This window comes from Arachis hypogaea, chromosome 11, assembly GCF_003086295.3.
Source record: "Arachis hypogaea cultivar Tifrunner chromosome 11, arahy.Tifrunner.gnm2.J5K5, whole genome shotgun sequence".
NCBI lineage: Eukaryota > Viridiplantae > Streptophyta > Magnoliopsida > Fabales > Fabaceae > Arachis > Arachis hypogaea.
In genome coordinates this window covers 27,422,738-27,494,826 of record NC_092046.1, presented here as the reverse complement: position 1 = coordinate 27,494,826, position 72,089 = coordinate 27,422,738, and the positions used below count along the sequence as shown (strand labels likewise).

Sequence of the window (72,089 nt, the reverse complement as noted above, 5' to 3'; positions counted from 1 at the left end):
GCAATTTTTGTTTTATTTTTATGTTTGGTGTTAGTATGTAAAATGCATATGAATTTAAAAAATAATATCCATGCTGTTAAGGATGCTAATAGATATGTGTATAAATATTTCGGAGTTAATGTATGTTGTTAATGCACATTAATTTAAATATATTATGCAAATAATGTAAATGTAAACATTCTTAATTATATACTTTAATTTATATTATATAAATGATATATAACAATATGAAATAGGTGGTGCACTTAGTAATAATTATTATAGTGAGTTATTACAAATATGTATTGTGGTGTGTATAACAATTAAAATTCATATTATACAGATTAACTAATATTTTAATTTGTGGTCTTTTGGAGTACAGAGGAAGCACCATGTAAAAACTATTTTTGATAGACATTATCAGTTTTTTCATACGTCTCTCAAGTAACATGATTTTCACGCATCAGTCTGTTTGTGAATAAAATGGAATATCTATATCTTTATGCCAACTACTCTTGATAGACATTATTAACTTTTTCATACATCTCTCAAGCAACATAATTTACACGTATTAGTCTGTTTGTGAATAAAATAAAATATCTATAACTTAATATCAACTAACATCTGTATTTTATAATTCACCGTGTATTATAGAGGATCCTATTCTGTTAATAAAAAATTATTATTAAGTTTATAAGAAATGATAATAAAAGATTGTGTTAGTATTATATATTGAGATTTAGTTTAGTTAATAGTTAGTTAAAAAAAAGTTTAGTTAATAATTAATTATAAAAGACCATAAGAAAGGTTAATTTTCGTTAGCCATTACTCATTACATTTTGTGTTTTAAAATATTAAAGAAAATGTTGATTTGGTGTAATGAATAATATTTTGTTTTAAAACAATAAAAATTTTTAAATTAGTTTTTATTTTGGTTTATTTAGTTACCTAAATTAATTTTTAAATTAATTTTGACTAACAAAATTCCAAGCTAATTTTAATTTAACATTGTTATTACACTATGAAAATAAAAAATATTTTGATAAAGAGTAACATTTTTAATATAGCATTGTTATTTTTCAATGATAACTTTTTGAATTAAATAAATTAATCATTGTTATTTTTTCTTTGACAGGCAATGAAAAATTTATTGTTCTGAAAACTCAATTCATTGATGGCATACAACGATGTGGTAATGAAAGCGCTAGGAGTTATTGGTTTCTTGCATGTATCGAGAGTTGGCAAAGTAAAAGGACATGCTCTACTGCTTACGACCTTAGTGAAAAGGTAGCGTTTGAAGATGCACACTTTTCACTTTTTTATTGGTAAATGCACTGTGACCTTTGAAAATATGGTACATATCTTCGGTCTCCCAATTAATGAAAAAGTCATTACAAGCAAAACAAATCGGAATGCTACTTTCTTGACAAGTCAGTGTTTGGCAGTTTTAGGGAGGGAATAGTGACTGGACAATCACGTATCAGTCGCGATTAAGTTAGCATGTGTTCACCAGTGTAGAGACATACAATCATTGGACACCCCAACATCCATTGAGACCTATGTCCGTTGTCATATTGTTTACTTGCTCGGCACACTATTGTTTCCTGACAAGTCGACGGCTGCAGTTAACTCGAAGTACCTGCCACTCCTTCGTAATCTATCTACAATCAAGAACTATAGTTGGGGTTCAGCATGTTTAATGCATATGTATAGATTTTATTCGGAGCATCATGATACATTGTTAAGGAGTGTGATGGCCCCCTAATGCTGTTGTAAGTTTGGGCATGGGAGCGCATGCCGTGGCTAGCACCCGTTCCTTAAGACATGTTTGCACCTACCGGCTTTCCATTAGCTCGAAGGAATTGGCAATTATTTGTTATATTTATCTTTGATCCATATATTTGATGTGGAATTTTGCAAAACCACAACTCAGCAAGTGCGCTGAATCATATCAAGTAATACAACACGAGTAGGTTATCGTTCTCACGAGGATTAACAGACTGAGCACACAATAGTTAATTGATTGTTCTAACTAGATAATTGTAACTTAGGGTTTCAGTAAAATCAAATAGCAAAAGTAGAAGATTAAATGAAAACAGTTTATAAAATGTTGAGAAAATAGTATGGATGGGATGTGGAGATGTTTAAAACTTTAAGAAGAATGCCTTTCACTATCTATCTTGATCATGAAAAGATTTATCTTACGGCAAACCCTAATTAACCAAACTCCAATCCCTTAGTAATCTAGTTTTTCTTAACTTAACTAATTGTCAATTCCTTGATCAATTAATTATGATAAGAGATTAAGCACACATACTGATTCATAAGCCACACAATTCTTAAGATTTAAACCTAATTGATTCAATGTCACTTATCAAGCCAAGTTTAAAACTTTCAAAATTGAGAGAAGAGGTTTTCAAGCTTAATTATATCAAACAATCTTTTCCAAGATGCATATAGAATTCAATTCAAATTTAAGCTATTTCCCAATAAACTCAAATCCTTATAATGATGAATGAAAACCAAATTCTTAAGAAAACATCAATGCATGAATCAAGAATAAAAGAGTAAGAACATTAATCCATAGTAATAAATAGAGCTCCTAATATTAATAGAGGAGATTAGTTGCTCATGATCAAAAGAAAACCTAAAATTATGAATTGTAAAACTGCCAAAGAAGAAACTCCCATATGTAGCTCCTATCCTTATATATGTTAACCTAAAACCTAAATTCAAAATTCAAAATATAATCAATTCTCACTAATTAATGTTCTTCTTCTCAAGTTAAGCTTTAGATCCTTTTCGAATTGATCCTCAATCAATGCTAGATGACATGGGCCTTGTGCCTAATCTTCACCCCCTCATTTAAGCTTAAAGGCTTAGAGATTGGTGAAGAAAATAAAGAGGCCATGGAGGGTGGAAAGCCCATGCATTGGATGCACTTCAAGCATGTTGGACGTGCTCTTTTGCATGTTGAACGAAGCCTTGGAGATGAGCCACTAGAGGTGCTTCCAATTGGCATGTTGGACGTGCATTGACTCATATTGGACGTGAGGTGAGGAGGCTGCTAGTGCATTGGACGTGAGGTGAGGAGTGAGCTATTAGAGGGAGCTTAAAATAGCACGTTGGATGTGCTCTCCCTCGCGTTGGACACATGGCTTGAAGGCAATTCCTTGGGAGCTTCACTAGTGGCGTGTTGGATGTGCCACTCTTGGGTTGGACATGAGCTTGCTCCTTCTAGGGGCAAGTTGGATGTGCCCTGGCTTGGGTTGAACATGAGCTTGCTTTTGGCTACTGGAGGAGGGGTTGAAATGGAACGTTGGATGTGCCAATAGGTTGTCATCTCAGGAAGTTTCTGTTTGGGTCCAGAAGCCCTCTGTTCAATCCAACAACCTTTATGTCCAATCTAGAAACCTTTCTGCTGCCTCTTCTTTATCTTCGATCTTTGCTAATTTTTCTTCAATTTCTCCTGGAGCAAATAAATTCAAATTAACTCAATATAATGCTCATTAAATCATTAAACCATTGCTTATCTAATAAAATTTTTTAGCTTATTGACTAAAGTTCTAAAAGGAAAACAACTAAAGATGCGGCTGCATCAATGTTAGTGATACAATTTATTCTAATTAACTAACATGTTTCAAGGTGGAGTCATTGGCGACGAGAAAGGTATTATAGAGAAAAAAATTGCACAAATACGACAGGAGTTGGATGATATGTTGCCAAACAGGGTACATGCATAAAATTATTTTAATTCTTCATGTGCACTTTTATTGTAACGTAACATTACTAAGTCATTTTATGAATATAATTTTGTATAATTCATTTGGCAGCCATACGCAAAAGTCGTTCTCCCCAACAAGCTTGACCCTCACTTGCATGTATGTGGAACAGTAGATTCGTTGATTTGTTTCAAGTGTGTTGAATGGCATATAGCCAATCAAGTTAGAAATAACTAAGTGTACAAGCATAAAGTTTGGGTGCATTTGTGGATGAGTGAGCACTACGACCACATAATTGGACTTTCCAATGATAATGAGCCTGACCTGACTGAGGATTACAATGATTGGTATAGAGCAACATATAGCCGCATCTTAGACTGACTCTACTAGCAAGTCAAGTAGACCCGGCCCACAGGTAGAATAAATGCCTCCTCCACCACCACCGCCACATCATGACTTTCTTGTGTCCCCACCATGACCATAACTGCCACATCATGACTTTCCTGTCTAGCCCCCACCACTAGGTGCGCCAGCCTACCCAACACAACATGTTCCATTAGATGAAGCTTATCAATAACCAGAAGCAGGACCATTGTATGTTCTATGTTATGAATCGTATTTACCATAACCAGAACATTCAACCCACCACAAATACATCCGTTGTACGAGGACCCACCTCAACAACCTCAGTCGCATGTGGAACAGTGTTATATCCCATTCGTAGATAATCGTCATGTCATGGACAATTATGTTATCCAGCAAATGGTGGGTATGATGCATTATTTTGATCAGTCGCAATGGTGGGATTATTATGGATAGATGCAACTGCAAGAGCAATAATAGCCACAGGTCCAGGACCAACAACCTCATATCACGCCACTGCCCATTCTAGTATTATCTAGCCTTCATGTACCCACAACTTCGTATTAGTCTGGAGGTGGGCAATCTATTGATTCAGTGATGAGTGTTAGTGACAATCATGGTGGGTTTATAGCATGTCCCTATTGGATCTGAATACTGAAGCGTTGCCCTTATTTAAGAAGGGTGCGGCGGATAATATGCAGGAATACATGGTGACCCCTGATAAAGATGATAGTATCAAAGAAAGTGTGTGGAGTGTTGGGACGATTGAGCAGTACGTCGATGCATCAATGTCACTTGTGGGACACATATAATCTTTGGACATCCATAGCTCCACTAGAAAAATTGAGTCCCTCGCCATTCGTGAAGATTCTTAAGAAGGGGAAAAGATGGTTGTCGGTGGCCTCATGAAGAAATGAAGGCTCTGTACTACTATTTGTCACCTTAGTACTGTTTTTATATTGTTAGAGTTGTATAATTTTAGTGCCATCTTTGTAGTAGACAAGAGTTGTGGAACTTCATATATAATTTTTGTACGTATGTCTTAAGAACTTTGTTTATTTATTTCACTTCTAATTGCTAAATGTAGACCAAATTGCACACATCACAACATCATATCATATATAATAAAAACAAAACAAAATACATTGGTTCAATAAGGCAGGACTACTAGGAGGTGCATAATAAATACTACGAATTTCCGCCAACACTGCCCAAGCTCAAACCAGCACGCTGGGGCATCAATTATGGATATGACCTAGACTTCCACAAAGACTACAAATCTGAGGACTGCGCATTTCCCGCGAGTCCATATCATTTAAGTAAAAGGTTGACTTGGGTCATCCTTTTGCCACTCGCTTTAGTTATGGATTAAGGATCATTTGTGGTTCATCGTACGCATGCCATATATCTGGGTTACCCAAGGGAATGAACTTCAACCCTATAAACTTTGTGAAGTTCTTCCATCTTGTATACATCGTGAACATACACTTGCCAATCAAAACGATGGTTTGCACAGCAAGCAAACACATGGCAACAAGGCAATCTCTCTACTTGAAGTGCCCACACAAACAAACCTACTGCGCAAGATTAACCATGAATATGGCACTATTAGTATTGTCACGTACCTCAAAGACCTCATTATGTTAGTCAAATCTGGTTACCATTATGCTTCCTATCCACTACATATTTGCTTCCAACTGAGTAGTGACAAATTTTGAGAACATAAATCTTGCATGCCTGTGCTCATGAGCGTTAGCATTCTTCCGGGTAAAAAACCAATTCAATCGATAAAAAATTGACCTTACTAATGCTGTCACTCGGAGGTTTCGTACACCCTTCAACACTGAATTTATACATTCCACTAAATTGGTCGTCATGTGTCCCCAGCGATAACCATCGTCAAATGTCAATACCTATTTCTGATGTCCAATGTCATCACATTACTGAGTTTATGCCTCACTTCGCTTACGCAGCCTTTGGTGATGCACATTGTACTCCTCTTGAGTCTTGGAATAGCCTACAAAATGTGCAATACAATATTTGTAAAACACGTTCAATTTGACCAAATATGAGATTAAATCAAACTGCAAATACCTGTATTAACAATAAGCTTATGCAAGTGTGAAGCCTTGAATCTCCTTAAGAAGTTGGACGCAATATGCCTGATGCAAAACATTTGCCATGCTCTTGGAGGTGACCACACACCGTTACTATGAGCAATTGATACCCTTATAGATTCATGACAATTTGAAATCAGCCCTACACCATCTCGAGTTACAACATGCCTCCGCAAATTAGTCAAGAAAAAGTCCCATACAGCAGTGGTCTCCCTCTCAACGATGACGAAAGAAATGGGTATAATATTTTGGTTTTCGTCCTATGCCACTGCAACCAAGAAAGCTCCTTTGTATTTACCGTATAGATATGTATCATCAACATGTACCAACAGTTTGCAGTGTTTGAATGCTCTTATACACGGGTAGAAACACCAAAATATCCGATGCAATATCTTGACACCATCCTCATCCTCTTGTCCATGATAGGCAGGGAGAGTCTCTACTTGAACAACTGCTCCTGACATTTTATCACATATTGTTGTGCACCATATCGGCAATGATTGATAACACACGCTTCCCAACCACTAAAGATCTTTGCGATGGGCTTTTGCTTAGCGAGCTATGCCTTGCGGTTACTGATCGTATAGTTGAATCTAGATCGAACTTTCGCAATTATAGAATGCACCTTTAAGGATGGGTCTGCTTCAACCAAAGACTTTAAAACCTCTGCAATAATGTTCGACTCCAACTTGGAATGATCTTACAAAATCGATCCCTTGGAACTTGTGTGTCGCCCATTGTATCTCTTGACCTCCCAACAACCTTTCTTTTGGATCAAACTGGCTCAGATAAGGCAATCGCATCCTCTACCATATGTCTTTCATTTAGCATAGAAAGTTATTGACTCATACTCAAACACCATGTAATCGACCCCTTTAGAAAATGTGTAACTCTTTATTACCAATATCATTGACTCGCGAGAAGCAAATTCCTGTCCAAAAATGAATTCACCATCTTCGACAATGACACCTGCACTAAACAAGAGGTAATTATTTTTCTTGTCCAAAAGTATTGTTAAAAAAAAAGATATGACGACACCACATGCATACTCAGGAAATTTTGTTGCATACATGACTTCAACATCTAGTGTAACACCCTAACTACCAAAGCTCACACTTCCGGCTGCGCGACTCTGATAGCTCGGACATTACGACGACTTTTATATTATTTTATACTAAAATATGAGCCTGTTTAAAACTTTAAACCGCAAAATCGCTCCCACAAATAGATTTGCTATACAACGTACATCCATACATACCATACAACTTACAGAAACTCATAAAGAGTACATCCATATATATACATACAAATATATAAATATTATTACAAGCATTAACCAATACAATCCCTATCCCTCTTACATAATATATCAAGATAAAGGCGAGGGTACAATAAATAATCTAAGGAAATACAAAGCATCTCAACAACTAAATAAACTCTTCGTAACTTCTGCGCCCATATCCTGAAAGGGGAAAAATGTAGGGGGGTGAGAACATCATCCTCGAAAGGGTTCTCAGTAGAGGGTTTTGGGGAATTACTGTAATAGGATACGTGAAGATAAAACGTACTAGTGATTAATAACCGTCTTATACCTCCTTTTCAAAAACAACAGTTTACAATAAAAGTAAAGTCTGAAAATCTTTTCTGAAAGAAGAACCGTTCAATTCTCAAGAACTCAAAAGCCTTTCAAAATGGTTTATCTATGCGGAACCAAAATAGCCTTTCATATTTTTCCAAACCATAAACACACAACCGAAACCAACCATCGGTCTATCTCATTTCAACCACGGCCCTAGGCCCAAACAATCCAACCATCAATCAATCAACACAGTCCAACAGAGTCCCAGTAACAAACACAAATAGGAAGATGCAAGCATAAACAAACAGTTATTGCAAGTAGAACAATTAGCAATTAATCACATAGGCAAACCAAGTATAATATGCACACCCAAACAATGTCACATAGATACGTATGATGCATGCATGTCCCTGGTGGCTGATGATATCATCTGTCGGTTATAGAGCCAACCCGACAAGTCCTGGTAGCTAACCATTGGACTGTCCCTCTGTCGCGCATCCCCAACTCGAGTTATACTCAATATAAACTTGATCATAATCATGATCCATATCCAACACCCTCATTGGTGTATATTCACGGGGGCGAGCTCATCCGGGCTTTCACAGTGCCCGGCCACACTTACGACATAGGGTCAAAAGAGCTTCGAGTCTCAACTTGGAGCACGTGGTGGCTAGCCACTGCTTTCTCCCAGGGAAACTCTTATCTCCGATAGTGGAAGTGCAACATTCACATTTATCAATGATTCAGCATAAACATGCATTCAATCTCATCCATGGATCAACATCCATCTCAGCCATCCAGCTCACGGTTCATTCCAGAACCAGCCAATATTCATATCATACACAGCCATTCCGGCTCATGGTTCAATCCAGAACCAACCAATATGTATAATCATACACAGTCATTCCGGCTCTCAACAAAACAGCACTTCCACATTCAAAATCATCAAATTCATGAAATCGGCATTTAAGCCATAAATCATTTTCTCAATTCATTTCACTTTGAAATCAAGTTTCAACTCTTTTCAGCCTTGGCTTTAAAGATCTCATTTCTCAAATTATCTCAGGCTCATAAGCCACAACTTTTACTCAAGGTAAATTCCCCTTTTAAAACCATGCCACTCTCGGCATCCTCTTTTCAAAACTTCCATAACCATGGAAAGTTAAAGATTCATTTTGAAACATTCAAAATCATCCATCCAATCAATGGGATTTTATAACAAAGTTTCTCGGCAGAGTCCCAAGTCTTTAGGGGAGAATAACATAACTCATTTCGCCAAATTCATTTAAAATCATTAAAACCTTGGCTTTCCGATTTGAGTGATAAAATAGGATCTAAGCCAAATCGAGTAACGTAATCATTTACTTCTTTCAAAGTCATTTCCTTTACTTAGACAAGACCAACTTCAACCCCCATAATAAATTCTAAAGCATTTCAACTGTTCAAAATTGCCTTAGTCTTGCAATAATTCAAAATTCAAGAGTACTTCAAACCTTTCTCAAAACATTTCAAAATGAAACTTGTCAATAGACATTCAGGTCCTTTCAAAATCATTAAAACTTCTTTAATTGAAACCCCAAGTCAAATTCAAAGGCATAAACCCTTTTCGCATTCAAATAGCTTTAAAACACAAGTTTCATCTAAATAACTTTCTCCTGAAAGAGAAACAATGCCTTTCTTAAGAAGCCAGACTAAATCACAATTTCCTCTTTAATAATTCATTTCGAAAGCATGAATCATCCTTTTCTCGATAATTCAAATAAAATTGTAGAAGTCTTTAACTCATCATTTTCCAGACAACATTTCAATAAAGACTCGGATTTTATAAAAATTTCGACAGCACCTCCCCTAAAACTTGGACTTTGCCACCCGGTTCGGGTCCCAACAAAACCATTCCACAATCCTTTTCCAACAGCCCGAATTCCAAAATCAGTTCAAGGCAAGCCAAATTCAACAGTCATCTCAATTCCATATTTCAAGGAAACCGTTTCAAAAATCAAATCGTTATCAGCCGAATAAACTCATTTCCAAAGCTTTAAAGAAATGGTTCAGTAACAATCATTTATCAAAAATCAGATCATTTAAAGCAAGCCAGGCTGAATTCAAGAGTGTATTCTATTTTTCACATCATCAAAATAATTGACTCAATTCAAACCAATCCTCAACGGATTAAACTCAGATTTCAAATCTTTTAAAGAATCAACTTCAAAACATTACATTTCACAAAGCCGCACAACAATTCAACCAAACCAACATCCATAATCACTCGAGTCAATCAAATAACACATAAGGCAGATACAATTCACCAAATACACAATATCTCACAGCAGTATCCATATGTAATAATTCCAATATATAAGAATACAGTTTTTGGAAAGTGCCCCTACCTCAAAACGCAATTCCATAACCCAAACGCCTCATCAAGTCCTTTCTGCCTCAACCCGAACTGACGGCAACCAAAACCTCAGCTCCAAGCCACTTTCGCAACAGTCCCAACAACTCGAATCGCAACATACAACAACCGAAACTCAATCCTATAGCAATTAACGCCACAAACCTCAGTGTATGATAACAGAACGATAACTAAAAGGCTCTCAAATCTAAACGCTTACCGAACCAAAAGAGGAACGGCTGAACCGGAACAGTGGCGGCCTCCAAACCGGTTCGGCGGCAGCCACCTCAAGCGGCAGCGGCGACGACTTCCGATCACGATAACCGTGACTGCATAACAACGTCATGACCATGAGACCCAGGAACAGGAAGGATTGAGAACCAACTGCAAAGACCCTTACCGGCGGTGGTTTCAGCGGCCAAGGCGGTTTTCTCCGGCGACCATACAGTGGACCACAACCACTGCGGCAGCAAGGTCTTTCCGGCGGCCAGAACTCCGGCGACGCAGCAGCAGTGACGCTTTCCAGCGGCAGAGGCTTACCGGCGCACCCCATGAGCGGCGACAAGGTTCCCAACAGCATCTGGGCTTCATGGAGGCAGAGTAAGCACGACTGGCAACGGCGCGGCTGCAGGTCACGGCGCGTACGGCGGCGACGCGGAAGGACTCCGACACGGTGGTTGGACTTCAGCTCGGCCTCAGATTCGTTCTCTCCTTCGTGCGTCTCCCTTTCTCTCAGCCTGGTTTGGCGACTCGCGGATGGACCGAATGACGGCGGCACGGGGACGGTGGCGCGACGGCGAGACGTAGGATGACGGCAGGACGCATCGGCACACTCTCTTCTCTCTTCCCTTGCGTGACAGCCCTCAAAGCGTGGCACGACGGCGTGGCAAGATGGGATGGCAGCGTTGAGCAGGACGGCGGCGCGATGGCCGTGGTGAGACCAGCACGCCGGCGCGAGTCTTCCTCTCCTTCTCCCTTATTCCGCGGCCCCTTCCCCTTACCCCCATTCTTTTTCTTTTTCTTTCTTTTAGAGAAAAAGGAAACTTTGTGTGTGTGTGCTGCCACTGCTGGGTGTTTGGGAGGAAAGGCTCGGTGGCTATTAGGGTTAGAGATTAGGGTTTCATGTTTTTGAAACTTAGGGTTAAGGGTACTTTGGTAATTTCAAATAAAATTGAAAATAATGTAGTAATTGAAACCCAAACTAAATTCAACACTAATTGTATATAGAAAATACTATTTGCTCATTACTTTTACAAATTATTTTCAATAAAATGTCTAACTCAAATAATTAGAAATAATATAATTAAATCCTTTATTTTCCCAAAACAGTAGTATTAATATTTAAAATATTACTTATCTAATCCAAGTCATATAAAATCCTTATTATTTCACAACTACCAACTTTATAATTTGAATATAGGAAATAATCCAATAATTATAAAATTGGATAATAATCATAACTTTTCTCAAATTCAATAAATCAAAACTTGCCTTAGTTATCTTTAATAAAAATAATTTCTGAAATTAAGGATATAAATAACTATATGATTTGAGACTTGATCATAAAAAGACTTTTCAAAGGTTCTGGGGTCTTACATTCTACCCACCTTATAAAAATTTTCGCCCTCGAAAATTGATACAAAACAAAAGAAATTTCATACACTTCACCCTTGAAAACATTTAAGGAAGAAGCAAAAATATCTCAAAACATAAACATATATATGGTTTTTCAAGTACTTGGATGGTGTATGCATAACGATACAAAGGTAGGAGTGTGATTGCAAAACAAACGTTACAAGATAGGCTCAATGCACAAGGTCATATGATCTCAAAGCTTTACAAAAACTTGAGGTGCCAAAATAGGGTGCAAATCAAGATAGGCATTCACAAAGCAAAGTGGTAATTAGTGTGGTAAAAGGCTGCAAAGCATGTTGGTATTTAAACAGCGGCATAACGTTCGCTGACAATTCTCGTTCCCACTTCAGAACTTCAATTTTCCAACTCCACCAATCATTTTACAACCTCATAGCCAATCATAAGCCTAACAACCGCAAACCCGTCCGCAAGGAACAGAACACCCATAACTCTTAACGTTGTACACCTACCGCTTCAACTTCCGTATACACATATCACGTCTTAAAGAACTAACGCATCGCGTTACTACGTCTACAAGTCGCACGTGATATCAACACAATTCTCGAGTCTACTCAGAAGGATACAAGATTCTAGAAAGGAGAGTCAAATGTCAAAGATAGTACTCATAGATTTGAGAGAATGTATCCAATTCCAGATAAATAAGGGTGCTCAAGCAAAGAAGTTTGCTAGAAATAAATCAATTGACAACTTCAAAGGTAGCCCTTGTATCAAAGAAATCCAACAGGATCAATTGGAAGAAAACCAGCGCATCAGTTTGAAACAAACTGAAGCTGAGTCGAAGAAGTATGAGGTTCGCAGAAAAGAATATCTCAGACCCAAGACAAAGCTCACAGAACTCAAGAGGACGATTACAAATACTTTCGAATACATTGTTCATGAAAGAGTCAAAAACTTGCGGAAAAACCACTTTGCAGTCTAGAAGAAAAGTTGAGCAACAAACATTCTTCAAGAGAGTAGAAAAAGCGTAAACGTGGCTTTACTTCAATGCAATTTCATGTTGAAGCAGATTATGTAAAGTTTTAAAAACAAAATGCACACAAGTTTGGCTAAGAGCTAAAATATTTCCTCAAATATTTTAGAAAGATAGTTAGGTGCATAACTTAACCAAAAGTAATTCATACAACTCGGAAGAGAATCAAATGCTTGTTCAAAAAATTCTCAAAGTCCATATTCAAACAAGCGTGTATAACATTTATAGTAAGGACGAAAGAGGAAGTTAAACTCTTTTTGGAAAAGAAATTCCGAGGTAAAAATTTGCTTACAATTTGGTAAAGGAAATAAGTGGTGCGTTACAAACGAACAGATTTCCACTAAACAAGGAAGTTCTTCAAAACTTTATTTAAAATAGTGCATGCCAACTTTAAAACAACTTTGCCAAAATTTGAACAATGGTTTCAATCATAACCAAGCAACAGAAAAAAAAATTCCGTTTAGTATTCCTTCAAAGAGAATTCAAAACTTCTTTAGAAAGTTCAAGACAAGACTCCAAAGTGTTCTTGAAATCACCATCTCAGAAAGATATTCAAGGAGATTAGAATGTACTTAAAAGGAGTCAAGCCATACAAGAAAGGATCTTAAATTAAAGTAGTTCAAACAAGATCCACTAGACATGAAACATCAAACAAGTCTTAAATTGATCCAAAAGAATACAAAAGTCATAGAAAAAGATAACTCAATCATTTGTAATTTCTCAAGGATAAATTTTTAACTAAAAACTCTTGTAGAGAAAATGAGAGAATAAACAATGCACTAATTTGAAACGAATCAAGCTGACTCACATATGGATGAGATTCACAAGAGAGGACAAACCAAGATCAATGGTAATTTCACAAGATGTAAAAGATTAGTTAAAAACAGAATCACGTATGACATTCATAGAGGTGAAAAGCTTCAGAAGGAACGAGTCCGTTCATAAGAAGAAAGCTATGAGTCCAACATTTTCAAAAGAACAACAATGGCATAAACCATGTAGTATGCTAAATCAGACTCAAATCAAAATGAATTAAGTAAAGTTTATCAAATGAAACTCAACCGGGATAAAAGCGAGAAATCCCCTTTCTTTCCAGAATTTTGAAAAATACCTCAAATACATAATCAAATGAAGTTGTGCATTGGAACTATAGTAAAATTACTAGAAAGTCAAATTGTATTTGAAGTAAATGCAGTTTCGCAAACCAGTAAAAGTACAGGTGAGGTATTAGAAATAAATAGTTGTCAAACTGTATAAGAAATCTTCAAAGTTCCACATATAGATAAGTGTATATCTAGTCAACAGCAATTTTTATAAAAATCTCAAAATTAGCTGTAATCACTGTCAAATAAGAGGAAAACTGAATCAACAAGTTCTCTAAGAATGAACTCGGAATCCGAAGTTTAAAAAGGTACAGCGCATTAAGATAAGTTCAAAGCTATATCAAAGATTATTTGAATCAGAAAGAACTCAAACAGAGGAAGATAGATACAACAAGAATTCCAAACGAGCATATGCATTTAAGATCAAACAAGAATGCATATGGATAGAGGAATAGAGTTGAAAAATCAAACTACTTTTCAAAAGGACTAGCAAACAAGAACTTCAAGTTAGGATATGAAAGAACAGGTCGACTTGAATAGAATTTCAAGACACACAACTGAATAGCCTCGAGAAATAGTTTCTAACGTTCCCAAAACCCACGATTCGCTTTACTCAAAACTCGTATAACATCTATGATAACCCATCAATGCTTTCACGTACATAATTCACTAGTATTAAGCCGGCCAAACTTAATATCAGGAATTATGCAATGCAAGACTAACAGCGTTAATCAATAGACCGTCATGTGCATAAAGTTCTAATTCTCGTCATTCGACAAGACCTAATACATGACAAACACTCAAAGTATGCAACTGAAGTATAGTCGGTCCATTCCTCAGGCTCTACAGGAAGGACTGATCTGATACCATAATGTAACACCCTAACTACCAAAGCTCACGCTTCCGGCTGCGTATATATATATATACTCTGATAGCTCGGACATTACGACGACTTTTATATTATTTTATACTAAAATATGAGCCTGTTTAAAACTTTAAACTTTAAACCGCTCCCACAAATAGATTTGCTATATAACGTACATCCATACATACCATACAACTTACAGAAACTCATAAAGAGTACATCCATATATATACATACAAATATATAAATATTATTACAAGCATTAACCAATACAATCCATATCCCTCTTACAGAATATATCAAGATAAAGGCAAGGGTACAATAAATAATCTAAGGCAATACAAAGCATCTCAACAACTAAATAAACTCTTCGTAACTTCTGCGCCCATATCCTGAAAGGGGAAAAATGTAGGGGGGTGAGAACATCATCCTCGAAAGGGTTCTCAGTAGAGGGTTTTGGGGAATTACTGTAATAGGATACGTGAAGATAAAACGTACTAGTGATTAATAACCGTCTTATACCTCCTTTTCAAAAACAACAGTTTACAATAAAAGTAAAGTCTGGAAATCTTTTCTGAAAGAAGAACCGTTCAATTCTCAAGAACTCAAAAGCCTTTCAAAACGGTTTATCTATGCGGAACCAAAATAGCCTTTCATATTTTTCCAAACCATAAACACACAAAACCGAAACCAACCATCGGTCCAGCTCATTTCAACCACGGCCCTAGGCCCAAACAATCCAACCATCAACCAATCAACACAGTCCAACAGAGTCCTAGTAACAAACAAAAATAGGAAGATGCAAGCACAAACAAACAGTTATTGCAAGTAGAACAATTAGCAATTAATCACATAGGCAAACCAAGTATAATATGCACACCCAAATAATGTCACATAGATGCGTATGATGCATGCCTGTCCCTAGTGGCTGATGATATCATCTGTCGGTTATAGAGCCAACCCGACAAGTCCTGGTAGCTAACCATTGGACTGTCCCTCTGTCGCGCATCCCCAACTCGAGTTATACTCAATATAAACTTGATCATAATCATGATCCATATCCAACACCCTCACTGGTGTATATTCACGGGGGCGAGCTCATCCATGCTTTCACAGTGCCCGGCCACACTTACGACATAGGGTCAAAAGAGCTTTGAGTCTCAACCTGGAGCACGTGGTGGCTAGCCACTGCTTTCTCCCAGGGTAACTCTTATCTCCGATAGTGGAAGTGCAACATTCACATTTATCAACGATTCAGCATAAACATGCATTCAATCTCATCCATGGATCAACATCCATCTCAGCCATCCGGCTCACGGTTCATTCTAGAACCAGCCAATATTTATATCATACACAGCCATTCCGGCTCATGGTTCAATCCAGAACCGACCAATATGTATAATCATACACAGCCATTCCGGCTCTCAACAAAACAGCACTTCCACATTCAAAATCATCAAATTCATGAAATCGGCATTTAAGCCATAAATCATTTTCTCAATTCATTTCACTTTGAAATCAAGTTTCAACTCTTTTCAACCTTGGCTTTAAAGATCTCATTTCTCAAATTATCTCAGGTTCATAAGCCACAACTTTTACTCAAGGTAAATTCCCCTTTTAAAACCATGCCACTCTCGGCATCCTCTTTTCAAAACTTCCATAACCATGGAAAGTTAAAGATTCATTTTGAAACATTCAAAATCATCCATCCAATCAATGGGATTTTATAACAAAGTTTCTCGGCAGAGTCCCAAGTCTTTAGGGGAGAATAACATAACTCATTTCGCCAAATTCATTTAAAATCATTAAAACCTTGGCTTTCCGATTTGAGTGATAAAATAGGATCTAAGCCAAATCGAGTCACGTAATCATTTACTTCTTTCAAAGCCATTTTCTTTACTTAGGCAAGACCAACTTCAACCCCCATAATAAATTCTAAAGCGTTTCAACTGTTCAAAATTGCCTTAGTCTTGCAAGAATTCAGAAGTCAAGAGTACTTCAAACCTTTCTCAAAACATTTCAAAATGAAACTTGTCAATAGACATTCAGGTCCTTTCAAAATCATTAAAACTTCTTTAATTGAAACCCCAAGTCAAATTCAAAGGCATAAACCCTTTTCGCATTCAAACAGCTTTAAAACACAAGTTTCATCTAAATAACTTTCTCTTGAAAGAGAAACAATGCCTTTCTTAAGAAGCAAGACTAAATCACAATTTCCTCTTTAATAATTCATTTCGAAAGCATGAATCATCCTTTTCTTGATAATTCAAATAAAATTATAGAAGTCTTTAACTCATCATTTTCCAGACAACATTTCAATAAAGACTCGGATTTTATAAAAATTTCGACAGCACCTCCCCTAAAACTTGGACTTTGCCACTCAGTTCGGGTCCCAACAAAACCATTCCACAATCCTTTTCCAACAGCCCGAATTCCAAAATCAGTTCAAGGCAAGCCAAATTCAACAGTCATCTCAATTCCATATTTCAAGGAAACCGTTTCAAAAATCAAATCTTTATCAGCCGAATAAACTCATTTCCAAAGCTCTAAAGAAACGGTTCAATAACAATCATTTATCAAAAACCAGATCATTTAAAGCAAGCCAGGCTGAATTCAAGAGTGTATTCTATTTTTCACATCATCAAAATAATTGACTCAATTCAAACCAATCCTCAACGGATTAAACTCAGATTTCAAATCTTTTAAAGAATCAACTTCAAAACATTACATTTCACAAAGCCGCACAACAATTCAACCAAACCAACATCCATAATCACTCGAGTCAATCAAATAACACATAAGGCAGATACAATTCACCAAATACACAATATCTCACAGCAGTATCCATATGTAATAATTCCAATATATAAGAATACAGTTTTAGGAAAGTGCCCCTACCTCAAAACGCAATTCCATAACCCAAACGCCTCATCAAGTCCTTTCCGCCTCAACCCGAACTGACGGCAACCAAAACCTCAGCTCCAAGCCACTTTCGCAACAGTCCCAACAACTCGAATCGCAACATACAACAACCGAAACTCAATCCTATAGCAATTAACGCCACAAACCTCAGCGTATGATAACAGAACGGTAACTAAAAGGCTTTCAAATCTAAATGCTTACCGAACCAAAAGAGGAACGGCTGAACTAGAACAGTGGCGGCCTCCGAACCGGATCGGCGGCAGCCACCTCAAGCGGCAGCGGTGACGACTTCCGATCACGATAACCGTGACTGCACAACAACGTCATGACCATGAGACCCAGGAACAGGAAGGATTGAGAACCAACTGCAAAGACCCTTACCGGCGGTGGTTTCAGCGGCCAAGGCGGTTTTCTTCGGCGGCCATACAGTGGACCACAACCACTGCGGCAGCGAGGTCTTTCCGGCGGCCAGAACTCTGGCGACGCAGCAGCAGTGACGTTTTTCGATAGCAGAGGCTTATCGGCGCACCCCATGAGCGGCGACAAGGTTCCCAACAGCAGCTGGGCTTCATGGCGGCAGAGTAAGCACGACTGGCAACGGCGCGGCTGCAGGTCACGGCGCGTACGGCGGCGACGCGGAAGGACTCCGACACGGTGGTTGGACCTCAGCTCGGGCTCAGATCCATTCTCTCCTTCGTGCGTCTCCCTTTCTCTCAGCCTGGTTTGGCGACTCGCGGATGGACCGAATGAAGGCGGCACGGGGACGGTGGAGCGACGGCGAGACGTGGGATGACGGCAGGACGCGTCGGCACGCTCTCTTCTCTCTTCCCTTGTGTGACAGCCCTCAAGGCGTGGCACGACGGCGTGGCAAGATGGGATGGCAGCGTTGAGCAGGACGGCGGCGCGATGGCCGCGGTGAGACCAGCACACCGGCACGAGTCTTCCTCTCCTTCTCCCTTATTCCACGGCCCCTTCCCCTTACCCCCATTCTTCTTTCTTTTTCGTTCTTTCAGAGAAAAAGGAAACTTTGTGTGTGTGTGCTGCCACTGCTGGGTGTTTGGTAGGAAAGGCTCGGTGGCTATTAGGGTTAGAGATTAGGGTTTCATGTTTTTGAAACTTAGGGTTAAGGGTACTTTGGTAATTTCAAATAAAATTGGAAATAATGTAGTAATTGAAACCCAAACTAAATCCAACACTAATTGTATATAGAAAATACTATTTGCTCATTACTTTTACAAATTATTTTCAATAAAATGTCTAACTCAAATAATTAGAAATAATATAATTAAATCCTTTATTTTCCCAAAACATTAGTATTAATATTTAAAATATTACTTATCTAATCCAAGTCATATAAAATCCTTATTATTTCACAGCTACCAACTTTATAATTTGAATATAGGAAATAATCCAATAATTATAAAATTGGATAATAATCATAACTTATCTCAAATTAAATAAATCAAAACTTGCCTTAGTTATCTTTAATAAAAAACAATTTCTGAAATTAAGGCTATAAATAACTATATGATTTGAGACTTGATCATAAAAAGACTTTTCAAAGGTTCTGGGTCTTACATCTAGAGCACACATAAATGATGGCACACCAAAAGCATGCTGAGTAGCACTTGCACTTATTGCATTTTGCATGAATGCATCCGCCACTTCGTCCACATCTTCCTTGAGTTTGTCAACGACTTGGTAATTAGCTTCGAACTCCTCTTCACTGTGACTATTATTTTCATCCTAGATCAATTCCCTCCCTTCATCCAGATTTGACTCGTATTCAACCTCAGTCGCAACCATTTTCTCAAACTCAACAAATAGCTCTATCACTAGCACATGAGCTCGAATATGATAATGAATTTAAAACATCTATTGCATACTTGTTTCATCAATAATGGGCATGGTTTGAAACTGTATTAACTCGCCAAATATTAACACGGGGTTTCCATATAATATATTTCTCACCCTCTTCGAAATATTGCTTTCGCTGCTCTCACAAAGACTGCTTTGTAGCGCCACAAACGTCATAGTGCATAGAATAACAAAAGAAAATGGATGTTTGCAGATAAAATTCACACCTTTTTGTGCGTTTGGTATAACCTCATTATTATGATACACTCACAAATTTGTACTACCTTCCATTGATTGCCACACTCACCTAAAGAACCTCCAAAACTAACAACACATTGATAAAAAACATACAAGAAAGGAGAAAAATTTGGACTCACGGATTATATCACACTTCATATTGTATGAAAAGTGATTGGAAAAGTGTGAGGAGACAATGTATGTTTTATACAATATGTACAATGGAGTTAATTTGAAATTAAAACTAAATTATAGGTAACTAATTAATTTTGAATAGTTTCCAATTTGAAATTTAAATCAAATATTAAGATTACCGTCGGTTTTGAAAACAATTAAACTACCTCCCTCTCTCACCTCTCTCTCTCAATACGGTTTGTCAATGTTCTATGCCTTTCTCATGGAGTCTCGCCGGTACACTAACGCCACGGTCACCAGCCGCCATCAGAAATCGCGCCGACACTGTTCCAACTGGCGTCGTTGCCGCACAGGCCACCGCCAAGGGAGGACGCGCATATTGTGTGGGTCGAACTAACAGCACCACAGCAACCCGGACGTCCAGCGCCTCCGTCGCAACCGGTGTGTGCCTTCTTCCCGACACCGTCCTCACCTCCTCTGATGTGCCTTCGCTTTCTCCCATTCCTTCAAGTCTCTTCTCACCGATGATACCACCATGCTCTTCTTCTTCTTCGGATCCAAGCATGGTTAGCTTCTTTCATGATTTGACCCCTATGCTTCACAATAGTGCCGCTTTTGTCATGACTAGTCCTTCAAAATTATGTTTCACCACAATAATAGTTTCTTTTGTTTATTCATCTTCTTCTTCTATTTTAATGGTCAATTTAGGATGGTCATTTTAGTAGGTATGCGGATGGTTATTTTATTTTTATGTAGATGATTATTTTGATTGGATTGAGTTTAGTTATATATAATTAAAATATGTTAGATGTTCAATTCATTAGGTATGCTGATGATTATTTTTATCCTTTAGTGGATGGTTATTTTTATTAAGGGTGAGTAGCGTGTGGCAAGTCAAGTAGCGATGGTGAAATGGGATGATTATTGATGAAGGTGAGGTGGCCGCCGGTTGAAAAAGAAGAGAGTATTGGAGAATTTCATATGGTTATTTTTTTTGAAATAACTAACTGAATTTTTTAAAAATTTGAAATTTAAAATTGGAGAATTTGAAATTTGAAATTTATTGTGAAATAACTGAATAAGAGTTTTTAAATTTATTATTTCGTGAGTAATTTTCATTTTTAATTCATATTGGACTAAATAAACAACTCATTGTACACATTGTACAAATACCTCTATTGGCTCCCTAACGGGATTCAAAGTGATTTATTTATAGCTGAGTTAATTCTATAAAATTATATTTTCGCATGCTACAAAAGATAAATGTCAAAATTAGGTGGTTTTTTCTATTGCAATAAATAACACGTGTTACACATATTGCAAAAATTTATTGGCCATATATGTACATTTTACGTGCCAACTCAATTCACGTGTATTACACCAAAATTTTGACCATATACTAATTTTTCAGCCGCATATATACTTAAATGTTAAATTTATTTTATTTATTTATTAAAAAATTCATAAATATATGAATACCATATTTCAATAGTCTATCTTTCTAAAATTTTACATACAATATATGTTGATAAAATAATTAATAAAAAAACAGTTTTTTAATAAATTAAGATTTTTTATGTATTTATCTTACATTAAAAAACTATAATTTTCAGTTAAATATTATTAACAATATCTTAGTAAGTCTCATTACAAAAATAACTCAATAGCGTAAGGGAATTGATTTTTTCATAGATTTATCTATAATAAATGAGTATTTTTTTATTCATACAAATATAAAAGCAATTTTGTTTGTTAGGATATTGATAATTTTTTTATGAATTTAATTTTAGTACATTAATAATATAAAGAAATTAAATTTATATATTTAAAAAATTTTAAATAGTAAATTTAAAAATTAATTATTTTTAATATAACAATACACAATTACTTATTCGTATAAATTTTTTTATAAATTGATGATATATGAAAGTTAATTTTTTAATATTTTGGGTGTTGTGATAAAAATAGATGTTCATCATTTAATAATTTGGACAGCTCAATTTCTAATAAGAAGAAAGTTCAAATTCTCAAAATAGATTACATTAATAAAGTTTGAAAATAAAAAATTTAGTATGTGTATAAATAAAGAGCTAAATCTCGGATACGATGCAATATATATATATATAATCCTCTCAGTTATATTGAGATAAAAATATTAGTGAATATTAATACTAAAGTTTTTTATTTATAATTTTTTATTTTATATTTATTTTCTCTTTCTTATTTATTTATTTCACAACATGTTATCAGCACGAGACTTTGATCAACATTTAGGAAGACTCAAGTAATAAATTTTTATTATGTCAAAGTTCTCTTATCTTAAATTTAATACTCTTGATATATTTGAAAATAACTATTTATCATGAATATTAGATGGCGAAATTCATCTTGATTTAATAGATTTTGGAGATACCATTAAAGTTGAAATCATCCCAGAAGGATAAAGCCAAAGCCATAATCTTCCTTCGTCCTTATCTTGACGAAGGATTGAAAAATGAATATCTCACACTAAAAGATCCTGCATATATATGAAAGAACCTTGAAGAATGATATAATCATCAAAAGATAGTGATACTTTCTCAAGCCCGATATGAGTAGACACACTTGCGTCTACAGAATTTTATATCAATAAATGAATACAATTCAGCAATGTTCTGAATTACCTCACGAATGAAATTATGTGGGAAAAATATAACTGATAATGATATGTTAGAGAAAACTTTCTCAACTTTTTATGCCTCGAATGTGCTCCTACAGTAACAGTATCGAGAAAAAGAATTTAAAAAATATTTTGAGCAAATTTTTTGCATTCTTGTTGCTAAACGTAATAATGAATTGCTTTTAAAAAATCATGAAGCGCACCCTAGATGAGGTAAATGGCAAGGTTTTAGTAGTAAGAAAAATTATGGAAGGGAGAAAAATTATGTTCACAAGAAAGGATCTCACCAGAAGTGGGATATAAAAAATAATGGACAAAATAAATCAATAGAGGATAAATATTTTCGTTGTAGTGGAAAGAGCCATTAGTCTTATACCTATCGTAGTCCAAGGCACTTAGTTAATCTTTATCAAGTATCCTTGTGAGAAAGAAAATGACAAATTTTGTTTCGAATGATATTGATAAAAATTACACCATTTATTATGATGTATTTGATTTCTTTGAGGATTCTGAAGGAAATATTGGTCATTTAATCAATAATTGAAAAGTTTAATATTTAGGTTCATTAAGTACTTATGTAAATAAATAATGTAAGAAACTTTTTGTTAAGTTTTATTTCCTATGCATTTGAATTTCAAGTATTATGTATATAAATAATGTTTAATAAAATATTAATATTTATTTTTAAGAATTTTAAAATCACTAAATGTGTCCAATTTTATAATAATAATAATAATAATAATAATAATAATAATAATAATAATAATAATAATAATAATAAATTATTTTAGTATATGATATTATTTTTATGTACAATGCTTCTTAAAAAAATAATTCCAATTAGAAATACAATTTTACTGCGCATATACTTTTATTTATTTTATTATTATTGTTTGTCTTTGAAGAAAATCGCAAGGACATATAACGAAGATATTTACCTTGCGGATACTGCAAGTTCGCATATCATTTTCAAAAGTAATATATATTTTACTCGTCTTGTACAAAAAAATATGTTAATACAATTATTGTCTCAGACAATGTGATAAAAAGCTTTGGAAGAGTTATAATTTTATTTTCTAGAGGAACAAAATTCATAATAAATAATGCATTATTATTTACTAAGTCTCTAAGGAACTTGTTGAGTTTTAAAGATATTCGCTGAAATAGATATCATATTGAAACAATGAATGAGGAAAATCATGAGTACTTATGTATCACAACTCATGATTTAAATAAAAAGGTTATATTAGAAAAGTTACCCTCACTTTCTTCTACGTTATATTGTACTAAAATCAGTGCAATTAAATCACATATCATTGTAAACTAGAAGTTTACTAGTCCAAATGAATTCATAATTTGGCATGATTGATTGGGGCATCCTAGAACAACCATGATACGAAAAATTATTGAAAACTCTCAAGGACATTCACTAAATAACCAGAAGATTTTAAATCTAGTGAATTTTGTTGTACATGTTCTCAGAAAAAGCTAATTTTAAGGCTATCACCAGTAAAGATTGGATTTAAGTCTTCTGAATTTCTAGAAAGAATTCAAGGCAATATGTGTAGACATATTCATCCACCATGTGGATCTTTTAGATATTTTATGGTCCTAATGGACGTACTTTTGAGATGATCACATGTGTGCTTATTGTCTTCTCGCAACTTGCTGTTTGCGAGATTACTTGATCAAATTATTCGATTAAAAGCACAATTTCTAGAAAATTCAATCAAAATAATTCATCTTGATAATACTGGTGAATTCACCTCTCAAGCTTTCGATACTTATTGTATGACCGAAGGTATAAATATTGAACATCCAGTAGCTCATGTTCATACACAAAATGGACTAGTAGAGTTATTTATTAAACGGCTTCAATTGATTGCTAGACCCTTACTTATGAGAACAAATCCCCCAACCTCTACTTGGGAATATGCTATTTTACATGTTACAGCACTTATTTATTTGAAACCAATAAGTTACCATCAATTCTCTCTCTTTTGTAATTAGTTTTTGGCTAGCAGTCAAATGTTTCCCACTTGAGAATATTCAGGTATGCGATATATGTTTCAATTGCACTGCCTTATCGCACCAAAATGGAACCCTAAAGAAAATTGGGGATATATGTTGAATATGATTGTTCTTCTATAGTGAGGTATCTTGAGATACAAACTAGAGATTATTTAAAATCCGATTTGCAGATTGTCATTTTGATGAATCAAAATGTTTAACATTAGGGAGAGAGAATAAGTTTCTTAAAAAGGAACTTAACTTGAATGCATCATCCTTGATGCATTTAGATCCTTGATCAGGGCAATGTAAATTAGAAGTTTAAAAGATTATACATTTGTAAAAAATAGCAAATAAATTACCTGATACATTTGCTGATACGAAAAGGAGAACTAAATCCTATATACCAGTTGAAAATACCCCAATTCAAATTAATATTCCAGTTGGACAAATGACCACTAAAACAAATTCACGTCAGAAGTGTGGTAGGCTTTTCGGTTCCAAAGACAAAAATTCTTAAAAAAGAAAAGAGGTCAATACTGTTCCTGTTGAAAAAAAATAAAGACATAGTAAAGACACTCGCAGTTGTCTAAAATTTTGATATAATTTTGACACTAGAAGACGTTTAGGTACTTGAAAATTATGAAAATTGTGAAAATGATGAGATCTCGATAAATTATGTCTTTACATGAGAAAAAATGGAACCAAAATAAAATAATTATCATTGAAATATTTGCATATAATGTGGCATTAAACATCATGCACGAAAGTAAAGATCTTGAGCCAAGAACAGTCGAAAAATATTGACAAAGGAATGATTGGCCAAAATTGGAAGGAGTTATGAAGGTTGGGTTAGACTCACTTGCAAAACGTGATGTCCTTGGATATATATGGATAAGTCATACTCCTTAAGTATCCCAATGATCGTAAGGCCTTTGGATGTGAAAAATGATCAATTCCATCCTAAAGAAAAAAAATGAAGATATCCTTCGTCCTGAAGTACCATATTTCAGTGTTATTGGAGCACTAATGTATATTGCTAATAATACACGACCTGGCATATCATTTGCCGTGAATTTACTAGCAAGGTATAGTTCTTCTCCAAACAGAAGACATTGTAATAGAATCAAACAAATCTTTCAATATCTTTATGGAACAGTTGATATGGGTTGGTTTTATCCATATGAATCCAAGTCACAATTAGTTGGCTACACAGATGTAGGATACTTGTTTGATCTACATAAAGAAAGATCTTAAACAAGATACCTATTCACATATGGTGATACAGTTATATCATGGAAGTCCACAAAACAGACGATAGCAGCAGTATCCTCTAATCATGTTGAAATACTAGCGATATATGAAACAAGTTGCGAGTGTTTTTGGCTCAGGAGTTTAATTCAATATATTCTGTCATCATGTGAACTAATTGATCATAAAATAGCTCTAACTATTATGTTTGAAGATAATATAGTATGCATTGCTCAATTTAAGAGTGGATATATCAAAAGTGATAGAACAAATTATATTTCGCCCAAATTCTTCTTCACTCATGATATTCAAAATCAAAGAACAATTGATATCTAATAGATCCGTTCAAGCGATAATCTTGCAGATTTATTTACAAAGTTACTTTCAAAATCCTACTTTAAAAGATTGGTACATCAGATTATGATGCGCCGATTTCGAGATATTAAATAATGTCGACAAGAAGGGAAGACTGTACTCTTTTTTCCTTGGTCAGGTTTTTCTCTGTATTGGATTTTTCTTGACAATGTTTTTAATGAGACAGTTCTCATCATAAAGGATATTGTACTCTTTTTCCTTCACTAAAATTTTTTTCCAATGAGTTTTCCTTTAATAAGGTTTTAACGAGACATAATTCTAAATAGACATACAAGGAGAAGTGTTGTGATAAAGATGGATATCCAAATTGGGGCGGCTCAATTTCTCAATAAGAAGAAAGTTCGAATTCTCAAAATAGATTGCATTAATGAAATTTGAAAATAAGAAACTTGATACGTGTATAAATAGAGAGTTAAGTCTCAAATAATAGATACACATCAATAACATAAACACTTCTCTTTATATATGATGCATCATATAAAAGTTAATGTTATATTAAAATAACAATATTAGTAAATATTAATACTAAAATTTTTTATTTATAATTTTTTATTTTATATTTATTTTTTCTTATTTATTTATTTATTTCACAATATTGGGTTAGTTTTAGTTTTTGTTTTCCCCAAGTGAGGGATCAGACCAAAAGAAGTATATTGTTCAATTGACTAGATATTCATATTAATATCATTTCTTCATTTAATAATTAAAAAAAATTAACGAGTTATACTTCAAATGACATAATCTTTTCATTCTTACTTAGAGATTTTGGGTTTAGTCTTATTTCTATCTTTAGACAAAAAAAAAAAAGAAATAATAACAAAAGAAAACCAGCCTTCAAAAGTCAAAACCATAGTTGAAAAACTCAGACCGACCATCCATAGTTGAAAAATTTAGACCGACCCATATGGTCGAACTGAAAAACAAAAACCAGCGACCCGATTTCTAAATCGATCTGGTCTGGATGTTGGACTTGATACGAACAAACCCGGTGAGAACCGGTTTGATTAGGTCGAGTTATGTAAAACTGGTGAACCGGAAGGTTGAGAAACCCAGACCGGTTGATAATTTTTAGAAAAAAACCCTAACCCAAAACGACGTGGTTTGATTTTTTGTGACAAAACGAGAAAGAAATCCTAGGCACTTCTCAACCCACCCACCACCTAACCCAGCTCTCTCTCTCGCGTGTCGCCGCGCCTCCGCCAGTGAGTCCTCGAGCTGTGCTTCCTGCAGCCGTGCAGCGTGTTGTCGTCGTCCGCCATCACTGCACCCAACGCCTGGTGTGCTCCAGTGCTCGCGTCTTGCCTCTCTTCCTCCAGCTGTACTTCCTGGTGAGTGCTCGCGTCTCGCCGCACCGCGCCTCCGTCCCTCCCTCTCCTCTCTTCCGTGGTTGTTGCTGCCTGAACTGCTGCTCGTCCTCCACCTTCTGCCTCTGCAACAACAGGTGAGCATTTATTTTTTTTCCAGGTTGATTAATTGATGTTATTGCTGTGAATTTTATTGTTGATTGGTTTATGTGCGGATTAGAAGTAAATATGGCAGTGGTTGAATTGAAATGTTGAATTGGTTTCTGAATTGGTTTACGAATATGAATATGCAGGGGTTTGCTGATTATGAATATGGTTTAATTGTTGAATATGCAGCGGTTTTGTTAATTGTTGAATTGGTTTCGCTGATTATGAGTTTTGTTGATTGTTGATTGTTGCTGTAATGATGCTGGTTTGTTTTGCTATTAGTTACTTAGTTGATTGAATTTTTTTTCTTTTATGGGATTTTAAGATGGCTTCATCAGAAACACCATCATCCCAAGAACGTCATATGAAGACGGATATCTAGACTTTGAAATTATTCTTTGGACATAGTTTATAGATTTTTATTTTTATTGTGTCAAATTAAGATACTACTGTAGTGGTGTTGTCTAATTTTATGTCTATTTTCGTATGTTATTTTTAAAATTTGAGACTTGCTTCAAATTTAGTGAAAATATGTATTTCAAAATTCAAAATTTAATTTTATGTTTTTGATTATTATATATTTTTATTTAAATAAGACTGGTTCAACTAGTGATTTACCGGTTGAACTAGAGATTCAGTGACCCAGTAATTTGACCGGTTCAGTCACTGGTCAGTTCTGACAACTATGTTCAAAACCACCACCATAAACCTCTCGCACTGCAGATCTCACAGGAAGAAAGCTGTGACTCGACGGTTCTATCTGTTCCGAAAGGAAGAAAGCTCAGAAGTTGAGGTACCACTCTATGACTCTGTTTCTCTCTGATGATCTAAAACCCAGTTAATGTAAGAAGAAAAAATAATGTCAAACTAGCGCGTGGTTTGGTAACCAATTCCTCAACTAACAGCTACTCACCAATATATAAAAATAAAGGAAAAAAGTAAACAAATCATTCTGAGTTTCTTAACTGGAACATATTTTCATGTGAGAAACATCAATAAATTGAGCACAATTCTGGAAATTGAGTCTCAATTTTGAACCTATTTGATTGTTGTTTGCAGTGGTAGCAGATAACTGGGAGCGGAAATCCTGTTTAGGAAATTCAGTGTTGTCAGTGAATATGGCTGTGAATGAATTAGACACGGAACAAGACCTTGCACCATCAAAGAAGAAGCCACTTTCTGAGGATGAGAAGAGGTATATATCTTTGGTTCTTTTTGTTTTATTTGAAGTTTGATGATGATTGCATTCCAAATGTTTTTGTTTTGGGAAAATAAAGGAAGAAGAAAATTGTGCCTGGGAGTTTGATGAAAGCGGTTGTGAGGCCTGGTGGTGGTGATTCTGGACCTTCAGATGGTGATCAGGTTATTTTTGTGATATGTGAATATGCATTTTTCTAGTATATAATAGGTAAAATATAAATGCTTGTGTTAATCAATGTATATGTTTTCTATCTCAGGTTATTTATCATTCCACAGTTCGAACATTAGACGGAGTGCTTGTGGAATCTACTAGGTCTGATTATGGAGGTGAGCTCATTTAATTTAAGTTGTTTCTTGCCTTATTAATGCCCATGATTAAATTGGTGAGTGTGAGTTATGGTGATTGGTGTGCATTTTGTTCCAAAAATTGATTGATTTAATCCTGTAATTGTGGTTACTAATTACGTGATTTGTCCTTTTTTGTTTAATAATTGAATTGGATGAGGTACTACTTCTTCGTAATCTCCTAGACATTTGTAAATCTTGACTTAGATTCCATTGTTTGCTTGAAACTCGATATGCAAATTCATAATGGAAAGCACTTATATAGAACATTTTGGAAGTTGAATGTTCAAATATCTTAAATTAGGCTTTAAATGGCAATATATCTTTGATTATTTCCTGTTGAAGACATAGTTCCTAGGTTAGATAACTGTTTACATCATTGCAACAGGCAAGGGCACACCAATAAGACATGTTTTAGGCAAAAGCAAGATATTATTGGGCTTGCTGGAAGGAATCCCAACAATGTTGAAGGGTGAAGTGGCAATGGTAACATGCTAATTATTGAATGTTGTTGTCTTCCTGGTCTAAATCGATGTGATTTACTTAGAAAGAATAGGTTTGTGTTTTCTGCTTTTCTACTTTTGTGTAGGGTTTGATATGAGGATTTAATGATATATATTTTACACACACATTCTCAATTTCTGTCTTTATTAGGCAGAGATATTCTATTTTTATCATTTTTCTTATAATAAAATTTTCTTTAAACTGAAAAATTGCATAACTCTATTGGTTATTTTTTTTATTAACTAGATTGTGTAACCTATTCTTGCAGTTCAAGATGAAGCCTCAGATGCACTATGGTGAGGATGATTGTCCTATTTCTGCTCCTGATAGTTTTCCAAAGGAGGATGAACTTCACTTTGAAATTGAGCTGATAGAATTTTTCAAAGCCAAGGCAAGGATGTATGCTTTTGACTTCTTTTCACTTTCGTTCTCCATCTGTCATATCCTAGTGAATTTTGGTTTCTGCTTACTTTTTGCATATCTGAAGACTTCCAGTTGTTAATTGTGGTTCTCTTCTGATCACAAGATTATTATTCCCTCTTTGCTCAAATAAGTATCCACTTTTGAATTTTCATGTGGATTAATAAAATGATTGCAATGTGTTGGAGTCATAAAAGTTAAAAAGTAAGTTGCAAAAATTACCCTTGATAGCAATAATTACTCTATTTAATTATTTACTACTTTTATTCCCTCTCATCCATTAATTAGGGGTATGACTAGAAAAAAAATGGTAATTTTACATTAATTTACTAAATGGACACTTATTTGTGAAATATATTTTTTTTTTTGAAAAAAAAAGCTGGATACTTATTTGAGAATGGAGGGAATATTATTTTTTTATTGTCTATATTTTCAATAATATTGTAGTGTTTGTTAACTGTATTCATAAATATTCTTGCTGTGTTCCTCAGTAGTGCAGAACTGGTTTTCTGGTGTTTATGTGGTATTTATATTCCTTTTTGAATAACTACTTCTGGTATTGAACTTTGTTCTAATTATATTTTGTGATTTTGTTTATATTTCCAGGTTGTTACTGATGATTTGGGAGTTGTGAAAAAGGTATAATTGGTTTGGATTCTTCATAGTTAACGAAAGTTTCTATATGTTTTTGTGGTTTTGGATGACTGTAATAAGAAATGTGGTTGTTGAACCAAAGATAAACAAAAAAGATTTGCTTGTGTCTCAAACATGGGAGTCTACACTTCATATAAGTAGAAGGTTGCCACCCAACTGCTTGTGTCGTTATTGTCATATGCTAGTGTAAGATTACCATTGCAGCCAAATTAAACAGATAATATGGAGAATAGAGCAGAATATAGTGTATAGTGGTAGATAAATCTGAAGAATAGAGTAGATAGCAGAAGAAGATGGAATAGAAGTGGAGGGGATGAATGATATCATTGAGATATCATTCTTGCCTCAGTAAATGTATTGAGATATGCAGAAAAGGAAGATATAAGTAGCATTCGAGAGGCTACTACTCTCCTATGAGTTCTATCAAGCCTAATTTCCCAGATAAAAACCCCTTGAACTCTCTTCTCCTCTCTTATAGACAATCTCATCTCTCTCTCTCTCTCTCTCTCTCTCTCTCTCTCTCTCTCTCTCTCTCTAACAATATTATCATTCACCTTGTCCTCCTAAATCATGTGAGTGCAAAACAGCTAGCATTAAAATTATTTACTAATTTGATTGTTCCAGTTCAAGATAGAGTTCAATGCTGCTTGAAATTTCAGAGTTTGTAATTTTATACATATATTATATTTATAGTTAGTTTGTTTCTTATGTTAAATTCGTGGATTCAAAATTTTGTTAACATGCAATCTGAAAAAGGCACCCTCTTTTGATGAGAATTGTTCATTTTAAATCCGTTATCCGAGTTACATTATACATTTCACCATACAACTATTTTTATTACTGCAGGTTATTAATGAAGGTCAGGGTTGGGAATCTCCAAGAGAACCTTACGAAGTGAAGGCTTGGTAAAACTGATCTTTGTTTTCATTTTTGTATTGTCCTTCCCCACTTGTTTTAGGCTGTATGGAACTTTGTGATGATATTTTGTTTGGTCATTACCAGGATTTCAGCAAAGACAGCTACAGGGAAATTGATTATGTCACATACAAAAGGAGAACCATACTTCTTTACATTTGGAAAATCAGAGGTGGTTAAATTAGATATCTTTGCTTATGTATCTGTTATTTTCCTGTTAATTGTTTTGTCATGGAATACTTGTACTGCAATGAATCGGTTGCCTTTAATATGCCAAATATTTCTGTGATTTGATGAGTTCTGCTTATATATTTATTTTTCTTGATTCTGCTAGGCATTTTGTTCCCTTAAAGTTAATAACAGCAGTAGGCAGCAGGGGAAAAATAATACATTTCTTAGGCATTTTTGCATTAGAAATATCCTAGAAAAATGCTTGTTGACAATAATGTTGATTGCTACGCTTTTCAACTTGGCAATTACCCTACCTCTGTTGAAATCAGGTACCTAAAGGTCTTGAAATGGGAATAGGAACAATGACTCGGGAAGAGAAGGCTGTTATATATGTTACAAGTCAGTATTTAACTCAGTCTCCACTGATGCCTGTAATAGAGGATTACGATGAAGTGCAGTTTGAGGTGGAGCTCGTCCACTTTATTCAAGTGAGCAAGATCATTCTAACTATAAATCGTGATTTATTATTGAGCTTGTTGAGGAATGAAATCAAAATGTTTCAGCATTCTTCTTTAATTATCTAATTTTCTTTTTTAAGTGATAGATTTATAGATCTTACTTTCTATTCTGCATTGTTGAGTCCCCATAACTATTTCCTGATATGTATCTTGCATAGTTGTATTTTCATTGTATGTCAGTATAACTTCATATAATAGCCAAACGATTGTGGTATTGAAGTTGGAATTATATTCCTTGTTAACTGGAAAGCTCCTGGCCAGTAATCTTGGTTGCTCTTAATCTAGGATGCACGAAATGGGTTTGTAACCTGTAATGTTATTGGTATGACCATGGGTGTGGTATATTTCTGGTATTTCCCTAGGCGGTTTCGCTTGAAGCAAACTTATACTTTGTATTGATGCTAGTTATGTTTGAAACATTTTATATTCTTTTCTCCCTGAGCAAGACATTGAAAAGATGTGAAATTTCTTGCTGGTGACATATCAACAGGTGAGGGACATGCTTGGAGATGGGCGCCTAATAAAGCGCCGCATTCGTGATGGCAAAGGTGCGAACTAAGAATTTAGTGTTAGTATTAGGACTTCATGTCTTATAATGGAAATACATAATAACAATTTTGTGGAACATGCCTTGCTGATTGTTGAGTCATACCAAAGATGGTTTTTTGCTATGAGTTCAATCCTCATTGTGTTTACATGAAAAACTAATTATGTTCTTGCACTTGCGTAGCCTTTGTGCTAGTTCTTTTTTTTTTTCTTTTTTTTTGGATGACTTATTATCATATTGCATTTTGTTTGTTACAAATAGGTGACTTCCCAATGGATTGCCCTCTTCATGACAGCCTACTTCGTGTACATTACAAGGGCACGATTGTCAATGAAGAAAATAGAGTATTCTACGATACAAGAGTTGATAATGATGGTGAGCCTTTGGAGTTCTGCTCTGGAGAAGGTCTGGTAAGTTGTGGCATAAATGAGCTAAAGGGCTCTTTGGATATTCATTTTCCATAGGTTTTTCTGTCTGGAAAATCCTTTTGTAGAAAGTCAATTAATAATGTCCCCTTTCTGTTATAAACCTTGGAAATTTCCTTTACATATGTTGTTGCACTGTAATCTCCTATTTCCTTTCTGTTAGGTGCCAGAAGGATTTGAAATGAGTGTTCGTCTGATGCTTCCTGGAGAGATAGCTCTTGTCTCATGCCCCCCTGACTATGCATATGATAAGTTTCCAAGGTTTGCGATTAAACCCTTTAAACTTTGACCTTCAATTTATATTTCTTGAAGTATTCCACTGCATTGGCAATCAAAATATCTCAATTCCACATATTTCTTTCATGATCAGGCCAGCAAATGTCCCTGAGGGTGCTCATATTCAATGGGAGATTGAACTTCTTGGTTTTGAAATGCCAAAGGTATGTTATCAATAACTTTAGTTAAATTCAAATTATTTAATGTAGTTGTATATTTACATCTAGCAATTATAAGACCTTCAATGCTCCAATGTAGTGAAGGTGTCAATTGAACGTAGAAATTATAGATAAGGATGATAATTCAAATATCAAACTGCAGGTGATAAACAACAAACGGGGAGTTAAATCTCATCATCAAAGAATATAAAATTAGCTTTTTTCTATTTTGCAAATCTTTGATCCCTTGTTATTTCTATGTTACAAACTACACACCACTTCCTTCTGCATTATAATTTAATTCTCATTGCAGGACTGGACTGGATTGGACTTTAATAGTATAATGAATGAGGCTGAGAAGATCAGAAACACGGTATGCAAAAGATATGCACAATTTTCATCATTCAATCTTTAGCTTGTTATTGGTTATGACATGATGGTGCATGGCACAATTACCAGATATGCTTGTGCATGTCTTTTTTTCTGTATTTTGAGCAGCACTATATGGGGAAGGAACCAATTTACCACTTCCTGTGAAAGAAACCTGTAGTTTTATTTCAATTGTGTACATATGCATATTCACACTAATGGACAGATGACACTTTATCTATCACTATCGTGCAATGAATTAGTGGTTTACTCTTGCACTGAATTTATTTCAAAGTCGTGCTTTACTGTTGCACTGAATTTATGACTGATCTACCATCTGTTGGAAATCCCTGAATAGATGACTATAGGTGTAATATTGTTTGATTTCTTGTTTCTTCAATTTGCTTTTAATTCTAATCTGTTCTATATAATTGTAGCTTCAATATGGTTTATTTGGTTGGTACATATTATTTGTTTTCAACTTGTGCAATAATCCCTTACGTAGGCATAATAGAATGCAATGTATTTACCTTTGTTTTGAACAAAGAATTGAATGTCTCCTGCTGCCAATTTCAGGGTAACAGGCTATTCAAAGAAGGAAAATATGAACTTGCAAAGGCAAAGTATGAAAAGGTATATGTCCTCTTGTGATACCAAATCATATACAAGCAACAATAGTTCTCGTACAAGGCTCTTATTCACCTTCCTTAAATATCTTTTTTGCATTGATGTCAGAAGTGTTGGATTTAGCCAGATAAAAACTATGTATTTCCAGATATTTCGTCCTCATTGAGTAGGAAACTAGGATTCTTAAATCTCAATAAACACATACTCAAAATTCCCACTTTTAGTTTATGATGTCATGCATAGCAACTGTCATTATGAATAGTGTTCAGAATTAGTGGACCCATGGATGTCTTGTAGATCGGATAGTGAGAGAATAGAGAAAAGATAGATACTCCTATCGTAAAAACAAACTTTGGACCATGTATTACTATTTCCATGGGAAACTGTAAGGCCTAGCAGTAGCAGCAGAATAAGAATAGAAGCTGTAGTATAGAATTATAGAAGAGAGTAGAAGAAAGAGCGGATAAGAAACAGAGGAGCTGGAAGATATCAAGGTGATACTCTGCCGGTGTCTGATGTCTGATGTATTCATTGAAGAACTAAGTATTGAAAGGAAGGAAACAAGGTAGCATTCGGGAGGTTATCACTCTCCTAAGGTCCTCCCCAGCCTAGATCCTTCTCCGTGTTGATTCCCTTCATCCCCGTTATATACACTGGCAATCCTGTCTCCTATAACATAATTCATCCCTCACTTGTGCCCTCCCCACCAAATTTTCCGGCTGTCCTATTTGTTACCTCAGCTGGTCTCACTCTATTTGTAAATAAAAGGCAAAGGAGCTATTTTACCTTTCCCTTCTCTAACTAACTTAACTGCTTTTTCCTCATTCTTGTTTTCTTTACTTGGGTACTTAACAGTGACAAACATCTATTTTTAGTTAGGCCTTTCTCTTGTGTCAGTAAAATGATGGGGTAAGTCTATATATACAAGGTCTATATCACATTCACCTCTTAAGTAGTATTTTTCTGTCATCAAGATATTGATGTTAAAACGGGATAAACAGTATGATCAATAACTATTTAAGTGGTTTTTTGCTGTGTCAAAGTCTCACCCTACCATGATACCATTGAAACTTGCTAACATTATGTGGTTGTTGGTAACAGGTGCTACGAGAGTTTAATCATGTTAATCCACAAGATGATGAAGAAGGAAAAATATTTGCAGATACACGGGTAAGCGATCTTGTGTCTCTTTCCTTGTTTTAATTTTTATTAATATTCTTAAGAAATGTAGACTAATTCTTTTTGTATATCTTTTTCACTCATGATTAAAGAATTTGTTACACCTTAATGTTGCTGCGTGCTATCTGAAAGTAGGAGAATGCAGAAAGTCCATTGAGACTTGCAACAAGGTATGCTTCATCTCTGCTATCATGTATCTTCTCTTTATTTCATTTGGATAATTTTTATTACTTTGAATTTGAGGGTAAGCCTTTTGTTGGTAAAAGAAGTTATTAATTTTTAAGTAGATAATTGATGTTCCCTGTTGAGAGAGAATGAAAATATAAGAAACGTATGGGCTAATTACCAAGTAGGCACTCAGCACTGTTTTTTCTAATTAGCAAGTAGATCTTCTTACTGTACTTGGCTTAGCATCTAAGATTTAGGGACTCCTTGGATCTTTATGAAACTCTTGTTGTTATTTTGTTTTCTTAAATTGAACATAGCATTTGGCTTTATGTTCTGTATATTAAATAATGCCTCGTAATATGCTTTCTTCATTGAATGATGCAGGTTTTGGAAGCAAAGCCTGCACATGTCAAGGGTTTATATCGTCGTGGAATGGCCTACATGGCTAATGGAGATTTTGAAGAAGCAAGGAATGATTTCAAAATGGTACGGATCTTCATACTGTACTGGATTTAGAATCTAAGATGTAGTCTCATCCATTTCTAAACTCACATATGCGCTATCTTAGATGATGAAAGTTGACAAGTCAGCTGAACCTGATGCAACTGCAGCTCTTTCGAAATTGAAGCAGAAGGAACAGGTCGGTTTGAAAGCAGTTATTATCTTCTAATATTGAACTGAATTTGACTATAAATTGGCCTTGTTTTGGTTCAATTATTTCCTGCTCCACCACAAACTTTAACTGTTTGAAATAATTAATCTATGAACTGGAGCCATGCCTGTTTGATCTTTGGTTTGGTTTGACCTTATTCTTATATCATTTCACATGCAGGAAGTTGAGAGGAAAGCTCGGAAACAATTTAAAGGGCTTTTCGACAAGAAGCCTGGAGAGATTTCAGAAGTCAAAGCTGATGAAGATGGAAATCCAAGTACAAGTGAAAACCAGGACAGTGAAGAACACAGTGACGCCGATGGAACAAATTCAGAGGATTCTCATGAAGCTGCACCTGACGCACGTCCAAGGAGTTGGATCTCTCTCTTTTGGCCTACTGGCAAAAGAATTTTTGAGTCTCTTGGTCTGCAAAGATGTACCATACTGTGATTTAACTTAAAAACATGAGATTTTAGCCATAACACAAATTCTTAATGTATTTGATGAGGTTACAAAGGCTGAATTCATAAGCCACGGGCAGTTGGGCACCTATCCCTTAATTAAAGGAGGAAATAGCATCCTGCCTTCCTCTTTAACTAGAGATTTGGGAAAATAAATTATAGATATTAACAGCCTAAGGAAAGATTTTTTCCTAAACTGTACAATTGAGCAGTTTGTTGACTTGATTGTGAAATAGTGACCGGCATTCATGTGCGCTATCTAAAAAATAGTTGGTGTGGCTATTGTTTTTTAACTTTATTATTATTATTATTATTATTATTATTATTTTGAAAGAAGGAACAAGCTCAACATATAGAGTGGAGCGTACAAATGTCAGAAAAAATAAACTAAAGCAACTCCTATGTTATGTCCGACATAGCCATCAACAAGGACAATTTACCATAATAAATAAAGTGGCTTCTAATATTACCAATATACACAATTTACAAAATGGATACCAAAATGTATTTTTCTCATAAACTATGTAAACCGCGACAGGAGATCCGCGGTTTACAAATACACGTATACCGCTACAGGTGTCGCGGTGTGAATGAGTAGGCGGTTTATGCGTGAATGAGCAGTGTGCAGAAACATAAAATAAAGTAAGTCCATGGTAAATAAAAACATACATAACACATACATAAGTCCATGGAAGTAAACTAAGTACCATCACATAATACAAAAAGTACACGACAAATCAGACATACATAGGTATCATCAATGAAAACATAAAATAAACAGCTACGGCTCCTGCCTGTTCTCATCCTCCTCGTGAGAGTCATCCCCGAATAAGCCTAAGAGATGCGACCCTGTACCACATCGAGCGGCCCGTCTCACTCTGGCTGGCCTCTGGCGCTGCTGTGCTGGAGGATCGACGGGCATGCCCACCCCTGGGACCCCGCCCTTGCCTGCTCAGTGGGTCTATCACCAGGACTACCAGATGCAACCCCTGATGCACCACCCCGACGCTGAGGACAGCCACGCCGGACACGGTGATCGGCATGTCCTACTCCGTCGCCACCAGCTGTGTCATCCTGAATCATCTCATCCAGCCATCGCCACTCCTGGTCTGTAGCCCGGGTACCAATGCGTCGTCGCCTCTCCACGCGCCTGTTATCAGGCACGTCCAGCATCGGAACCCTAGAAGGCACATGTGACGAATCTCTCTGAATAACATCCTGACTGATCTCCTCTGTCCTAGGATCGGCAATCAAAAAATCCGACGACAGAAATTTATGAGCCACTCTGTACCACCATCTCAGAAAGTCTGCCGACAGCCCGGGATCAGGCACCCGAGGGATACTCAGAACAGAATCAACCCTGTTCTCCAACTAAGGTGCCATACCTGATAGTAGCTCGGGAACCATCTGTCCCCACCCCTCCCATCCTTGGAATGGAGCCAGTCTATATTCGAGGCCGGCTCAGGCTCGTGCTGAACGCCACCCAGCTGTGGCAGCACCCTATCCATCTGGTGCCACTCAATAACGGCGAAGTATATCAAACAAGTACATGCGCGCCATAATCGATTGTGCTCCTCTGTGAGAATCTCTGGATGAACAACGGCCATCACGTCAAGCGAAGCATAAGACTCCCAAACAATCTACAAACGTTGACAGAACACTCCGTTAGTCCATTAACTAATAAATATATAGTTAATTACTAGATAAAAATGAAAACAAAATGAATAAACTTACATCTCAATCACCTAAGCGGTCCAATGAAAGGCGACACTTGATAACTCTCTCCTCCTTGTGGTCGGATGTCGGTAAGTAGGTGGCCCACCTGAACGAATACAATGTTTTACACATGTATAAATTGCTAATGACCTAGTTAACAGGTAGAACCATAATAAAAAAAAGTTACAGTTCAAGTCTAACTGTGCAGATATGTATACCTAGAAGCTAATGGGAAGGAATAGGCGTCGAATCCTGCGGCCTGAGGCTAGGAAAACACCAGAAAATCTATGACTGTAGTAGCTGCAAGGGGCCTGCCAAGTTTGTCGCGCTTATGTTGGCTACCCGACACATGCAATGATATAGCCAAGCCAACGCTGCCGACCCCCAACTATAACTGCCTATATCATCAAGCCTCACCATAAAAGGCAACCACCGTATATGAACCCGATTTCCACTCTTGTCACCGAACAACTGAGTGAAAAGTAGCATCATAATATAAACCCGTGCATATATGCGTACGGTGTCCTCTGTAGCATCATCCAGCAGCACCCTGAACCTCTCATGAAACCAAGTGAAGTGGACTGTATACTGCTTTACCTTATTCTGTGGTGGAAGCTTGTCAAACAGTTTCTGAAACCATTCCCACGCCGGTTTGCCTTCGTCCATAAGCTTCTCACAATCTGTAAGGCACCCGGATAAAGGTAAACTATCCACGGGCAGCCCCAACTGGTATGCTACATCCTGCAGCATGATATTCTCTCCAAAAGGCATATGAAAGGTATGCGTCTCAGGACGCCACCTCTCAATGAAAGCGCTGACTAAGGGCTCGTCCAACCAGAATAACCTTGCGTTGAGCCTTGCCAGGTGGTACAAACCAGCCCTCTCTAGATATGGTATGATCCTGTCATTTCTGATGCCTCCGGACACTATAAATACACCTAGTTGGCTGGAGCATGTGACAGAAGAAATCAAATAAATAAAAAATCAAACACTAATTTAAAGTAATCTAACACAAAAAATACAATATTAAAGTTTAAAAAGGTAACATGTAAGACCCAAGAAAATTATAAAAGGATTAATTGGATAATTAATCATCAAGTTAAAATAGTTAAAACACGTCTGGACGGAGTCAAAAATCAAGACTAAGGAATTTGAAGATTTAACTATGATAATTGGATTTAGTGAATTTTTTCGAATGGGAAAAAGTAATCTTCTGTGGAAATACGCATAAAAACGCGTACTGGTAATTCAACCGGCAGTACCGGCTTAAGTTAGTCTGGCACTGCAAGTGAGTAAATTAATTATAAGTGAATAAGATTAGGAATTTAGAATTTATAATTTGAGAAAATAGAAATATTTAAAATATGAATTTAAACACTAATATTAAAGGTTTGGGCCCAAAATTGGGCTAACGGGCCAAATCGAGTGAACTGGGCCCAAGTGACCCAAGCCCACACTATATAAAGATCTGTTTCAGCACAAAATACCTCATTCTTTCCTCCTTTCAAAGAGAACACGGTGAGAGAGAAGAGAGTAACCAAAACCTAGAGCTGTATTCACTTTCATCTTGTTTTGCTTGTAACTTTTGATTCGGAACTCCGATTGACGAGCTGTTTACGGCCACGCGTAACTCTTCTCATCCTCTTCAATTCTATCTAAGCTTTGTGGTAAGGAGCTCCCAGTTTTTTGCCCAGTTTTCTGTTCCTTACGAATTTGCGTTTTTGGTTTGGGGTTGTTGAGTTATTGTAATTTTGGTTGTTTAGGGATGCTCTAGCATGAATTCCTAGTAGGTTCCATCTATATTTCGTGTGGGTTAAGGTAAGGAAGCTTAACTCTCTTCATTGTCCCTAATTTTATGTATGAACCCTAGAATAAATGTTGAGATATATTGTGACTAGATTATATGGAATAAAGAATTGTTGGAGCTGAATTTGATATGAAATGGAATTTGATTGGCAAATTTGGATGGTGGACCTTGAATATTGAGCTACACAAGGCTTCAAGAGTTTGAATCGCTGACATTCAAGGTACGTGTTTGAGTTTTGAGTAGGTACTATGTAAAGTTATGTGAATACCTAGGTTAGTTGACCTTAGGATAGGTGTGGATTGAAATTGGTTGTTGTTGTGGATAGTGAATGGCTATATGTATGTGTGTATTGATTAAGAATTGTTGTGATATTATAAAGTGAATGGCATTTATTGATTTTATTGTTAATTGATTTGGATATTGGGTCGGAGGCCGTAATAGGGTGAGGAAACCCCTATGAGGTAAGTGAAGGTAATCGGTGTAAATTATTGTAATGGTGGTGGACTTGGTGATTGATTGGAATTGAGTTTAGAGAATATTTGAAGGATTGAATCTTAAAATGTTGAACTACTTGTTGAAAATCTGAGTTTTAAAGTCAAACGACAATTTTAAAAGTGAACCAGTATCTCAATAGTGTTTGAAATGATAAGAAATTAAGAGCTAAGTAAACTATAATAAGTATGATTTTTAAGATTCAATTTTGAAGGTTTTGTATTAACTGGAATATTAGTTATGATTTTTCAAAGTTAAATCGTGGGATCTGATTTTCTGCATTATTTTAAACGAAGTGAGAAACTTTGAAAATCTATAACTAATTCTGTAATGATCAAAATTGCATGGGACTAAGTCTGGATTAAGCTTGGGAATATAAGGAGCTGGACTGGTGAATTTGAGACATTTTTGTTAAGTTTATGATTTATGGTAAATTTTTGAAGTGTGGTTGTTAAATCTGATTTTTCAACAGAATGCTTAACACAGCAACAAATTGTTTTCTCTATTGAAAATTCTCTAGTTTGAATTTTGAAATAAAATCAATTTTAAATAAAACTCTGATCCTAATACTTTAATTTTATAAAAATTTAGAATTTTTGGAATTGTATTTTAAAGATATGAATTTTTGAAATATGATGCGTTATGCAGTAAAAGCCAGATTCTGTTCTCTTAAATCAGTAACTTTGAAAGTTTATAACTTTTGATTTTGGATTGGTATTGAGGTGAAACCAATTGGAGGTGAAAATTAAGTATGTTTATCATACGTAATTTAAATTTTCAGGGCTGTTCATATTTTACTGAGTGAATTATGGGACTTGGAAGAGGATATGCTCATTGGCTTTTAAAACAGAATTCTGCAAAAAATTACTCAACTTCCAAGTTACATAACTTTCTCATTAAAAATGGTATTGACCTGGAACAATTTGAAAAAGAAACCTGGATAAGTGAAGTTGAAGCATATTTATTTTTAAGGTCATTGACGTTAGGATTTTTGCCAGTAAAGAATGTCATAAAAACAGTCGCGTTGTAGATATAGTCTCTAAACCGACAAAAATCCCTTCGTGCAAACGTTTTGGTTGTCACAAGTAACAAACCCCTTTGAAATTGATAACCGGGTATTCAAACCTCGGGTCGTCTTCTCAAGGAATTGCAGGGAGGTATGTTCTTATTATTGGTTATGGAGATTGTAAATTTGGGGGTTTGAGAAATTTGGAGTTTGGGCAATGTGCACAAGTATATTTAAATGACAGGTAAAATAAATTAACAATAATAAAATCTCTTGGCAAGGTATGGAGAACTGGAGGTCCTATCCTAGTTATCCTTATCAATTGTGATGAGAATTGGATTCTTCCCCCACCTTATTAACCTCTAACTATGAAGGTAAGTTAAGTGGACAAATTAATTCCAATTTTCAATCAACAATGAGTTTGATAACTCAAGAGTTACCAAGGTCTCAACCAAAGCCAAAAGAGAAAAATCCAAATTATTTATATAATAAAAAGGAGCAATCATAAGTCTGAAATACCTCAAAAATATATTAAATAGAAAATCAATCTAAACATAGAGAGTCATAAACAAAATTGAGAAAAGAAATAAAAGAACATTGAACTTGGGATTTGAGAGTCACTCCTAAAACTAAGAGAAATCCTAAATCCTAATCCTAAGAGAGAGGAGAGAACCTTTCTCTCTAAAAACTACATCTACTCCTAAAATTGTGAATTATATGAGAGCCTCCTATGAATGGATGTATTCTCCCACTTTATAGCCTCTAATCTGTGTTTTCTGCGCCGCAAACTGGGTCAGAAACAGTCCAGAATTCGCTGGTTTCGAATTTTGCCACGCTGGATTTCCGTCACTGTGACGCGGCCGCATGGATCACGCGGTCACGTCGCCTAGCGTTAGGGGAACTATAACATATTATATATCAAATCGAAGCCCCGGACGTTAGCTTTCTAACGCAACTAGAACCGCGTCGTTTGGACCTCTGTAGCTAAAGTTATAGCCGTTTGAGTGCAGAGAGGTCAGGCTGGACAGCTTAGCAATTTCTCCAACTTCTTGCATTCCTTCCACTTTTGCATGCTTTCTTCCCATCCTCCAAGCCATTCCTGCCTTATAATATCTGAAAACACTTAACACACATATCAAGGCATCTAATGGTAATAAGAGAGGATTAATAATAAGCAAATATAAGATCAAAGAAGCATATTTTCAATCAAAGAACATAATTAGGAAGGCAAATGTAAAACCATGCAAATATTATGAATAAGTGGGTAAAGAGTTGATGAAATCCACTCAATTGAGCACAAGATAAGCCATAAAATAGTGGTTTATCAACCTCCCCACACTTAAACACTAGCATGTCCTCATGCTAAGCTCAAGAGAGGCTATAAAGATGAAGAGGAATGGTAGGATGTATGAAATGCAATCCTATCTATATGAATGCAACTACATGCAAAATGTTTCTACCTACTTTGTTAAAAATAAATAAGTTCTCCAAGACAAACATAAATCAGATTTCACTAATTTAAATCATAAAATAAAAATCAGGTAAACTTGTAAGAAGACAGCTCATGAAAGCAGGGAACATAGAATCAAGCACTGAACCCTCACTGGTAGTGTATATCACTCTAATCTCTCAAGTGTATAGGGTTATTCACTCTACTCTTCTCTAGTCATGCTTTCTAAACCTTGTTCTTCATCTAACCAATCAACAAAATTTAATATACCAATGCAAACATCATGAGGTCTTTTTCAAGGTTGTAATGGGGCTGAGGTAAAGGTAAGGATATATGTATGGCCAAGTGAGTTATAATATGAATCTTCAATTAACCTAAGCTCTCACCTAATATACATATACTCTATATACTTTTAAATTCATGCCTAGCTACCCATAATTCTCACTTTTACACCACATACTCATGTATCAACTTTTTCTTTTTAATTTATCACATGTGCATTGATTTTTTTTCATTAACTTAACATTCGGGTAATTTTGTCCCCTTTATTTATTTATTTATATTATATATTTTTTTTCTTTTTTTCTTTTTTTTTATAGAGAAATAAACATAACTTATCAATGCACATGGATTTTCTATTATTTTTTTATTTTGGTTTTTCATGAGTAGGTTCCCAAATTCCCAATATTCAAATAAATTAAAAACATGATACATTCCCTTATTAACCCATGTTCCCACAGTTTCCCCACACTTAATTAACACACTATCTTAAGCTAACCAAAGATTCAATTGGGATAATTAATTTGTTTTTCGCTTAAGGCTAGTTATATGGTAAAATATAGAATAAATGGGGATTAAAAAGGCTCAAAGTGGCTGATAAGGGTGATTTAAAGGGTAGGCTTATTTGGAAAAAGTGAGCTAAAATCAAATAATGGCCTCAATCATATGCAAACATGTAAATACACTAAATAATGTACATATAGGTTGGAACAAAATATAGATTACAATCATAGAGAAGGGAACACATAGGAATAAAATATTTATGGTTAAATAATGTAACCATGTAAATAAGCTCAAAGTCTCACAGGTTGTGTGTTCTTTGACTCAAAAACCATGTTCCAAATACAACTTCAAACAAATTTAACACATAAAAATTTTTAAAATTTTTTATTTAAATTAGTGAAATTTTTTCAAAAATAGGATCTTAAAAAGAAATTTATTATTTTAACCAAGTAGTAACTAAATGCACAAAATCAAACAAATATGCAATTAAATATGCAGATGCAACAATGAACAAATAAAGAAAATAAAATTATTGGTGTTGAAAAGAAAGTACTAACCCACGGAGATCGATATCGACGTCCCCACACTTAAAGATTGCACCGTCCTCGGTGCATGCTAAGATTTGCAGGTGGATGGGTTGTTTCAACTGTTGTTTTTTTCTAAGGATTGTGCAGATGGACTTATCTGTCTCCCCATGTAAAATGTCTTCCGCTTCCCTTCCGGGTGGCCATCCTGAAAGAAAAAGGGAAGAAGAGTAACCCAGAAATAGAGATAAGAAAATAAAAGAAGTATGGGTTAATGCCAAATGATAAGGGTCTCATTTACATGGAAGCTTCAACATGTAAGGGAGAAAACAATAGAAGCCATGGCATACCAATGGTGCAAAATTTGCAACAAAGGGGAAGAGTGTGGGTAATGAAAATATCAATATAAGTACATGTCAATGCAAGAGGAGTACAAGTATCATAAAAATTAGCATTGATTTAAATAATGTTACCCAATGAGAATAAAACAAGTCATAAGCACCAAGATAATACCAGATATAACAGTTGAATAAGAACATTTGAACACCAATAATTTTAGAAAAATAAAAATATGCACAAAATTAAAATGCAATGAATGAAAGTATGCAAATAAATTAAATAAAATAAAATGAAAGTGAAAAAGAATGAGAAGTAGAAAAAGAAAGTGAGAAAGGAGAGAGAAGGAAGAAATTAGGATTAGAAGAGAAAAGATAAGAAAATTGGCACTAATCTGGATAGGTTGTGCGACGCTGGCGATTCGGTCGCGTGGGTGATGCGGTCGCGTGGTGCGCGATAAGGTTGGGTGAAGCGAATGCGTGGGGCACGCGATCGCGTGACTTGATTTGTGCTAGTGGCGCGAGTGCAGCCTCGCGGTTGCACAACTCTCTGTTCGAAACTCTTTTTGTCAAAATTCTGGGTGACGTGGTCGCGTGGTCGACGCGATCGCGCGGGTGGCCTTATTTTCAATATGACGTGGACGCGTGGGTGACACGTTCGCGTGGCAGGGCTTGTGCTACTAGCACGGGTCCAGCCCAACTCCAGCTCAACTTTCGGCCATGCACCTGGTTGACGTCGATTTTCAGGTCACGCGGCCGCGTGGGTGACGCGGTCGCGTAGGGTGATTTGTGCCATTGGCACACCTCCAGCGCTGCTCCTGCGAAACTCTCTGTTCATATTAATATTGTCTCCCATCTCCTTGCAACGCGGACGCGTCGCTGATGCGGTCGCGTCCATGCTCGCTTTTTTTTTTTTAATCTGAAAAATGCAGAATGCAGTGTTAATATGAATGTGATGCAAAACTCCAGGTTCAATATAACAAAATAAAATAAAATTCAAAAATAAATAAAACTAAGTAATGAAATGGGAACAATCATACCATGGTGGGTTGTCTCCCACCTAGCACTTTTAGTTAAAGTCCTTAAGTTGGACATTTGGCGAGCTTCCTGTTATGGTGGCTTGTGCTTGAACTCATCCAGGAATCTCCACCAATGTTTATGATTCCAGTGTCCTCCGGGGTCCCAAACTAAGCATGTAAAGCCCTTAAGAAGCTTCAAACAGATTCTTAGGCTCTTGGGGTGACAAATGCCAGAACAGATTCCAGGATCTCAAACTTTACTTTTACACCCGTTTTTGTCTCGATCCGCATTTTTCCAGCCGGGTGAAAGGTGATCTAAATTCTCACTGCAGCGACCAAACAGCTTCCTAGACCCATTCAGTTGAGCTTTATACCAACCCTTGCGTTTGAACTTAAAGCTTCCAACCATGATGAACCTTGCAGGACAATTCTTACCACTGGCCATCTTCCTCTTACTCTTAATATCACAAAGAGCTCTAAGTTGACCATCCGTCTCCAGTAGCCCATATTCAAGTGGGATTAGAAAGCTATGTGATATGAATTTTACCCACTTGAATGTTGTGAAGGATGATGGCAACTTAGGGGGAGGTATTTTTAATAAAATTGCAAGTTCCACTCCCTTATGCTCTTCTCTGATAATTACCACCTCTTTGCAAGGTTCTTCAATTTCAACCTCTTTCTCTTGGTAGCTTTCTTCCAATTCAATCTTCTCTTCATTGCTTTCCAAGGGCATGGGAGGTTGTGCTTCTTCTTCTTGAATCTCCATTTCTTGATCAACCTCTTCCAAGTCTTCAACTGTGATATGCCTTGGAGGTTGTACACCCTCCTTAGCATCAATTTCAAATGTCTTGGAAGGGGGTTCTATGACTGGACTTTCCCATGGAGGTTCTGCGTCTCCTAAGTCTTCAACCACTTCTTCTTCTTCTTGAACAATGACAGCTTCTTCTACTTGTTCTAGTACGAATTCATTCTCTGTCTTGTCCACTGGGGTTTCTGGTATCTCCTTCATGCTACGCTCTTCACTAGACTGTCCACATGGAGCTGTGGCTGATCCTTGTATATTTGAGCGTCTAGAAGCCCATTGAATCATTGCTTGCCCTAGTTGTTGAACGGTTGCCTAAAATTTAATTACTGTTTCCCTTAGGCGATCCTCTGCTTCTCGGGTTGCCGGACTTGGACATGCTACAAAAGAAAGTGGTGGTGGTTGGGAGCGATTGGATTGGAATTAGGGTGGTTCTATATATGGTTCATATGGCTCATAAGGTGGTTGGTATGGTGGTTGAGGGTTAGGGTCATATGGAGGTGAATGGCGGAAAGGGGCTTGTGAGTTTGGTGGTCCAAAGTTATGTTGAGGAAAGGGTTCATAGGCACATGGTGGTGGTTGTTGATAGTCCATTGGAGGTGGTTGTTGCCATGAGGGTTGATCAAATCCTTGTGGCTCCTCCCATCTTTGATTGTTCCAACCTTGATGCCTGTTCTCATTGTAATTTCTTCTTCCTGCAACATAATTGTAACCAGACTCATAGCCAAAGGGGTGAGAGTTCATAGTAGCAAAATAAAAAATTAAAAAAATAAAAACAAATTGAAATTAAAAGGTTATTTAAATTTTTAATTTGAAAAATAAATTTTGAAATTTTAAAATTTTGAATTTTAAATTTTTGAAATTTGAATCTGTGAAATTTGAAAATTTTTAAATTTGAATTTTGAAATTTGATTTTTTTGAAATAAGATAAGATAAGATAAAAATTTTAAAAATAAAAATCTGAATTTTTTTCGAAAAAATTAATTAAAAATATTTTTGAATTTAATGAGGAAAGAGAAAAACAATAAAATGACACCAAATTTCAAATTTTTAGATCAAAACGAAGAAAACAACTAAGAACAGCTTAAAGGTCAAGATGAACGTGAAGAACAAATTTTTGAAATTTTTTTTTAATAACTAAATAAAAACCAATAACCTCTTAATTTATGAAAAAGCAAAAATAAAAACAAAAATAAAAACAAATAAACAAGCAAAAATCAAAAAAGTATTTACAATAACCAATAATAAGGCACACGTTTGCAATTCCCCGGCAACGGCGCCATTTTGACGTTAGGATTTTTGCCAGTAAAGAATGTCATAAAAACAGTCGCGTTGTAGATATAGTCTCTAAACCGACAAAAATCCCTTTGTGCAAACGTTTTTGTTGTCACAAGTAACAAACCCCTTTGAAATTGATAACCGAGTATTCAAACCTCGGGTCGTCTTCTCAAGGAATTGCAGGGAGGTATGTTCTTATTATTGGTTATGGAGATTGTAAATTTGGGGGTTTGAGAAATTTGGAGTTTGGGCAATGTGCACAGGTATATTTAAATGACAAGTAAAATAAATTAACAATAATAAAATCTCTTGGCAAGGTATGGAGAACTGGAAGTCCTATCCTAGTTATCCTTATCAATTGTGATGAGAATTGGATTCTTCCCCCACCTTATTAACCTCTAACTATGAAGGTAAGTTAAGTGGACAAATTAATTCCAATTTTCAATCAACAATGAGTTTGATAACTCAAGAGTTACCAAGGTCTCAACCAAAGCCAAAAGAGAAAAATCCAAATAATTTATATAATAAAAAGGAGCAATCATAAGTCTGAAATACCTCAAAAATATATTAAATAGAAAATCAATCTAAACATAGAGAGTCATAAACAAAATTGAGAAAAGAAATAAAAGAACATTGAACTTGGGATTTGAGAGTCACTCCTAAAACTAAGAGAAATCCTAAATCCTAATCCTAAGAGAGAGGAGAGAACCTCTCTCTCTAAAAACTACATCTACTCCTAAAATTGTGAATTATATGAGAGCCTCCTATGAATATATGTATTCTCCCACTTTATAGCCTCTAATCTGTGTTTTCTAGGCCGCAAACTGGGTCAGAAACAGTCCAGAATTCTCTTGTTTCGAATTTTGCCACGCTGGATTTCCGTCACTGTGACGCGGCCGCATGGATCACGCGGTCGCGTCACCTAGCGTCAGGGGAACTATAACATATTATATATCAAATCGAAGCCCCGGACGTTAGCTTTCCAACACAACTGGAACCGCGTCGTTTGGACCTCTGTAGCTAAAGTTATAGCCATTTGAGTACAGAAAGGTCAGGTTGGACAGCTTAGCAATTTCTCCAACTTCTTGCATTTCTTCCACTTTTGCATGCTTTCTTCCCATCCTCCAAGCCATTCCTGCCTTATAATATCTGAAAACACTTAACACACATATCAAGGCATCTAATGGTAATAAGAGAGGATTAATAATAAGCAAATATAAGATCAAAGAAGCATGTTTTCAATCAAAGCACATAATTAGGAAGGCAAATGTAAAACCATGTAAATATTATGAATAAGTGGGTAAAGAGTTGATGAAATCCACTCAATTGAGCACAAGATAAGCCATAAAGTAGTGGTTTATCAGTCATTAGATTTAACCTGGATTTTGTATTGAATTTTGAATATTACATACTGCTGCTATTTTCTGATTTTTAAGCACTGCAGAGTAGTCACGGTTTTTCTTCTATTCCCGAAGCTAGAGTAAGTGAAAAATTATAATTTTTGATTTAATAGAAATCTTAATCCAAAATGGTCGTATGGATATAAAGTTTGTGCAATTCCGAGTTCATTTGATATTTTAAAAACAAGATTATAATTTGGCTGTTGATGATTGTTTTGGTGACTACCTTGGGTATGAGATTTAAGAATTGATTTTTATATTATTATCAAATATTTTTGAGAGTATATTGTTGTAACAATTGCTGATAAAAGATTGGTGAAATGTTGAGGATGAGAGTGACTTTGATGAGGTTAAAAGTGAGCCGGGCACTATATCCCAAGGACTTGGTTTATTGAAAGAGTTTTGTCCCGGCAAGGACAGTGGTTTGATCCCGCTCGTCGTGGTTATTGTGCATATGCAGGGATGGTGGTTTTATCCCGCCTGCAATGAGGACGGAGGTTCTATTCCACTCACGTATGGGTGAATTGTTTATCAAGGATGATGGTGTGATCCCGCTTGCATATTGTTTTATGTTGGACAAGGACAGTAGTTTAATCCCGCTTGCAGATTGATTTGTAAATGCAATCGAGCAAGGATGGTGGTGTAATCCCGCTTGTTCGAAGTGCCCAGTAAGGATGGTGGTTTAATCCCGCTTATTGTGGAGGCAAGGACGGTGGTTTAATCCCGCTTGCGTGTTCCGAGCAAGGATGGTGGTTTAATCCCGCTTGTTTATGGAACCTACAGATAAGGATGGTGGTTTAATCCCGCTTATCCGAGTTGGGTCTGAAAACATAACCGACGCGTGAGCTCATGGCGAGTAGGACAGGCATGCATCATTTGCATGTATGTGACATTGATTGCGTGTGTTTATTGTATATGTTGTTTGCCTATATGATCATTATTGTTTAACTGCTATCTGTTATAATTGCTGTAATTGAATTGATTGTGCTTGAACTTCATTACTCGTGTTTGTTGTGACTGTTCTAATATGAGACCTTGTATATATGGAGGCTGAGATGAAATGGGGAGAACTTGAGACTGAAAGAAACATGATAAGTGAAAGGTGAGAGAATTAATAAGAGATAGTTTGAAAAGGACTTGAGGTTTATTGGAGAGAGAAATGTCGAAGGAAAATTAATGGTGCATGAGTGCGGTTAGTTGGTTTAGCATACCTTACTATTTTTTCTGGCTTAGTATATTGCTAGGCTTGGATTTATGTTTGTTGAAGTGTTAGGATTGCCTAGAGGATTCGTGTAGTCTTTACATCGTCTTTGCTTTGGAACTGTTACCCTATTGAGAACTCCGAAAGGGATGATGTTCTCACCCGTTTTGGGAATTTCCATCTTACAGGTACTAGACTGATGTACTCGTTGAGCATGCCGGTTTCTCTCTGCAAAGTGAATATTGTCTTTTGGGGATTTTACTTTTTTCTAGATATTTTGTATATATATTCTCCACTGCTATATTTTATACTTGTACATCCCTCTTAGAGGTTGATTCTGGAGAAACAAGATTTATGTTTATATTTATACTCTTGGGTTCTATTATATTAACTAGTCGGCCTTATCTTCGCAGGTCAAGACTAGTATTGTTATGTATAACCTTTCAATCATATATATATACTCTTCTATTGTTCTGCTTACGTATATTACTGGTTTCTGAGTATGATGCAATTTTGCTTATGTCTTTTCTTCACGGGCTCCTAGTATATCATATTCCTTCCATTATATACGTATGTATTTTGTTTTTAGAAGTCGTGACACCTCACCACCATTGATTTACGACGTAGGCGTAAAGCTCTGTGTGGTAGGATGTTACATAACATACAGTTCTTATTTTCTAATCACAAAATTCAATAAAACCTGCATAAATGATTCAAGACTTTAATTTAAATTAATTAAATACTAAATTTTATGATTTTAAAATAATAATTTAAATCTAAATTTAAATACCTAAATCACAAGCCTTGAAAAAATATTATAAGAAATATATTAACTAAAAATAACCAAACTAACATCTTCGTTTATGCTTCCAGCAACGTGCGCAACTGATGGCGCAAAATTGAATTTTCGCATAAACTCACCGGCAAGTATACCGGGTCACATCAAGTAGTAAAACTCACGTGAGTGAGGTCGATCCCACGAGGATTGATGGATCAAGCAACTTTAGTAAGGTGATTAGTCTAGTCAAGCTAACAGTGGTGAATTGAGTGAAATTTGATCAACAGAAAGTAAATTGTAATGAAATTAAAGTGCAGACTATAAATTGCATAAAATGTAAAGGGACTGGGTGCAGGGAAATTAAAGAGAGCAGTAAATCAAGCAATTGAAATGAACTCAAAGACAATTAACAGAAAGAAAGACTCACCAGGGATTAGAGATATCATAATCCACAATGAATCAAATGGGTCTCAACTTCCTTCTCAATCATATGAATAGATCTATGGCAGATTGAAATTAATTGGATCCCAATTCCTTGGCAATCCAATCTCTCTAATCACGATCAGTATTGCCAATTCCTTGATCTAATTGTCATGAGAAGAGGTTAAGCATGTTCTCTCATCCATAAGCCACACAAATTCTCAAGATCTCAATTCCTCCCGAATGGTGTTGATCAAGAGATTTGTGAGAAATAGAGCTTCAGTTCTAATTTCCATGATTCCCCTTGCGAAGCTCACATGGAAATTCGACAGATTCAAGCCCCCTTCCGGAGTGAATGGATCTCAATCAAAACAAAAGTTATTTCTTAGCTATCCAGATGAATTGAGAGGAAAAAGAATTTCAGTTAATTCATATGAATCACAATAGAGCTCTTCCCCTAATGAGTTGGGGTTCAATTGATCATTGCTATAGAAACACTAGCAGGAAATGTAAATTGCAGGAAAGTAAATCAAGCTCATTGTAAACTGAATTGTAAAATTTGTAGAAAGAAAAATTGCAGAAGAGAATTTTCAGAAACTGAAATTTCACAAGCTAAATTGAATTCAATACTGAAATGTAAAAGTGCAGAAAGGTAAAAGTGTTTACAAGAGCCTTCTATTCTACTCCTACTCCTACTACTACTCCTACTGTACTCCAGCGCCAGAACATCCTAACAGACTCTCCTAATGAAATGAAACTGATGCCTTCATATAGGCTTGCCTAAATTACAAATGAAATTGAAATTGAAAACAAATTACAAATAAATGAAATTCCTATTCTAACTGTTTCTTGTGCCTTTGAGTGATGTCAATGGGCTCTGCTTGCTTTGGAGTTTCAATGGGCTTGGAATCAGATTAATTTGAGCAGAAATTCACTTCTAGGAGAGCATAGTGTTCATTTGAAGAGTGGAGCGCTTTTACACCCACGCGTACACGTCCTATACGCTTGCGCGTCCTTTTGTGTTTTGGCACATCCACGTGTACGCATCACCTGCGCGTACGCGTGACCTTCAGAATTTGCCCTTGTGATGCGTACGCGTGATACACGCTTGCACGTCCATAGCAGCACTCACTTTGAGAACATAGCGCTCGATTTGAGAATGATGTCCCACGCGTACGCGTCACCTACGCGTACGCGTGGCCTCTTCACAATCACCATTCCACACGTATGCATCATCCATGCGTACGCGTGGTCTTCCGAAATGCCACTTCCACGCGTACACGTTAGCCATGCGTACGCGTGGTTCTTCAGAAATGTCACATCGACACGTACGCGTCACCCACACTTACGCATCACCAACCAAAATTTTCCACTCCATTATTGCAGGCGCTCTTTGGAAATGAACGTAGCATTCTTTTGGAGAGCGCTCTTTTGTGAAAAACAAAGCACGCTTCCTTGATTTAATCATGGGCTACGCTTTTAAAAGCGTGGCCTAAGGCTCCAAAGCGTGCTCAAATTCCAAAGTGTGTCCCAAAATTTTTCTTTTGAGCTTATTTTGTACTTTTTTTTTGCTTCTTTCTTGCCTGTCATCAACCAAACAAATACATCAAAGCCTTGGCATAATTATCAAATCTTGCATCATTCATATTATCAACTAAATCTTGCAAAAAATCCCATGAAAATGCATAAAATCAACAATGTTTGATTGAATTAGGACAAGCATGAATTTCTCATCCAAGCACTTACTTATTGCCTAAAAATGCATGAAAACCAAGTAAAAATAGATAAAAATTGCTAGTAAAACATGCACAAAATGACATGTCATTAGCAACGCCGTTGAGCTTGTAAAGACTGCGTTCCTCCGCCATAGTCCCGACCCGAACAAGCTCAACCAACCCACACTTTTCTTTCTTTCTCTCTCTAGAAAACCTCTCCTTCTCTCTCTAAAAACCTGAAAACAACCACAAATGAATAATCCGCAATACCCTAAAGCGTATTTATACTAATGAATAAACCGCTGGATCCCTGTCGCGGTTTATGCACACTACTCATTCACACATAAACCGCGACACCCTATTGCGGATTATGTTAATTTTGGCCTAGAACGTAAACCGCGACACCCCTGTAGTGGTTTACATGTATTTGTAAACCGCGGGTCCCCTGTCGCGGTTTACATAATTTATGGGAAAAATGCATTTTAGTATCCGTTTTGTAAATTGTGTATATTGGTAATATTGGAAGCCACTTTATTTATAGTAAATTGCTCCATCAACAACATGAGTTTGCTATTACAATAGTTTTTAGATCAACAAAACGACCTAACAATACAATCTACCACATTTGTTGCTTTGTTCCGAAAGATTACTTCATTTCTATGTATCCAGATATTCCATATAACTGAGAAAAAGCCAACTAACCATTTTTTGTGCAAGTTTTTTCTCAAAGGCAACGTCCTCCAATTCTCAAAATGTTCTTTTATTGTACTTGAGATGCTCCAAACACGTTACACATCAGTAATCCATACGCACTACACCTGCCAAGTATACTCACACGTAACGAACAAATGTTGCACATATTCAACTTTCTTATTACACATAACAAACATGATCACATTGTTCAATGATACCCAATCTACTTAGTCGATCCTTTGTTTTAACCCGGTCTACTAGCACAAACCAAGTAAACAACTCAACTCGAGGGGGAACTAGTCCTTTTCAGATTCCACTTATGAATTTGTATCTAAGAATATCATCAGTCAAGGTCTCTTCCTGCAATACATGTACAAATAAGTTAGTAGTATAAACGTCTTCCTTGTCAAATTTTCACACCACTCTATCTTGTACCCTTGCTATCAATCTCACAGCTTGCAAGATATTAAGCAGTTGATTCAAACTTTCTGTCTCCCATTGGCGGAGTTTCTTCTTCCATTGGAAGTTCTAAAACCACTCTATCCCATCCCAAAACCCACATTCCCCAATTGCAGATCCTTTATTATTTGAAATCAAAAAGAGTATCAGAAATGAGTCTTTCAACTTCTCTGCTCGTAATTATGTATCCTCCCAAAATCTAGTTGATCTACCATCATCCCCTACTTCGATAACAAGTCTGTCAATCATCTTTTTTCTGATATGTTGCTCTTTTATTTGTAGTTGACATATATCTCTCCATGGATCCCCTTTTACTGGTAATGCTTGAGTAGACAATAATTGTCCAGGGTTTAGATTATTGCATGAGCATACAATATTTTTCCGTAGCGGACAATCTTCCTTAGAAAACCTCCACCACCATTTAAACAATAAGGCAGAATTATGAACCATCGCATCTCCCACACTTAAACCTCCTAGCTTCTTCGGTGCCTGTACCAACTCCTAGTTTACAAGAGCCAGCCTAAGTCGTCCATCGTCCTTCTCCCAAAAGAACCTCCTTTGCAAAGAGATTATTGTTTTCGCCACCGCAACTGGCATCTTATACAAACTCAAATAGTAGATAGGTAGACTATTAATAATTGACTTGATAAGCACCAACTTTCCTGCTTTACTAAGAACCTTTTCTTTTCACAAGCTAAGTTTCTCCTCTACCTTATCTATTACTGGCTTCCATGTTTTTACCAGTCTCGGATTCGCTCCAAGATTAATACCAAGATACCTCCTCGGTAAAGCTGCCACCTGACACCCTAATAATCGGCACATCTGTCCAACTCACTTCTGACTACAGTTTACCGGTATCAAACTGGACTTCTTGAAATTGATGCTTAATCCAGATATCATTTCAAAACACCTCAGAAGTCTCTTGTAATTTCTCATTGTCTCTTCCTCCGGTGGCAGAACAATATAGTGTCATCAGCAAATTAGAGATATGATAACTCTATATTATCCATGTCCACTAAAAAAGGAGATATTCTCCTGTTTCTTACCGCCTCCCCAATCATCCTATTCAACACATCCACAACAAGAACGAACAGAAATGGTGATAAAGGATCACCTTGTCGAAGTTCCCGTTCCATCTTGAATGGTTTCGATGGTGACCCATTGAGTAGAATGGAAATAGATGCTGACCTAATGCACTCTGTAATCCATGTTCTCCATCTCCTACCAAACCCCATCTTTGACACAATATCAACAAAGTTCAACTTGACTCTATCATAGACTTTCTGGAGATCCAATTTGATAATTGTTGAGGCCTTCTTCTTCAGTTTTAACTATTGTATAGTTTCACATGCTATTAATGCTCCATCATATATCCTCATTCCCTTGACAAATGCACTCTATGATTTTCTAACTAGGCCTGGCATTACACTCCTCATTCTTCTTGTCAACACTTTAGATATAACCTTATAAACACATCCAACCATACTGATAGGTCTAAGGTCTTTTATATCCTTTGCGCCAGCAAATTTCGAGGCCAAAGCTATCCAAGTGACATTAGATTCTGCTGGTAACCTCACCGTCTCAAAGAAACTCATCACAGCTATAGTAAATTTCACTCCAATCTCTTCCCAACACTTTTTTTTTATAAAATTTATGTTAATCCATCACTATTTGAAGCCTTAGAAGATTCGTAATCCCATACTGCCTCCATTTCCTCCATCGATGGCAACACCTCTAACGCTTCAGCTTCCTCCATCTCCAACTGATTGACTAAACTATCTTGGAAACTAATATTTCACGAAGCTTTTGGTGGTACAGGTTCCTGTAAAAATCTCTAATGGCAACCTTAATTCTTGCATGATTCCTCACCACTTTCCTATTAATCACCAATGACTCAATCCGGTTATTCCTTCTTCTTGCTGATGCAATATTGTGGAAGTACCTTGCGTTCCTGTCCATCTCGTTAGCATGTCAAGACCTAGACATTTGCTTTCAGTGTACATCTTGTCTCACATACCATATCTCACAACACCTTACTAACGCCTTTCTTCTTGTCTCTATTGTACCATCATATACTCCGTTGCTAACCATATCATCCACCTTCTTTATCTCATCCTCAAACTTCTTTATCTTCTCAGTTATGTTTCTAAAGTGCTGCTTGTGTCGTCTACCTAGCGGTGTTGACAACACCTTCAGTTTATCCAAAAATTGTACATCTTCTAATCCCATCCATTCTTCCTTTATCATTCTTAGGAATCCTTCATGTGTGAACCACGAGTCTAAGCTGCGCAATGGTCTTGGACCCTGAACTATTCGTCTATCTTCCAATATCAAGGGAAAATGATCTGATAATCTTCTTGGCCTTCCGCTTAGCCGAGTATCCAGGTACGCATCTAACCATCTCAAGCTAATCAAACTTCTATCAATGCGATTGCAAATTGACCTCTAAACCATGTATATTTGCGAACATTCAATGTCAAGTCAACCAACTCCATATCATTTATCCATGATCTGAATCTTCAGCATGCTGACAAGGTAGTGGCTCCTTTTCTTTTCTCCATATGCACAATTTCATTGAAGTTTTCCATGTAACAAAAGGAAACTTGACACAACCCTGTAATATAACTTAATTCCTCCCACATTAAGAATTTTTTATCTTTCACATGCAATCTATATACCAGACCAGTAGCACAATAAAAATTGTCTTTTGTCATGATTCTTACACATAGCTACTTATCTCCTTTATAATAATTTAACAATTTTAACACTGAATCATCCTATATAAATAGTAGACTTTTCGATACTCCAACAAAACTAACAAATTTTTAACTAGCACTATGATAAACCACTATTTTATGGTTTATATTGTGTTTAATTGTGTGGTTTTATTATGATCCTTACGCACTTATTCATTAATTTAGCATGCATTTATATTTCCTTCCTGAAATTATTACATGATTGAAAACTGCTTCCTAGAGACTTTTAATTATGCATTTTAATTCTCATTTATTCCATTCGATGCCGTGATCTGTGTGTTAAGCGTTTCAGGCTTTATAGGGCATGAATGAGTTGGAGATTGGAAAGAAAGCTAGCAAAAATGGAAGGAACACAAGAAATTGAGGAGATAACCAGCGAGAAGTGACGCGGCCGCATGGCTCATGCGACCGCGCGAAAGAGGAGAAATCGCAGTGACGCGGCAGCATGGCTCACACGACCGCGCGGACTGGAAAAGCACGAGCGACGCGGAGGCGTGGACGACGCGAACGTGTGGCGAGGAAATGCGCGAATGACGCGTCCGCATGGATGACGCGATTGATAAACCCCGATCTTGTGGTTTATCTTGTGCTTATTTTGGGGGATTTTATCACCTTTTCCCACATTTATTCAATGAAATAGCATGGTTTTGCAATTCTCCCTTGATTTGTGCTTAAATGTGAAAACATGCTTTTTAGGCCCTAAAATTGGTGATTTTAATTCACTTTAATTCCATTCGATGCCTTGATGTGTTTGTTGAGTAATTTCATGTTCACAAGGCAAGTATTGGATGGAAGAAGTGAGTAGAAAAGCATGCAAAGTGGGAGAACTCATGAAGAAATGAAGGAACCGTAAAGCTGTCAAGCCCGACCTCCTGGCACTCAATTGACTATAACTTGAGCTACAAAGGTCCAAATGATGCGGTTCCAGTTGCGTTGGAAAGCTAACATCCGGGGCTGAAAAATGATATAAATTTTGCCATATGTTGCTTCGCCTTCAGGGGCGCGCACGCGCCATGTACGCGTGCGCGCCGATTCTGCCCGTGGGTCCACTTTAGTGAAATCGCCCCCAGCGATTTTGTAGCTCATTTTGGGCCCAATCCAACCCATTTCTAATGCTATTGAACCCAAGGATTGAAGGAAAAATGAAAAAAAAGTAGTCATAGTTTAGTTTTCATGATGTTTTAGGTTAGAATTCTAGAGAGAGAGGCTCTCTCCTCTCTCTAGATTTAGGGTAGAAATTAGGGTAGAGTTATATTAATCACTCTCAAATTTCTCTTTTAATTCTTGTTTTGATTTTAATTCTCTTTATGTTTTATTGTTCTATTGTCTTTGATCTTGTATTTTCTCTTGTTAATTTCTTATTTTACTCTCTTTTATGTTTATGAACAATTGATGGATCTTAATTTTCTTTAATGCAATTTTATGTTTGATGTTCTTTTAATTGATGATTTGAATTGCTGATTTACTTTTCTTGCAATTGGTAGTTGATAGATTTTACTATTTCTTGTCATTTATTATGCTTTTCTTTTATGCCTTCCAAGTGTTTGATAAAATGCTTGGTTGGTCTTTAGAGTAGATTTTGAGCATTCTTGGCTTGGAAAGAGTAATTAGGCAATCTTGAGTCATGAAAACCCAACTCATGTTGGTGATCTAGAGTTGTTAGCTAATATTGTTTCTATTGACGCTAATCTTTTGCTAATTTAATTAGTGAGTTGATTAGGACTTTTGGATTGAGATTAGCTAGTCTTATTAGACTTTCTCTCATGGAAGATAACCTATATCTTCTTCCAATGTTGGAGATGACGTAATAAGATAAATTCTTGTTATTATTGTGGTATGATTGATTAATCTTGTTTGACTTTCTCCCTATTTGTTGGAGTTGACTAAATAAGATGAATTAATCATTGCATGACTAGGATAGAAAGCCTATGATCTCAACACTTGCCATGAATGTCTCTCTTTATTAATTGCTTTCTTTAATTGCTCTCTTTACTTTTCTTGTCATTTATTTTATTGCCCTCTCATCAATCAAAACCCCCTTTACCCCTTCATAGCCAATAGTCATTCACTTCATTGCAATTCCTTGTGAGACGACCCGGAGTCTAAATACTCCGGTTAATTTTCATTGGGGTTTGTACATGTGACAACCAAAATTTTTGTACGAAAGGATTATTGATTGGTTTGGAAACTATACTTTACAACGAGAATTCATTCATTTGGGGAAATTCTAAACCGTCAAGAATTCGTTCATCAAAATGGCGCCGTTGCCGGGGAGTTGCAATGGTGTTATGTTAATGGCTATTGTGAATATTGTGAATATGTTTGCCTTTTGCTTATTTGTTAGTTTTTGTTAGCCTTAGGACTAGTTGCTTATTTTTGTTAGCTTTTGTTTTTATTTGATATCATGAATTCTCACCCCTTTGGCTATGAGTTTGGCTCAAATTATGTTGTAGGAAATGGGAACTATAATGAAAATGTGCATCAAGGATGGAGCAATCAAAGATGGGAGGAGCCTCAAGGGATTGATCAACCTTATTGGCAACAACAACCTCCGAATTCTTATGGGTATAACTCTCATCCTAATGCATATCAATCTAATGGATGTGGTGACCCTTATTGTAATTGTCAACAACTACCACCACATGCCTATGAACCACCCCCTCAACCTAATTTTGAACCACCTTACTCACAAGCCCCATACCACCAAACACTCCCATATGACCCTAACCCTTATCCACCATATCAACCACCTTATGAACCATATGAACCACACATGGAACCACCACAATTCCAACACAAATACTCTCAAGAACCACCTCAATATACAACTCCATACCCTTACCAAGATGAACCAACTTCCAAACATGATACCTTCCTCCCAAACAATGAACCTTCTCTTCCACCATCACCTCCCGATGAAGCCCCCACACATGAATTGAGAGATCTTGAATCTCATATCTTAAGGCGACAAGAGGAGGATGAAAAGAAGTTTAAAGAGCTAGGAGCCAAGATGGCTATCCTAGTGGAAGCCGTTAGCAATATGGCCTCCTCCCAACTAAGCCCAAGCAACCAAGGCACTTCCATTGACGAATGTGGAGAGGCAATTAAGGAGCATAGTGAGAGAGTGAGTTTAGAGCTTCAAGGTGAAGAAGAGGAGTTGAAGCAAGAATTGTCACAAGAGGAAGAAGTTGAGATAAATGAACCGGAAGAAGTGGTTAAAAACATAAGAGATGTTGGAAGTCCATGGGAATGTAGCATTATAGAGCCCTCTTTCAAGAAGCTTGATATTGATGTTGAGGAGGGTGTACAATCTCCAATACATATCATGGTGGAAAACCTTGAAGAGGTTGATCAAGAGATGGATTCAATCATTGAAGAATTCTTATGTACAATTGAATCCTTCCCCATTGGGCTTGACATAGAGGGTAAAGAAAAAGATACCTCACCTCCCATGCCCTTGGTAAGCAATAAAGAAGAGATCGAATTGGAAGTGAGCCACCAAGAGGAAGAGGTTGAAATTGAAGAAGCTTGTGAAGAGGTGGAGATAATCAAAGAAGAGCACAAGGGAGTGGAACTTGCAAGACCATTAGGACCACCCCTTCCTAAGTCATCATCGAACACAACATTCAAGTGGGTAAAATTCTTATCCCTAAGCTTTGCTTTCTCACTTGAATATGGTTTGATTGAAAATGATGGACAACTTAGAGCTCTTTGTGGAGTTAAGAGTAAGAGAGAGTTGTGTAGTGGTTGGAAACATTCCTCTAAGTTCATGATGGTTGCATGCTCAAAGTTGAAAAGCAATGGTTGGTGTAGAACAAAATTGCATGGGTCTAGGAGAATGTTTGGGGGCCTAATTGAGAATTCTAAGGTCATGCCACCCAATTGGAATCATGATGATCAATTTGAAGATGGGTGTCAAAACAAAGTGTGGGATCCCGGATCGCACAAGGAAAATCAACTTTGGGAGCTCATGGTTTGTGAAGAACTCCATTAAATCTTGAAGATATTAACATTGAAGAATGGAGCTTATTGGAGACTCAAGCATTGGTGGATGTTCAAGGATAGCTTCAAGCACAAGCTACCTTAAGAGGAGCTCCCCATAAGTCCAACTTAAGGACAATAAACAAAAGTGCTAGGTAGGAGACAACCCACCATGGTAACATCTTTTCATTTTTCCCTTTTGTACATATTGGTAAAATAAGTTTAATTTCATGTTTTGATTACTTAGTTAAGTTTATTTGGAAGTCTAGTAGGTTAAATAAGGTTTTATGGTGTTTGGGTAGCTGTTTGGAGGTTTGGAATGCTTGGTTTGGTGCAAGAACTTGGAAAAATTTTGAAAAACAGAGCACCAACCCGCGCGTGCGCGCACCTGGCGCGTACGCGTGCCTCAAGTATTTTCGACCATCCACGCGGACGCGCCATGTACGCTGATGAGCGGATAATTTATACGCTTTTTGACATTGTTTTTAGTATGTTTTTAGTAGGATCTAGTTACTTTTAGGGATGTTTTCATTAGTTTTTATGTTAAATTCACATTTCTGGACTTTTCTATGAGATTGTGTGTTTTTCTGTGATTTCAGGTATTTTCTGACTGAAATTGAGGGACTTGAGCAGAAATCAGATTCAGAGGTTGAAAAAGGACTGCTGATGCTGTTGGATTCTGACCTCCCTTCACTCAAAGTGGATTTTCTGGAGCTACAGAACTCTAAATGGCTCGCTTCCAATTGCGTTGGAAAGTAGACATCCAGGGCTTTCCAGCAATGTATAATAGTCCATACTTTGGCCAAGAATAGATGACGTAAACTGGCGTTCAATGCCAGTTTTCCACCCAAATCTGGCGTCCAGCGCCAGAAAAGGAGCCAAAACCAGAGTTGAACGCCCAAACTGGCACAAAAGCTGGCGTTCAACTCCAAGAAGGACCTTTACACGTGCAACACTCAAGCTCAGTCCAAGCACACACCAAGTGGGCCCCGGAAGTGGATCTATGCATCAATTACTTACTCATGTAAACCCTAGTAGCTAGTTTATTATAAATAGGACCTTTTACTAGTCTTTTTGACAATCTTTGATCAGTTGTGTGCTATCTTAGATCACGTTTTGGGGGCTGGCCATCTCGGCCATGCCTGGACCATTCACTTATGTATTTTCAACGGTAGAGTTTCTGCACTCCATAGATTAAGGTGTGGAGCTCTGCTGTTCCTCAAAGATTAATGCAAAGTACTACTGTTTTCTATTCAATTCATCTTATTTCGCTTCTAAGATATCCATTCGTACCCAAGAATATGATGAAGGTGATGATTATGTGACGCTCATCATCATTATCCCTTATGAACGCGTGTCTGACAAACACTTCCGTTCTACATGCAACAAGCTAGAATGAATATCTCTTAGATCTCCTAATCAGAATCTTCGTGGCGTAAGCTAGAATGATGGCGGCATTCAAGAGAATCCGGAAAGTCTAAACCTTGTCTGTGGTATTCCGAGTAGGATTCAATGATTGAACGACTGTGACGAGCTTCAAACTCGCGATTGCTGGGCGTTAGTGACAGACGCAAAAGGAGGGTGAATCCTATTCCAGCATGATCGAGAACCGACAGATGATTAGCCGTGCTGTGACAGAGCATGTGAGCATATTTTTCACTGAGAGGAGGGGATGTAGCCACTGACAACGGTGATGCCCTTGCATAAAGCCAGCCATGGAAAGGAGTAAGACTGATTGGATGAAGATAGCAGGAAAGCAGAGGTTCAGAGGAACGAAAAGCATCTACATTCGCTTATCTGAAATTCCTACTAATGAATTACATAAGTACCTCTATCCCTATTCTATTAATTAATTTCGAAAACCTCATTACTATTTTATATCTGCCTGACTGAGATTTGCAAGGTGACCATAGCTTGCTTCATACCAACAATCTCCGTGGGATTCGACCCTTACTCACGTAAGGTATTACTTGGACGACCCAGTGCACTTGCTGGTTAGTTGTATCGAAGTTGTGAACCATGGTATTGGCACCATGTTCTTGGAGCCATTGCCAGGGAAAGAAAGAGCCATGAATTTTACATAATCAAAGTGTAATCACGATTGCGCGTACCAAGTTGCTCACGTTGCCAGGGATTGTTTGAGCCTGGACATCACAATTTCGTGCATCATACGCGTACGCGTGAATTCAGTTTTTTCACCTCTCCATACATTCACCCGAGAGTTGTGCCTGAAGTGTGCCAACTTTGTGCCCCAGGGCACGCGAACGCGTACCTTGCGCGTCTGCGTCGACTCTCTACTTCGCCATGCACGCGTACGCACATTTCACGCGTACGCGTCGCTTCCATTTTCATCAATCCACGCTTACGCGCACATGACGCGCACGCGTAGATTGCCCTGTTTCACTCACCTTCTTTCTTTCTCCTCTTTCTATTTCTTTCCTTCTTCTCTTCTCTTTCCACCCTTCAATCATCATCCAACACTACCAAATATCATGTAACACCATTTCTTTTAGTTAGTTAGTTCGTTTAAATTTTTGTCTTCCATTATAAGTGTTGGATTACTAATCTTGTCTACTGTTTACTGCTGCTTATTACTAATAGGATGTTAGTTTAACATCATTGTTGTTAATTGAACTTGTTGGATTTCTTTGTTGAGGTTGTATTTGGTTACTTGGTTTGGAATTTTTCATGTTTAACACTTTTGAATACCAAGTACTTGTTGCATTGCCTTCATGCATCTTAACTCTTTTGAATTGCATGTTTTGGCCACCATGCATTCATCATCTATTGTTAGGCAATTGTATATTATCATTGATTTTTTTTAGGTGATGCTTGTTTATGGTTTATCCTTATTCACGTCACTTATTTCATGCATTGAGATTGTGGAATTGTGAGATTGGATCGAAAGCTTACCTAGTGACATATTTTTGAGCTTTGTAAAGCTTTGTGGGCCATGCTTGCTATGTGATTGATTTTTACATCTCTTTTCCTAAGTTCCATAGAATCCATGTGTTCCACCTCTATGTCACTTAGGTGTTGCAACAACTTCAATATGTGTCATTGATTATTGTGTGAGTTTCATATACCATTTTGTTCACTAAGTCTACCTACACATTAATCAATGTCCATGCATTATCCAATTTCACAATTGCTTGATTTTTGCTTGAATGCTTTTATGCCTTTTCACTACTTGTGTGGTTGACTTAACCTACAAGTCTTTTAAAGTATTTCAAGCACACTAGAATGAGTGAAGTGCATGTTTTTTTTTGTAAATGTGACACAGCTTTTTATACTAGTATGTGTGTGTGTGTTCTAAACCGTGCACAATTTTAGAACCCACACACCTATTTTTCGTCAATGCCACACCAATTCACCCACTCAATTCTAGTGATTTACCTCATTCCAACAATTCACGCTTCCTTGCTTTTGTATTCTCTCATCTTACGGTGTTTATTTTGTTTTTCATGATTGATGCACCATAAGCAAAAACGGAAGCGGGAGAAGAACACGCAGCACTGGTTGACCTACCAGCTGAAGGTAGCAACTCGAAAAGTCACCGTACCCCTTGCTCATCTTTGAGTGCACCGAGGACAGTGCAAACTTTTAAGTGTGGGGAGGTCGTCTGACCACTCGGCATTTTTGGGTGACAAGTTTCTAATCCCAACACTTTTGTATTTCTTTTTTAGGTCTTTTAGGATTTTTTGTTGCATTGCATGATAGGTTGCATGTTAGTTAGAATTTGTACATATTTCACTACTTCTTTTTATGATAGGACTACTTGGTTAGGGTGATGAGTTCTTTTCCAAGAAACTGTTTTTAGGGCACCCTACCAATTTGAAAAAAAAAATTTTTGTTGAACTTGCTTGAAGAATTTATTTTGGAACATGGTTTTTGAGCTAAGAACACAAGCATGTGAGTTTTGAGCCCTATAGTGTGGTTACATCTTATAACCACTTATTTTCCATTCTTGTGTGCATTATTCTTTTTCTATGATTGTAATCTTTGATTTGTTTGATTCTTTATGTCCATTATTCCATGTATACATGCATTTATATGATTGAGGCCATCATTTCATTTAGCTCACTTACCCAAATAGCCTACCTTTCATCAACCATTGTTAGCCAAATTTGAGCCTATTTAATCCCTTTCGTTCTTAATTTTAGCACATCACTACCCTTAAGCGAAAAACAATAAATGTCCTTAATTTGGATCTTTGATTAGCTTAGGCTAGTGAGAGTGTATATCATTTGGGTATGGGAAACTTGGGACATTGGTTGAGGTAAAAGTGTAATTATTATTTTTATTGTAAATATTGGGAATTGGGAACATATTCATGCACTATATGTAAAACCATATGCATTGATACATTTGTACATACTTTAGAAAAAAAAATGTAGAAAAAAAAATAATATATATATATATATAAACAGAAAAAAATATAGAAAAAGAAAAAAAAAGAAAAATATATAGAAAAAGAATACAATAAAAAGGGGACAAAAATGCCCCAAAGTAAGGTTCAATAAAAATCAATGCATATGGAATATGAATTAAAGAGAATGCATGAGTATGTGAAAAAGTGGGAATCATGGGTAGCTAGGTTGTGTATTAGAATTATATAGGTTGTTATATGTGTTTGGTGAGACCTTGGGCTAATCAAGGATACAAATTTCAAGCTCACTTGACCATATGCATCCTTACCTTACCCTAGCCCCATTACAACCTATGAATAAGTCCTCATGATGAATGTATGCATGCATTGAATAATTGTTGATTGTTAGATGAAAAATAAATTATGGAAAGCATGATTAGAAGAGAATTGAGTGGATCGACCCTATACACTAGAGCGACTAGAGCGGATACACGTCCGGTGAGGGTTCGATGCTCAATTCCTTGTTCCCGACTTTCATGAGCTTTCTTCTTGCAAGTCTATTTGAACTTCATTTTGATATTCGAATTGGTAGGATTCATGAATCGTCATATGAACTTTGCCCTACTTGCTTATATATGTTCTTGGAGATTGATTTACTTTTGACCAAGTAGGTAGAATCATTTTGCATTTAATTGCATTCATATAGATAGGTGCATATAGTTTCTTTGCATTGAATAAATGTTCATACCCTTTTCTTGTCCTTCTTTATTCTTAGCATGAGGACACGCTTGGTTTAAGTGTGGGGAGATTTGATAAACCCCGATCTTGTGGTTTATCTTGTACTTATTTTGGGGGATTTTATCACCTTTTCCCACATTTATTCAATGAAATGGCAAGGTTTTGCAATTCTCCATTGATTTGTGCTTAAATGTGAAAACATGCTTTTTAGGCCCTAAAATTGGTGATTTTAATTCACTTTAATTCCTTTCGATGCCTTGATGTGTTTGTTGAGTAATTTCAGGTTCACAAGGCAAGTATTGGATGGAAGAAGTGAGTAGAAAAGCATGCAAAGTGGGAGAACTCATGAAGAAATGAAGGAACCGTAAAGCTGTCAAGCCCGACCTCCTGGCACTCAATTGACTATAACTTGAGCTACAAAGGTCCAAATGAGGCGGTTTCAGTTGCGTTGGAAAGCTAACATCCGGGGCTTTGAAATGATATAAATTTTGCCATATTTTGCTTCACCTTCAGGGGCGCGCACGCGCCATGTACGCGTGCGCGCCGATTCTGCCCGTGGGTCCACTTTAGTGAAATCGCCCCCAGCGATTTTACAGCTCATTTTGGGCCCAATCCGACCCATTTCTGATGCTATTGAACCCAAGGATTGAAGGGGAAATGAAAAAAAAAGTAGTCATAGTTTAGTTTTCATAATGTTTTAGGTTAGAATTCTAGAGAGAGAGGCTCTCTCCTCTCTCTAGATTTAGGATAGAAATTAGGGTAGAGTTATGTTAATCACTCTCAAATTTCTCTTTTAATTCTTGTTTTGATTTCAATTCTCTTTATGTTTTATTGTTCTATTGTCCTTGATCTTGTATTTTCTCTTGTTAATTTCTTATTTTACTCTCTTTTATGTTTATGAACAATTGATGGATCTTAATTTTCTTTAATGCAATTTTATGTTTGATGTTCTTTTAATTGATAATTTGAATTGTTGATTTACTTTTCTTGCAATTGGTAGTTGATAGATTTTACTATTTCTTGTCATTTATTATGCTTTCCTTTTATGCCTTCCAAGTATTTGATAAAATGCTTGGTTGGTCTTTAGAGTAGATTTTGAGCATTCTTGGCTTGGAAAGAGTAATTAGGCAATCTTGAGTCATGAAAACCCAACTCATGTTGGTGATCTAGAGTTGTTAGCTAATATTGTTTCCATTGACGCTAATCTTTTGCTAATTTAATTAGTGAGTTGATTAGGACTTTTAGAATATTGTTTCTATTGACGCTAATCTTTTGCTAATTTAATTAGTGAGTTGATTAGGACTTTTGGATTGAGATTAGCTAGTCTTATTAGACTTTCTCTCATGGAAGATAACCTCTATCTTCTTCCAATGTTGGAGATGACGTAATAAGATAAATTCTTGTTATTATTGTGGTATGATTGATTAATCTTGTTTGACTTTCTCCTTATTTGTTTGAGTTGACTAAATAAGATGAATTAATCATTGCATGACTAGGATAGAAAGCCTATGATTTCAACACTTGCCATGAATGTCTCTCTTTATTAATTGCTTTCTTTAATTGCTCTCTTTACTTTTCTTGTCATTTATTTTATTGCCCTCTCATCAATCAAAACCCCCTTTACCCCTTCATAGCCAATAGTCATTCACTTCATTGCAATTCCTTGTGAGACGACCCGGAGTCTAAATACCCCGGTTAATTTTCATTGGGGTTTGTACATGTGACAACCAAAATTTTTGTATGAAATGATTATTGATTGGTTTGGAAACTATACTTTACAACGAGAATTCATTGATTTGGGGAAATTCTAAACCGTCAAGAATTCGTTCATCAGCGATCGCGTGACATGCGCGATCTGCATAATCTACAGGATTTGCTGGGGGCAATTTTGGACCCTATTTTGACCCAGTTTTTGGCCCAGAACAGCAGACTAGAGCCAGAGAACATGCAGAAACCAAAGAGAACATTCATTCTACACAAGTTTTAATTTTAGATCTAGTTTTTACTCCTCCTCTAGGTTTTCTCTCTAGACATTCATAGTTCTTAGGATTTAATTTGTGATTGCTCTTTGCATTGGAACACTGAGAAGAGTTATTACATCATCAAGACTTCGTCATTCTAGTTCGTTTTCTTTACTTGGTTTACTCTTCCATGTTCTCTGCTTTGTTTAATTTTACCATTGGAATATTCTTAGGATTATTTAATACAAGGATCACTTTTATTTTTAATTGACTATTTTAATTTTTATTTACAATGTCTTTCTTTAATTCCTTTTCATATGCTATGAATTTTACCTTTACAATGAGTGAGTAGTTCCCTAACTTGATGGGGAGTTGATTGAAAGGAACCCTTGAGTTGGAAGGTTCAAGAGAAAGATTGTAATTGGGTTATTGTTGGTTTGCTCTCTAATTCCTAACACCAATCCTCCCCAGAGTGGATTGGGACTTGTGGATAGAACAGCATTCCAACTTGTTTTACCTTCCCTTACTTAGTAAAGGATAACTAAACGAAATAACTCTCAATTGTCAATTAATCTTAGAGTATTCCATCAAGAATAGGGTTTCCATGTAATCAACTCCCAGTCAAGGCTTTTATTTACATTATTCAATTTTATCAATTTAATTTCCTGTTTACTCAACTCAAACTTTTTCGAAAACATCTGATTAATAAAATAGCTCCCTTTCCTGCAACTCGTTGGGAGACGACCAGGGATTCATACTCCCAGTATTTTAAATTTCAATTTTCTGTGACACCTTTCTAAATTGAGCGGTGGATTTCTGGCGAGTTAAGAACTATACTTGCAACGTATATATTCTAATAATTTTTAATTCACCAATTTCTGCCCGCATCAATTTTTGGCGCCGTTGCCGGGGAGTTGCAATAGAGTGCTAAAGTTATTAATTAGAATTTATTTATTTTCATTTTATTTTATTTTGCTACTATGAGCTGCCTGTTTCTTTCGTCAAATGACGCGTTCACTTCCTGATCCGCGCTTGCTAATATTCGATCCTGAAATTGAAAGGACTATTTCACGAATAAGGCGAGCTCGGCGTCGGTTAGTCCGCTCTGAGGGCGGATCTGAAACGTCACTTGAGGAAGAAACCAGCCCCCGTTCTACTGATTCGGTTGATTCACGTGCAGACGACATGGCAGAACCTAGGAGAGTTACCATCCAAGAGGAAGGAGCCCCTAATTTTACAATGTAACCGTTTCAAGCGCATCACCCAGCGGTGGCTACAGATTTTGAAATAAAGACCGCACTACTCAATTTGATGCCCAAGTTTCATGGCTTACCTGCTCAAGAGCCTATCAAGCACCTGAGAGATTTCCAGGCAGCCTGTTCCACTGTCAGGCGTGACGGTACAGATGAAAATTCAATTTTGCTGAAAGCTTTCCCGTTTTCTCTTGAGGAAAAAGCAAGAGAGTGGTACTACACTCAACCCCTAGCAAATGTATCCAACTGGGATACGCTCAGAAAAGAGTTTTTGGAGAAATTCTTTCCATCTGAAGTTACTGATAAACTAAGGAAAGACATTTCCACGATTGTTCAAGATGACAACGAGACTCTCTTTGAATACTGGGAGCGCTTTAATAATCTTCGACAAGATAGTGTTACTCAGCTATATCACACAGGGCATGAGGCCCCAAGATAAGACCACATTGGAAAGTGCTAGCAATGGGTCTATGAAGAAGTACAAGACCACTGATGAGGCATGGCAATTGATCAGCGACTTAGCTGAATCTACTAGGAACCACAGGCAGAAGTAAGGCCGTTCAAAAGCCGTTGTAGAAGTATCCTCTAGCAGAGAGACTGCTGCTCTAACTCAGAGTATCTGTGAAATGACCAACTTGCTGAAGCAAATGCAATTGAATCAACAACAAGTTCAACAAGCTCAATCTCCTTCACCATAGCAAGGCCAACAGTTAGTCCTACAGAGAGTTTGCAGAATTTATGCTGATTATAGCCATTATACTGATGAATGCCCGCAACTCCAACAGGAAGACAACATGGTGGCATCCACTCATAACTTCTATGACCTCCCCAACCAAGGGTACAATCAAGGTGGAAATAATAACCATGGATGGCAGGACAATTCTAACCAGAATTGGAGGGACAACAATAACAGAGGAGGCAGAGATAATCAGGGAAATAAGAGGTGGAATAATAACAACAACAGGCAGTAGAACCAACCTTACAGAGCACCTCACCTGAGGCAGTCCCAAGGACCACAGAATACCCAACAGCAGACCTCTCAATTTACTCACCCTTCTTCGTCTCCTAATGAAGAGTTACTAAAATTTTTTTGAGCGAAGTCAACAGACCATGGAAAATAACATTAATTCCAGTCTGAATGGTCTGACCGCTACTTTGCAAGTTCTTGTCTCACAGATTGGATCAATGCAAAATTCTAATAACCAACCTTCAAGTTCCACTGGAATTTCCTCTCAACCATTACCCAATCTGAAGGGGGGCATTAATGCCATCACCCTAAGGTCCGGAACCACACTGCAGGAGAGGAATTAGGAGGAGCCAAGCCCACCAGAGCACGCCTTAGCTGAAGAGGTCGTAGAAATAGAAGATGTTGAAGAGGAAGAGGACATACAAGACATAACTGAAAAAGAAGAAGCCCAACCACAGAAGGAAGCACCAAGAGGCGCAGAAACTGTAGAAAACACCACTCCCATTCCATTTCCACAACTTGCAAGGAAGCCCAGGAAGCAGCTGGAACCCGATCCCAAAATGGTAGAAATATTCAAAAAGGTTGAGGTAACTATTCCTCTTTTTGATGTTATTCAACAGGTACCTAAATATGCAAAGTTTCTAAAAGATTTATGTATACATAAAGACAAAATTAATGAATTAGAAACTATTCCTTTAGGTAGTTCCATATCTGCTTTAATGGGAGGATTACCTGAGAAGTGTAGTGACCTAGGTCCTTGTATAGTTAGTTGTACTATTAGTGGTGTAGTAATTTATGATTGCATGTGTGATTTAGGAGCCTGTGTTAGTATAATGCCTTTGTCTATATATGATATTTTGAGGCTCCCTCCCTTAAAAAGGTCGGCAGCTCATTTTGTGTTAGCAGATAAAAGCATTATTACAGTGGCTGGAGTTGCTGAAGATGTTTTAGTGA

General features: G+C 36.5%; 1 protein-coding gene across 1 annotated transcript; it reads left to right on the top strand.

The window, feature by feature from the left end:
- The first annotated feature begins 28,592 nt into the window (after nt 1–28,592).
- Nucleotides 28,593–37,525, top strand: LOC112720577 (peptidyl-prolyl cis-trans isomerase PASTICCINO1). The gene is given in 22 exon segments (XM_072206632.1): nt 28,593–28,625; nt 28,703–28,838; nt 28,921–29,005; nt 29,101–29,170; nt 29,577–29,674; nt 29,961–30,083; nt 30,719–30,751; nt 31,613–31,671; nt 31,769–31,853; nt 32,182–32,340; nt 32,861–32,918; nt 33,179–33,327; nt 33,506–33,603; nt 33,713–33,782; nt 34,090–34,149; nt 34,722–34,778; nt 35,874–35,942; nt 36,044–36,121; nt 36,504–36,605; nt 36,688–36,759; nt 36,952–37,149; nt 37,151–37,525. Coding segments are annotated over 21 exon segments (1,881 nt in total). The 5' UTR covers nt 28,593–28,625; nt 28,703–28,761; the 3' UTR covers nt 37,232–37,525.
- The last annotated feature ends 34,564 nt before the right edge of the window (nt 37,526–72,089 follow it).